Raw genomic sequence first — 71,095 nt, 5'->3', positions numbered from 1 at the left:
GTTGTAGTCTAGACCACCAAACCCGAGACCAAATCAAGACCAAGACCAGCACCCCGTGCTACATGACACAGTAAAATTAAGTTTACCTATTAAAATTGCTTCTCAAATTGATCTGAAAGATCCACGATCCCATAAAAACACCTAGATATTAAATACTTAGAGCTGAAATAAATGTAACCAGTATCAATTCAAACTCTTCTTCATTCTGTTTTGCTTTCATCTCTGTGCCACAATCTACAGAGGTCTCCTGCCATCCCTAAAAATAATAATAACACCCTGGGCGGTTGCCCATATTGCTAATGTCAGAAACCACAACTGTCTGCACCATTAAGCATAGCAATTATCGGTAAACAACGCTCAACTATGAACACTGTCCAAGGCGCAATAGGCGAGAAGTAACCAAGCAGAAGGAGCACCGTGACAGTTTTCATCCTCCCTCTTGCTGCAAAGTCTGCCACCATGACAGGAGACGAAAACAAAGAGGAATAAGCATGGTCTGCGTTCTTGTTTTATTTATTCGCCAATTAAATAAATATATATATATATTTTAATGAAATAAAATCATAGCTACTGCAGTGTACGCAGAGCATTAAAAGAACAAAGAACGGCTCTCAGTGAGGCTTCAGACCCATCAACCTTAGTAAAGATCCGTCCAGAAGAATCGGATCGTTCCTGAATATCATATCATTTTGGTCACAGCGTGGCCAAAGTGCGGAGGTGTTGACACCTCAGTCAACACCTCCACACAATAATTCAGCGCATGAGTGACAACTTTTTTTCATCACAGATGCAGCATATGTGTCTCAGTCAGTATAGCTAGCTTTGCTGGCATCACGTCTACGGAGCTTACCTTTCTTTAAGCTTTTCTTCCAAGTGACGCTAAAAGTTGGACGAAGTCCCCACCGTCTGTGAAAGCAAATTGCTGCTGAATTTACATGTCGATTTATGCAGCACTATTATATTACTGACGATTAGAGAGACATATTTTCTCGTTCAGAGAAAACCACTGCGCATGTCTGGAGCTTCGCGTGTGAGTAAAGGGGAGGCGATGGGTGACAACAGACACGTAAGTCACGTTATTGCTTGGATTTTACAGCGCCACCTTAAGTCCCTGAACTTCACATTTTAATGGAAAAAAAGAGCAATGCTACTTGGATGTAATGAGTAACGCGACAGTTTTGTAGAAATGTAGTGAAGTAGAAAGTACAGATACTTAATGCAGTGGAGTAAAAGTAGAAAGTATCCATTATTAAATCTACTTAAGTACAGATGCATGAAAATTGTACTTAAGTACAGTACGTTACTTCCCACCACTGCATCCCAGCACGCCTCCAGTACCGGGCAGATACGGTCTCTCAGAAAATCCAGTCACCTCCCATGAACCATCTGCGTTGGGAATGAACCAGAATCTCAAGGATCTTTCATCATCTAGTCGGCCATGAATGGCTGAAATAATTGAATAGGGTGACCCACAGTTGAAGTGGAAGATAGATTCTGATCACCGTAATAAGTAGGGCTCAATAAGCGCTGCAGGAAGGCCCCAGCAAGAGAAAGGCATGGTCAGATTAAGGTTGAGGAGTTTAATTATGAACAAGGAAATGAAGTTCCCCAAACCTCTGTCTCACAGGGTAATTTTTAGCTCGCAGACAGAGGCGGGTGATTCGGGGCTGTCTTTTTTTTTCTTCTGTCCTCTCTCTCAAGACTGCACGCTTAAACTGAAGCATCCTCTGCCACTTGACAATCAGAATCCTTGTGAGGGATGAGGAGGTGAGATGCAGGGAGGCGGGTGCTGGGGAAGGAGACAGGGATGAAGTGCCACTTAGGATATTGCTTCAAGGACTGCTCTCCTCGTTAAACTCATTGCTGTGGGCATAAATACAGCCAGGCATCAGATGATTTATTGACACACGCTTCCCTCTCCTCCGTCCTCCCGCCTAACAAGGCTGTGGTCAGATGAATTGTTGAACTGGAGGAATTTCTTTTTGATTTACGCTCAGTTCACAGGGGGGCTGTGGGAAAATTGTGGACGCAGAGCAGGGTAAATGTGTATGAGGAAGGTTTAAAACTCCACACTGATTAGATGAAAGTGTGGAAAGATTAGGTCAACAGTTCCAAAAATACCCCATAAAAAAAATCAAAGGTTTCAGCATGTATTGTAATTTTAATCAATGAGGGGCAAAATGTTTCACATGTACAGCGTGGTCTAAAGTGGCACCCCCATACATTTAACAGCAGTGTGATCAAATATTTGTGAATGCTTCATTTCAGAATGACTGATCCATTGATCAGAAGTTGCTTGAGGAAAATGTGAGAGTATCTGTAAAATCTGGACCCTGCAACATGATAATGACCTTAACAGGCATTACTTAACAGGCAAGAACTTCACAGAGAATGGAAAAAAACTACTATGTTCAAAGCCCATATGCTGAGCTCATTAAGATGTTGTGGAGTAACTTGACACAGGCTGAGGATGCAAGAATTAGACCATGCAGAAAGGCTCCTGGCTGGGCTTTAAACCCAGGACCTGTTTACGCAAAATTGCAGTCCATACTTGGTCTAAACCGGTTTATCTCTATGGGGGCTGGTGCCCATCACCAGTGGCTACTGGGACTATGCGGCCAGGGCAACACAAAAGATACACAGGACAATCAACCATGCATGCCAACACTCAGAGCACTGTAAGTAATAAAATGACCTAACATTTAGGTGTGTAACCCAAGAGGATTCTTAGAGACTCCCTGTCTCTAAGAATGAGCGGGGTGGGGGGAAATCGATTTCTTTTGGGGGCAAAATGAATGTACGTAGCTGGACATAGACAACATCGGTAGCCACAAGCTACTTGTTAAGCTTAAGGTGATGAATTGATATTAGCTAGTCATCTTTTAGCTAACATTACCTGCATCCAACAGCTTTACTCATCTCAGTCGGTTAGTTTGGGGGGGAAACTGTGAGAAGTTCTTTGCGTTTTGCTGATTTGCTGCCATGATTCTAACACACACCTGCGTAGCTCTGCACAGGAGCAGCAGGTCTCCTTCACTGCTGCACAGGTGTAAACCCAGCGCGAGTGTCATAGCGCTCATGTTGCGTTTAAAGGCGGCTCGGAAAAACCAGTTACCACATGTTAACAACGGATTAAACAGTTTTAACTGCTGATAAAAGTGACAGAGGACACAGATATGGGAAGTGTGGAAGCCCCTATTTTATCAAATTGACATAGGAATAACAGAGAGCTGGCCATTCTAAGGTAAAAACCGAGCGCATACAGCGTTCATGTTTTTTTTTATCCATCCAGACGGCTTCCCGCGCCTCCCCTGCAATGGCACGGCGCTCCCCTTAGGGGGTGCGCCCCACAGTTTGGGAACCTCTGTACTAGACACTGGCTTAAGCATTGACTAGGCTGAGCCAACAGGAGTATGAAACAATAGAACAGAATATTGACTTAAAGAGTTTGTGAAAGACTGATAACGGATTTACTGGACGCAGTCCCACAGAGTGGTCTCTTAATTGTTTCCACATTGATCATAAAGTAAGACGAGTGTTTGAAAAATGCTCAACGACGAAAGCAAAGAGACTAATCCTAATTAAATATTGGGGAAGCACACGCCAAGCGTTGTCCATGTCTTTAACATCAGTAACGCTGCAGTGAATCCCAGGCTGGCAAAAAACAAAAAAACAGGGAAAATGAAGAGAAATTGCCGTCGCTTGCTTTTTTGCCACACAAATCTGCCTCACTGGTTGAAGACGGTAATTGTACATCTCATAAGCTGTCAGCCTCATGTGGCCACATGTAATTTCTTTGTCCCCGTTCCTCCTCCCTTTTCCCTCACTCAGATTTTTTGCCCTCCTCGCTCATCCTTCCGTCCTCGCAGCGCCGCTTTAACTCAGCGGTTTGGAGGGCGGCACGTCAGCACTGATTTGCTCTGACAATGAGCCACTCGCGCTAATTTACTCATTAATGCTAATATGATTGACATTTCATTTCAGCACGCTCCCCTCCCCTGCCACTGATAGGGCCGGCCGAGGCAGCCAGTAATCACTGACAGGGCCATTAAAGGGAGATTGCATGCAATTATCTCCCTAATTCAGAGGGTTCTTTTAATTTGCCGGCGTAAAATTGTCAATCTTGGAAGTGTAATCGCTCTCATTCCCATTTGAGAACGGGACTAAAAATAAATAAGAGTAGGGTATGTTTCCCGTCTCTATGTTTTGATGCCAAAGCAGATGCAGACAGATAGAACAAAGACCCTGATGAGGGGGCCTTCCGATGATAGGATGTTGCACAGGAGCCAGAAAATACATATAACATTGTCTTGTTTACACTTGTATTGTGGTAAGAAACACTCTGTCGAAAATGTGTCTTGACCTAAATAACGCATACTCTGGAAAAAAAAACAACTATTTGTGTCTCTGCTTTTAGAAAGACCTTATAAACGATTCTATAATCTGATGGAAAGCTTTACAGGCAGTGAGATCTTCTTTTTATCCCAAAATGGAAAACAATAGGATGAGAAGTGGAGTGGAGGAAGAGAAACCTCAGAATAAAGTAAAACCCAAACTGGATAAAAGATAAAACTCATAAGAAAAGCGCTAATTATTACTCTTTGTGTTAGATCAGTGTCTTTCAACGTGGGGGCCACCTGGGGGCGCTAGAGGGGCCTCTCAGAAAGTTGGAGCTAAGATGACAAAAAATACACAAATAAAAACTAATTGAATTCCATATATTTTTCACTTAATTTTATATATTTATATAAAACGTAACCTGTTTTTAATTGTTATGAAATTAGAATTAAAATAACACTGAAAAGTTATTTGCCACGCCCATCTTTCTGATTGGTTGCCAGTTTTATCAAGCTGATTTGCTCTTCAAGCTAGCTTAGTTAGCACAGAATACAAAAGTTTCTGACAAAAAGAAAACGGCTGAAGCAGTAGCTGTTCTGTGGAGGAGACTGTTGCAAAAAAAAACAACCTAAGAACCGGGAATTGTGGTGAAATGTATTATCAGATAATAATGACATGAGCATCAGTTTAATAAACTAATGACTTATTACCTGATAACATTTACCACCACAGAACTCGTGGCCAACTAAAATCAGAAGATGTTATAGGCACCATTTATGGCAATCAAATGTGATATTTATTGTCTAGTGAATTAAAGTGAGAAAAAAAACAATGTTGATGTTTACATATTTTATAAAATTGTCTATGGGTTTCACTGTTGTGCTATAATGTAAAAAAAATAAAGTCAAACCCTCCGTCAGGTTTTTTTTTTTTTTGTCAGTAGAAAACCTTAGACAAGCACAAGTTGTCCATCATTATGTCAAAAATATCGCCGGTATTCCAATAACATGCGAATATGCAACAAAATGTAATTTCAGTGTATAAATTTATTACCATGCAGCATGAATAGATATAGTTGTATTAAAGTCACACTGATGGGCGATAGGAACGTCCGGCGTCGGACTGAGCCACTTTTCTCACCTCCGCGCATTCAATTTGCACGTCCAGGTATGATGACGTGCGACTGCTGTCTCGGTTCATTTTTCAGACACAGGAATATGAATTCAATCCAAACATGCATTCCTGTAAGGTTTATGTCCTTTGAACACTCATTAAAGTGACGGGATTATTTGAATTAAATGAAAATTACAGATGAATAATTATTATAAATCTGTTTGTTACCATTCCGTGATTCGGAACTGACAGATTTCCAGCTCCAAACGTTCACTGCCCTGTGTTCCCCAGAAATGTTGGAGTCATCTTTGTTTCCTGAACAATATGGTTCCAAAAACATGGCTCTCGTACTTCACTTGAACCAGTTCCCTCTTCTTCTTCACTACCATCTGCCTCCTTCCTCCAAAACTGCACATAAATCCCTCAAAACGACCTCTGCTGTTGTGTACTCAGTATTAGTTGTTTAAATGACTAACCCTTTTTACGTCACAAGATGGCGCCGGCGTATGACCCCATTATTACTGGCGACAAACTAAATTCTGTATAGAATTTATAGTATTCTGTGAGAAATATTATTTAAAGCTTTTGTGTACAAAGTATTAAAGGATAGTAGTTAATATTTTAAGTCATGCAAGTTGTTTTATTGTATAGAAAAAAAGAAAAAGGAGGAGTAAATTTCCACCAAAATGTTGAAATTAATCTCAGAATTTTTGTGGAAAAAAGTTGGAAATGGCTAAGGTTGTCAAAAATGTTTAACTTTTTAAACAGGAATTTTTCAGAATTTGAAATTATTTGACTTTCTGCGTTTTTTTCTAGAAAATTTATGACAATCTCAAAAAAAAAATCTGGCGGAAATTTACACTTTCTTCTACTTTTCTATCTACACTGACACTAATTCACAGTCATGTCAGTGACATTTAGCTCTTCACACAAGCTCTAGGCATCTTGGCTGACTGCCTGACTTCATCGTTTTATTTACTTCTCTTAGCTGAACTAAAACAATTTCATACGTTGTTCGGGTCCTTGAAAAGTTTCAGCCCCCCAAAAAAGTGCTGAGAAAAACAGACAAGAGATAGATGCGCAATGCCACCTCTGACCCCATTCTACAGTAACTATTTCCAGGATTCCCACACAAAGCAATGATTTACCAGGAATGCTGAGCTCCTCAACACAAATCTCATTCAACAGCAATCAACCGGCCCAGGAGAAACCAGAGTCAGGGAGGATGGGAAAAGCCGTGCTAAGTGGAATCTGCATGAATAAGAGAGCAAACCCTCCACATTCAGAGCTGGAAAATGGCTTTTCATGCTCGGCTCAGAGAGAAGCCGATTGGGCTGCGATGCGTGGCACGTCCACTCTTCTCCCTCGCCGCAGGCCATTCAATTACCTCCAATGCAAATTGGCCGAGGCTTTTATTTCTAGGAGGCAACCCCGGTTACCCGTGAGGCATCTCATTTGAAAGTTCACCAATTAGGGAGCTAATGCATCTGTTTGTCATGGTTTGGAGGGAGAGAAAGACGTTGGCGCAGATGAAAGTGTCCCATTTATAGAGCGAGAAGGAGGGAAGAGGTCCGACACGGAACCAGACTGGCTTATCAAAACTTTATGAAGCATAATGAGATGTGCTGAGAAAAGTTTTGCTCTACTGCTGCCAATACGCTTTACAGCTTTTGGAAGTGTTCAAACTACCAACCCTTTCTCATATTGGTAAAGTGGAAGAAGTCTTTTTGCTTTTAAATGTTTACTAAATAAAATCAAATCTTTTCAATTCAATCCAGTAGAGCCACTTTTATATGAAGGACATATAAGTAGGTCTTAAAAAATACCTCAAGCTTTCAATACGTTCAAAATGAGGAGCATTTTGAACTGCTCTGCAGACTTACCAAGACATGACTGTCCACCTGCAGCGTTATCCCCATGGCAACTGAGGAGGAGCTGCAGAGACCCACAGCTCAGGTGGGACAGTAGCTCAGTGTTGGACTCCACAACTCTGACCATTATGGAATAACGATAATGGCCGTTATTCCATAATGGGAACTAGTTTATCCCATTAGGTTTGAGTTGACTGTTTTATTTTGAGCTACATACAAAAATAAATACAAATATGTTGTACATCTTATCCTACACCGCATACTGAGTACATGAATAATAATAATAATAATGTGCAATATAATATTTGTAATATTTCATGCCATTCAGAAAGTGAAACAGCCATTTTATAGAGTAAAATATTTCAACCCTTTAAAAAAAAAGCATTGTAGTTTTGATGATTACAGCTTACAGGTAAAGAAAATGTCATGTTGCGTTACCTCTCCGAAATGCAGAGGTAGAGGCAGCAGGTGATTTTGAAGTTCAGTTGAAAAACAAAAAAAAAAAGAAGATGAAAATCAAACGTACAAAAAACACAAAAGTAATACATAACAAAAAGCCTACAAGGCGACATGGGGAAATAACAGAAGGAACCAGTGAGGAGTGACTGAGAAAGAGGTGCTGGAAGGCTGAATGCTGAGACAGTGGACCTAGGCTGATTGGCTAACTGACTGCAGGTGTGAGGGGAGAGAGAAGAAGACAAACTGAGGAGAGGGAGAGAGAACGAGAGTGGCACCGGGGGTTTTGATAACAACTACCAAGAAAAGACTGAAATAAAGAAAAATAGGAACAAGACTGAAAATAATAAACTAACCCAAAACAATGAAACTAGAATCAAATCAAACTACAAAACAACCAAAGATCTTAACAGAAATCCAAACCTCTCTGAACATTAGGAAATCAAACTGGACCAATCAAAAGTGGATGTTTTAAGCCACAATGTAATGAAAATTGGAAATGCTGAAGGGGTGTGAATACTTTTGCAAGTCACTGCAAACAAATCATACAAATGATCAAATAATAATGCAAAGAAAGTAGTCCTCCAACCGTCTAGAGCGTGTTTGCAGTTCTCAGACTCAGCTGAGATCTTATTGTTTGTCTAACCACCTCATGAATAAAACATAGCTTCACTTGCTGCTTGCTGTTTGTTGCTTTATATCAATCGTTCACGAAGCTGTACCCGTAATTTGATTCTCTGTGTAATTCTCATGGCAACAGAAGCAGGGAAAACAAAAGTGGAACAGCGCAGACACGTGTTTCTGTTGTCTTCTGTAGGATTTGTGTTTTGTCATTAACCGTGTGCAGGTTGATGGGGAAGAAATCCATAACGGCAATTTTGAGCCGCAGGATGGACTAATAATTCCAGTGCACCTCCACTTTATGGCAGCAGAACTGGATGCCCTACAGGAGAGCGTCGGTCTGTTTAGCCCAGAAAAAGTGGCGCAGATCGTTTTCATCTGCTGCGTCTTCCACAAATTGTGAAGGGAAAAGATATTTGCGCGGGACGGATGGATGCAGCCGGACTGCTGACAGTTTTCCTCAATCAGGTTCCAATCAAGTTTATTTGTGTGGCACATTTCAGCACCCAGGCAGTTTTAAAACCATCAGAAACACATCAGGCGTTTCATTCGCCAACAACCCATATTTTGTCACGAGCCACTGTTAAAATCACCAATACACATCAAATGAGTTGGTGAATGTTACATTTATACTAATCAAAGGTAATTCTAAACAGGTGGGGTTTTAGTCTAGATTTAAAGGAAGTCAGTGTTTTGACTGTTCTGCAGTTTTCTGGAAGTTTGTTCCAGATTTGTGGTGCATAGAAGTTGAATGCTGCCTCTCCATGTTTGGTTCTGGTTCTGGGGATGCCCAGTTCCACCAGGGGTTTGCTCATTTTTGCTGGCTAGTCTGAATGAGCTGAATTGCAGAAGCTTGGAATCTGCAGCTCTGAGGAGGAGGAGCTGTGCCTCGAAGGCGGGGTTAAGTCCACCTGGGTGTTTTTGCACAGCTGTATGGTTGCTATGGGAGATCAGAAGATTTCTCGAACATGCATGAAAGAATCAATTCAACACTCCAGCTATGCTTTTGATGAGGGAGTAAAACAATTTGATGCAAAGCTTAAAAAGGTTGATTTTACAACATACTGCCCCTTTAATTCCAGTCTGTCACGGAAAGATTAGGCATTTAGTCCTGGAGAATTTTCCTTTTATTTTCTTTGCACGAGCAATTTAACACTTCTGATCTGGAATCCCTTACGATCAGGTTCCAAACGAGCAGTAACATGGAATCCAGCAGCAGTTCTAAACCCATACATGTCAGAGGGATTCCCTCTGTGACCACCAGAGAGCGACTCTGACATTTAAACGCCATCACACACAGACAGAACCAGCTCCTCTCACCAGAATCCTGCAGCTGTGTGAGTTCTGCAGTTCAAACAGGCCGTGTGTGCAGATGTAACAAACATCATCACAGAAGATCAATGGAGACGTCACCAAACCTTGAAGGAGTGTCAGCAGCTGTGGCATTTTTTTTTCTTCTTTTTTTTTTTTTACAAGCAGCTGGAGGTCCTGGTGATCAGAACCGGTCATCTGGTTTATTGGAGCACCATTATGTCCATCAGGGTTTTTCCGTTTTTCCTCCAGATTAAACAAAACACTCTGAACTCCACTGAGAGCAAAACCTCAGAGTTTGGCTGCTTCAACGCAGAGATGCAAATGAAATCTACAGTGGCATGCAAAAGTGTTTTGCTGCATTTTATCACAATATGGCCACAAACTTAATATGAAAATACTAATGTGAATAGAAGATGTTATGCACTTCTCTCTTCTGATAAACTAAACAATAATGAATATTACTGCAAATTTTGCACAAAAAATGTTCAAAATGTAACATTTTCCAAAAGATTTATTCCTTTTGGAAATAGACAAGCAACCAATAAATAGAGTTTGAAAAAGTTTTGAGTGTTAATGTGCAAAATCTGAATTTCTTAGATTGGTTAAAACAAGAAAAAATAGAAAAAACACCCAACAAAAAACTGTAACCTTTAAATAACTGCTGAGAAGAAGAAAGACAATCCTAATGTTAAATAATCCATTGTCTTAGTTTTTTGCTCTTTTTGCTTATCTAGTTCAATACTTCTGCATCTGCTTGTCTGTATAATGTCTGTTTCATATGCACTAATTGTTGAGTAAATATGATCAAATTCTAAATTATATTACAATTCAGGTGGGAGGGGCGTGGAAAAAAATGGATGTTCCTTAGTGGGGAGCTGAAGACCACTGATTGAGAGGACATGTTTTTAACGTCACCAGAAGGTGGCAGTATTGAGATGGCTTCAGTATTTCCTTCTGTAGGAAACCTGAATAGATCCAAAGCTTGACTGATTTAAAGGCTGGAGGAGTGAATGAACCAAATAGAGGTGAATCAAAAGTAAAATTGATTCAGTAAGTAAAAAAAGTAAAATAAAAAAATATTTTATTTAAAAAAATATTTTCTTGTATTGTGTTGAGTTTTTCTCAGCCTCTCCAGTGAGCAGCTGGGACTGGAGATTCCTGCAAACTAATATTTTGGTAATAACATTCTCACTGAAAAAAGAGAACGGCGCTCCAACTTCCAAAGAACGAGTTGGTTTGTCACATGTAATCAAATGAAGTTTGCCAAACTTAATTTATTTACATTTATTTAACATGGCAACTTAATGAACTCAATATATACTCAATACTTGGATAAACTTAATTGTATCAAATGAAGTAATTATTATTTTTTGTTTGTTGGATCTCCTGTTCTATTTTTTCAGAGCAGCAGAATCAGTGTGACGGTTCCTCTCCGGTTTGTGGCTGAGCTGTTAGACAGACACTGCCCACAGTAACACACTCCAGCAGGTACCTGCTACCTTTACTGCCACCTGGGAAAAAGCAGCTCCACGCAGTGTCAAATGGGAAGCCCGCCGCGGAGATGGGAGCCGCTCCCAGCCTCAGTGGCTCCTCCTGCAACAAAAGAGCAGACGGTGATTGGGACCTGGTTCTTTTGTCTGTGTCCACATGGGGCCCGGTTTAAAATGGTTCAACTCACAGCTGGGGGGGAGGGGGTGAAAGGGTGAGGGGCAGATCAACCCTTCCTCTGACAGCAGGCACTTTACCTGCAGCATTCCCATGCAGGACACAAGCAGGACACACACACACACACACGCACACACACACACACACACACACACACACACACACACACACACACACACACACACACACACACACACACACACACACACACACACACACAAATCAGCCTGATGTTCAAACGTCAGCTAAAGTGGTGTGTACACTGAAAAACAGAGAATGGATCTCCAAGTTTAAAAAATTGAGTTTATCTGTTACATGTAGTCAAATTAAGTTTGTCAAACTTAATTTATTTGTCCAACCTTAGATACTTGGATCAACTTATTTGATTACTAGTAACAAAGTAACTCTTTTTTTTTTTGTTGGATCACTTGTTTTCCTTTTTCAGTGTAACCTGCAGCATGCATGGGACCCCCCTCTGTCGTCATGGAGATGTCTTGCGAGCTGAACATCTCCATGATGTTCAGCTTGCACACACACACACACACACGAACCCCCCCCCAACACACACACACGTGTCGATTCCACATGCTGTTATTTTCCACATTATTCCCAAATCCTGGTTAAGTCGTTCTGACCAAACTCTGGGATTTAAGGACGAGTTTTGTCGCACGTTTTCATTCTGCTGGCTCAGAAGTGGGACTGATAAAGTTAGCACATTATGTTTCTTAAATGTGGAAAATGAGATACAAAAAAGAGATTTTTTTTTCTGACATACGTAATATTTTATGTTAAAGAAGGCCACCACTTGCAAGGCAAAATCTCATCCTAAAAAAAAAAGACAAAACATGTTGTACCTGTGGATTGGAACCACGGTGCACACAACATCTTTTATGGTGATGGCCTAATCAAAGCCCAGACCTAAATATTATTGCTGTTCTCAGTCTGACTGATGTTGAGAGCTATTTTGCAAAGAATTGGCAAAAACCTGATAATGTTTTTGTTTTGTATTTATTTTTCAAATGTTTTAGGTGTATCTTTTTAATTTCGTCTAAACTTCCACCCCAATAAAATACATGGATGTCTGAGAATGTAACGAGACAAAAAGGGGAAAAATTAGATCTAAAAACTTGTGCAAGGTAAAACTGTTAGCACAGCATGAGGAGAATCAGAAGAGGTCAGAGGTCAGAGAAGGATCAGGACCTAAAGTGTGAATGCTCCTCTTATTTTGGGCTCTTTTATGTTCTTGGAATATGTTTTTAACTCAATTTTCATCAGTTGCACCTTTTAAAACAGATAATAATAAGAGAAAAAAAGAACTAATCAAATGTTTTAACCAAACCAACGCCTCTACTACTGAGACTTTTCGGTGATTAAATATGTAAAAAAAAAAAAAAAGTTATAGTCAGCTGTGGCAGACTTTTTAAAAGAAGAAAGGTAGAAGAAAGAGAGGGGGAGGGGTAAAAAAGAAGACACTTGAAGATGAAGGGGCAGTAGAAGAAAAGGGGCAATTACAACTCCTTTCTTATGGAAATGGTAATGAAGTGGGACATGGGGCCGAGGACAATGGAGGGCCACAGGCAGGTTGAGCGTCACCGTGTAAACTGCTTCCTGTTAGGGAGCCATTTAGCCCTCACTTTTACTGAGTAACAAGCCATCTACAGGCCAACTACAAAGAGGAGACCCATCAAAGCTGCAGGCTGCTGGAGGCTGCTGCTGTCTGCGGGGCCCAGATAGGCTGTTCCCAGGCCACCCGGTGTCCAAACGTCCAACCACAGCTCTTTCTAGGGTTCATGCCTTCCTGCCTTCCAGCTTCTAAAGATGAGAACAAATCATGACTCCACTATAAACTCCGGAGCTTTCCCGCCTTTTTAGTTTTTGTGCACTCACGTTATGAGTGCACATTTTTATAAAAATGAATGTAAATATATATATGTAAATATATGTAACTTTGTAATTCAATGCCTTGAAATTGGACCTCTGTCTCTTTAAAAACTCCTGCTCTTTCTGAAACTCCGTCTTCACCAAGTCCTCACAACATGGCTCCTCTTTTAACTCTTTAACAAGGTTTTTACCAGCCATGCAGTGAGAAGCAGCTCCTATAATGAGTTCTTCTGATGCTCAGTTCTAACAGGTGTTTGCTTTTTGCTGTTGGCTAGTCTGAAGGAGCAGAGTGGGGTCATGGGGAATCATGGGGAAGGGGCTGCTCTGTGAGGCAGAAGCTCTGAAGCTCGGAGGAAATTGCAGCTGTCTCAAAGGCAGCGCTAGGTCCAACCAGGTGTTTTGCGTAGCTCAACGGTTGCCATGGAGATTAAAGGATTTCTCAAACACGCATAAAATAATCAAGGCAAAACTCCAAGTATATTACATCATTATAAATTAATGAAAAAAATAAGTCAGTTTTACTTAATATTGCTCCTTTCATATATGTATCTGGTATTTTTGACTCATAATTCACATCCATTAATACAAATAACTGCAGCTTTGCAGTCAGAAAGAAACAAACACATTCATAATAGATCTGATTGATTTTTCAGCTCAACAGTTATCTTGAAGTTCCGCTTGGAAACATCCATTTTGAACAGACTTTGTTCTGCTGCTGCATTAACATGAATATTTGCTGTAACACGGCACAAGAGACAATGTAACACATCTCCATCTCACTCACGGTGCAACACGGGACACAAAAACGATCCCCACCTTTTTCTCCTCTCTGCTTTTTTTTTAAAGTGCTAACTTTAAAAAAAAAGAAAAGTTTACTCAGTTCTTGTAGATGTGGCAAAATGAATAAAAAGTTAACATAACTTATTAATATATGCTTATCATTTACGTTCAAAATCTAAAGCTTGCAAGATTTGTTTTGACTTAAAGCAGATGTTTAAAGAATAGCCCTAAGCTATTTGTGACCCTTTGAATAATTTCGTGTGCTCCTTCTCCCCCAGCCACAGGTCATAAATGGTATAAATTTGTCCCTCTGACAAATTTTGTCAGTTTTTTAGAATGAGATTGTCCATTGCAAGTTTAAATCTTCTGAAAACTGAAATGCTCTGTAGAATATAAATAATTCTTATTTTTAATTTTTTTTGCTTTTGTTTTTATTTGGTGGTAAATCATGTCACAAACGTTCAACCACATTTTACTAAAAAGTAAACTTGTTCAAACCCAGTCAATATACTTTGCTAAATACAGACAGTGTTATGGAAAAAAAAAATCTCATTTTGTTGCACAAGACAGTTTCTTGATCAACAAAATTGACAGTAATCATATAAAATGCAACGTGTTTCATTTATTGTGCATGTAAAAAGAGAAAGAGAAAGAATTCATAATCGTATTATTTTTGCTTTTTTAATTGGGGCAAAAAAAACAAACATTTTGACCCACTGAATTCTTCCAAATTGGGGATTTTACCCAATCACTAATATTTGGCCAAAATTTAAGCTATGAGACTTACTGGAAATGATCTGCGCTGTAAATAACCATCCTCCACTGTGAAGAGAGAAGTGCTGATCAGAACAAAATGGCTGTTAGTGGTAAATCAAGCGAGGCCAAAATGGACTGAACAGCTTCTTTTTGTTCCTCCGCTGCCATCACTAAAACTACAGGGACTATGATTCTAAAACAGCACAGAAAATCAACATCACTGGCTGAAATTCTTCCGGAGGAATCTAAGTCAATAGGAGAAATCCCAGATGGAGCAATGAAGAGAAATGAGAATCAAGTGGAATTGCATAGGTGGGCAATGACCAGATTTTGGCCTTCAGTGCAAAAGTTTGGACATAACTGACTTGAAGAGTAGAAGTTGGTAGACACAACTAAAGGCAGCTCAAGTGTTTTACAGTGCATTTCTTGCTGGTTTGGCTAACCCAAGGCTTAATAGATGAAAGAGCGGCAAAGCATATGTTGGCAACGTAAAACAAATGCAGAAACTAAACTTTCGGAATTCAAACCTTGACATTTGTTCAATGATTTTAATGTGAACATTAAAGAATCTCCTGTTCTAGAAGTGATTCTGATGTCCTGCAGCCAGAAAGGTGGAGCGTCCAGCCTCAGCTCTGCACTTGGGTTTGCTGTGTTTAAAGCCATGGCTGGTCTCTAGAGGAGGGGGTGTGGGAATGGAATGGGTGTGGGGTGTGTGTGTGTGGGGGGGAGGGGGCGGGGGGTTCTATTGTCTTTTAATGGGAGCCTTTGATGTGGCCCCACAGTTTGCTGTTTGTACACCTGGACCACTCTGCCTGCATCCAGATTGGCTGTCTGCTTGTGGAGGGGATGTGGGGGAGTGGGGTTCGGAGGGGGGGGGCAACTAAGTATATTCCAGGTAACACTTTCCAGTCAGCTGGTGGTGTTGACTGGTGTGGGAAGGCAGTAAAAGAGCTACACCCCCACCTACCCCCCGCTCTTTGTTTAAGGTGTAAGAAGCTTCTAAACCACCTTCCTCTCTATCTGTAGAGCCGTCCGTTCTCTGCAGCCACACATGAGCTAACGCTAACCTTAACAGCTAACCCTGACACACACAAGCTAATGCTAATTAACAATATGTCACACAGACTAACACTAATACCACACCTAAATAACGCAACCTTATGCTAACCCTGACTCATCCAGGCTAACGCTAAACTTCCAGGGATGCTGAACGTCTGTAGAGGGAGCGTTAGCATGGTGGGCCATGACTAATTGCTGAGATACATGAGAAAGCAGAAGTAGAGAGAGATAGAGGGGGGGAAAAATCATCTAAAGTTGCTTTACAGAGAACGTTCTCATAATTTTAAAGAAAAAACTCTGCTATACTAAGATCTTTAGCTTTCCTCCTCCTGCTTTTGCTTCCAGGAGACCCGACAACATGCAAAACAATTCACACCTTTTAAAGTTCTCACATTTTGTCTCATTAAAATCACACTGTTTAGTGTATTGTTTGTGGATGTTACGTGACAGACCAAAACAAAGTAGTGCATAATAGTGAGTTAGTGATAGTAGAGATAACGATAAGTTGGGTTTTTTTTATGTTTGCTTCCTTTATCACCCTGCATTCAGCTCTGTAGGTCTTCTCCACAACTCTGACCACTTATGTTCCTGTGAAAGAAAACCATCCTTACAGCAAGATGCTGCCACCGCCATGTTTCACCATGGTGCATCCAGGAAAACAACACATAGTTGTACTTTTCCCAAAGGAAAAATGAAAACAAATCCTTTCTATTGTAACTGCGGCTAAATGTTTAGTGGAAGGCAGACCTTCATCACAGTCTACAGTCTTTTGCAGGTTTTCTCCCAGTATCTCTCAGTGTTCTGACATGCCCACAGCATGACGCAGCCACTACCATCCATTACCATGATGATGGTGCATGCAGTGTTGTGCAGTGCTAGTTGAAAATGGAACGGCTTGAATGAATAACAAACCCCACACACTTTATATCCCACTTGGGGAGCTGGAAACCTACCAGCTCCTTACCGCTTGTGTGGATTAGTGCAGGGTAACATACTGACAGCTCATCAGTCGTGTGTCAGAGGGTGACAGTGAGGTGTGTGAGCATCTCATTTTAATTGTGCATTTATAGAGGCAGGAAACTCCGACTGAGGAAGAAGGTGATGAGGTCTGAAGTCACACTTCCTGCAACTCTGAGTAAATAACGTTCCTGGCCTCCACCTATCATTAATCCTTCTGTCTTTAACACTTTGTGTTAGTCGGTGGAGACTGGCCCCCCTTTTGTTCCACCGGCCCAGTCCGCCCTCCCCAGCAGGCAGACAGCGGGGCCCCGCACTGAAACGCTCAGATCAGCCAATGTTTACTGATGTCTTCCTCAGTGCAGGCGGAGGCGATCGGCCGCTTTATGTCAGAGAGAGATGGACCCAAGTGGGATCTCGGCGTACAGCGCCTGGTGTTCACGTGTGTGTGTGTGTTCGAGCCCGTGCACACAGCTGGGAGGGTGTGTGTGCAGCCCGGAGGGTTAGCAGTGTTTTCTCACACACTAGTGTCTGCTGACCTCAGCTGCTCATATTTACAGACAACGCTGACCGATGGTGGAGAAAAAAATAAAAAGGAGAGAAGCCAGAAAAATAGGAAAACTCCATACAACAGCTCTGATTCCCTCAAATATTATCAGATAAACTTTATAGACACAAAACACAGCAAACAAGGGACTTAATGTGACGTAGAATGTAGAGTCATGGGGAAATATTTTAGTAGTCAAACTAATGCATTTTTTTCATATTTCTGAGGCATATTTGATACAAATCAGTCTTATGTTTTGAAGATTTTAATGGCAAATCTATGAATATTTCTATAGGTGAGATTTTCTCTTCATAACACCTGCAATTGTTTCTGACATGATGGATGCTAAGTTTTGACTGACGCCCTGCTGCTAGCTCTGTGTGTTTAATAAATATATTCTACTTCACTCCTGCTGTCCTCCAGTTCAGTCAAATTCAAATTAATGTACCGAATCCCACTAAATTCACTAAATGCAACCCAGTGATGTTTTCATGCCTTTTTCTCCTGTTAATTATGACAATCATTAGCTTAGAGAAAAACATTTTTAATACTGAAATCTGGGATTAATGAAAAGCATGTTTCTGCTGAAAGATTATTTTCAAAAGTATTTTTATTCTGACACAAATGAATAGATCGTAGTTGGTCCATGTCATTTTGAATACGTAAAAAAGTCAAAGTAAATTAAGGATTCTTGTTGTGTGCGTTCCACTCCTTTCTTTAACCAGTGTATCCATGCTTCTAAGGTTCATATGATGGGGTGATGCCCCCTCAGTGAAAACCAGAACTCCCTTCCCGGGATCTTCCCTTTGACTTTCCCTCTCCTCAGTCCTCCATCAGGCTGCTGGTGTCGAAGCAGAGCGTTTTATCATTAGCATGCCAAAGGTCCAGAGGTCTACTGCAGGGCACCCAGAGGGCTGGCAGAGGCCAGATGGGGCTGGGAGACCCACAGGGTATGTGGGTGTGTGTGTGTGTGTGTTTGGGGGGGTGGGTAATTACTGTCCCCACTAATTCTTTATATCCCCTTCAAAGGGAAGGCTGATTAGAAAAGGAAAGTTTAGATTTCCTGAACATGAAGTGAAAACGCAAACGTGACAGACCAAGCTCAGGGTTCAATCCACATCCTGGAGCATCGTCTGAGCGTGTGTGTGTGTGTGTGTGCGGGGGTGTGTGTGTGTGTGTGTGTGTGTGTGTGTGTGTGTGTGTGTGTGTGTGTGTGTGTGTGTGTGTGTGTTAGAAGACACACGTATTGCTTCCCATTTTCTGCTAATGTTAAAGTCAACATCAAATATTTAACAGTTACCTAGGTACACTTCAGCGGGAGTCTTTCTGTAAACTGTTTAAGGCCGATCTAATGTCATTTTAATTCTTCAAAAACTGATGGGACACTAATACTTAATACAACTAATATTAATATATCAAATGTACAAAACAAATCAAAACCCATAAAAATGTCTGTGGCATGCAGGGCCGGATTTACCAGAACGTGGGTCTTTGGGCTGGAGCCACTTTTGGTGCCCTATCCACTAAGGAGATATTCTTTTACTAATGAAAAATAACAGAACATTAATGTTTAGCTCATATACATCAGCAGGTGTAGGTAGAGAAACTTAAATAATAAAAACAAACAATACTCTTGCAAGAAACATTTTTATGTTTTATCTTCTGGATATATGGAAAAAGCAGAACTCTGCCACATTGACACAATAACCAAAACGAAGAATGTAAGACACATTATTCAGCAGATAATGTGTCTTCAAAACATTATCTGTGTTGAAGACACAGATAATGTGTCTTCAAAACATTTTCTGTGTTGAAGACACAGATAATGTGTCTTCAAAACATTATCTGCTGAACGTAGCCTTGGTTAATGCTAAGCTACACAGATTATAAAAAAACTGATTTCTATATTAAGTTTAAAACAATATTAAATATTAAAACTAAATGCTTTGATTAATGCCATGGTTCTTAACTCATCTATCATTGTGAGTACTTAGGCTGCCTGAGTACTGAGAAGAAATGTTAGTAATAATGTTGGTTCAATAAGCGCAAGCTAATTGGCTTCTTATCTGTGAATGACCTCAAGTTCCAGTTCTACATTTAAAAAAACAAACAAACAAACAAACAAACAAAAAAACTAGTTGAGTTGGGATTTACACTCCTACATACACACAAATAATCTAGAATGGTGAGGTCATACAAACACAAGATGAAATTTTATCAATACAAGACCAAAACAAAGATAAGAAAGATGGCAAAAAATCTGCTAGCAAAGATGTTTTGGCTAAAGCTAACATTAGCCAAAATGAGACAGACCTGGCAGCTCTCAACGTGATTCCAACTCTTCGTGAAATGGAAGATGCTCAGTCAATGGGAGTTCTTCCAATTGTACCAATTGTAGCCAAAGATACTTTGGATAATCTGATGACAAGAGTACCAGAGACCAAGAATCGAATCAGTGACATTGAGTATGCAGCAAGTGAGCTCAAACAGTTGACAAAACAGCTAAAATGTGATAGCATGTTTCTCCAAAGGAAAGCCATCCAGCTCAAAAATCACAACAGGAGGAGTAATATTCAGGTGGTGGGACTGAAATAAGACAAAGGCTACCTACTGTAAATTCTCATATAAGCTGCACCCACTAACTTTAGCAAGCAAAAATAGGTACATACAGTATACAGTCTGCACTCGTCCACGTTATAACATGAGATATGAACACAGAAATATTTTTACTTTGATTGAAATTCATACACAAATGCAGACTGTAAAAGATACCACTGCTGCTAAAAAACAAACGGAAAAATGAAAGAGCAGAAAATGCTAGAAAGTTCTGTTCATTTGGGGATGTTTGAATGCCTAACCAAACAGTGAACTCTGGTCTGAATTGATCTGGGTTCAAATAAATATGAGGATGCAAGTGGACCGGGTCGCCCTGAAAGCAGGAAACAGACAACAGCGCAGGGCATTCTGGGTAAATATCACAGAGACAAACACAGCGCTAGCGGGCAAAATGGCTTGTTGTCTTTTGCCAAATACTAAAGAAAAATCCTACGACTGCTAAAATCTGACGCTAACATGTTTTGTTTACATTTCATGAAGAAGGAAATTGTTCTTTGTGTCCTTCCGATGTTTACTTGCAGGGAGGAATAACTGGAGGAGGGTATGATTGATTTTGCTAACATGACTTGCAGACATTTTTTTCTTCTCGATAGAGAATGCATCAAAATAAAAAACCTCAGCAGAACAACACATGTTGTCACCTGAGAAATTTCATGGAGGCAAAGGGCCAGCAGTTCCTCCAGTGGTCTAACTGCTGACTTCTCTAGAGCTTTTAGTTGTAGCTATGACATGAATCTGTTTGTTTCTGCCTTTGAAGCTAATTGTTTTATAACCTTGGAGCAGGAAGTAAGAAAATGACCCTCTTCGCCTTTCTGACTTCCACAAATCTCTTTTTCTCTCACTTTTCCTGCACAGCAGACGTTTGGGGAAAGCAGCAGTCCTCATTGCAATCTTTATTTTTTGTATTGTTCATACGCTGATCCATTAAATATGTTCCCATTAATGATATTTTATCAAGAATGCAAAGTTTTAATTGCTCTGTTCTGTTCAAGACGTTTTTATTAGTTGTAGCTCCAAAGGCTCTGTGACAGAAAAGTTTTAAAATAACTTATCTGCTTTGGAAACCAGGAGAAAGGTTCTTTGTGGTTCATTTACATTTCTTGCTATCAAGATTTTTAGGTTATCCATCTAACAGTTAAAAATATTGAATTATTCAGACTAGAATTTTGTACTTCGTCCTCGTATCAAACACTCCTCCAGCCTTGCAGTTGTTGCGTTTCAGCCTCTTGTCACGAACCAGGCAGTCTCTGAAGCGTGGTTTTTCTTCCCAGGACGTTTCCTCCTCAGCGTGTTTACTCGTTTAGGCCAGCGACGCTTCTCTGGAAAATATGCATCGCCATAACTGTCTCTTTGTGAAGCACCAGGCCTCTGTAATATTTCTCACCTAGGTGAGTGTGTGTTAATGCCAGAGCAGGGCCTGTGCTGGTTAACCCGCAGTTCACCAGGCAGTAGTATTTCTGTCACTGTGTGTGTGTGTGTGAATGCGTGTGTGTGTGTGTGGCTCCAGAGACTTTACAAGCAAACTTCATATTTTTCAGCGCAGACATTCTCTCACCGTATGAGATGAAGAAGCTCCGTCTCTCCTTTAGTTTGCTGTTGTTTTACGTATCGTATTGTTGACCAACATGCAAATATCAGACAAGACTTTATTTTTTTTATTTCATAAAGGGCATGAAGGCGGCAATGCATATTAGTCAACATGAATACATCATGTAAATACGCCAGATTTAATCAGAGGCTAGTTTTAATCTGTAGTGTACAAGCAGGTCGATGGAAGGGAATAAAAAAATTGCAGTTAACTTTACAATATACATGACCTATGATTTATGACGGATTTCAATGTGTATATTACAGTAGTGTAATTTACAGTAAAACATTCCTAATAAAAACAAAAGCAAGTCACATCTTTAATAGAAACTGCATGAATACAGTTTTGATTAAGTGATTTCCTATTAGGGCCATTGTAGATTTTAAAAAAAGGAGGAATAAATTTCCATCAAAAAACTCTGAAATTTTGAGATAAATCTAAAACAAACCACCTCAGGTATTTCAGAGTTTCAAAAATTCAGAAATGTCAGAGATTCATCTAAGAATCTCATGTCTGAATTTTTAGACAAACACTTACTGCTCCTTTTTGTTCTATCTATAATGGCTTTAATGCGTTGTCGTAACTTCCTGGAACAGTTCAGTGATGTCATATTAGTTCCAAGAATTTGAAGCCTGAACAGAAAATGAAATATCTTTTTCAAAGTTGCACTAACTGCTTTTGTAGTTATGCTTGATTGTAAATGTAACTGGACAAAGTCTGCAGTGTTGGAGCCAAAGGACTTTATATACCAGGATATAAACTGTTTGTTCTTCAACCCATCCCCAACCAGAGCAGCAGATCTTAATTTGAAGACGCGAGGCGGCTTCCTGTCGAGCGTCTGTGGGGGCCAGAGAGGTGGAGGGGGGTCATGTTCTTTATGCAGTCGCTTCTTTAACACTCTCTGTGTCTCGCTGGAAATGAAAAGGAAGAGGCAGCTGAATGATACGGGATGCCAAGGTGTGAGAGGACCCCTTCACATTTACGGCCTCTGTGGAACAGGAAGTGGTGCAGTAAAGTGGAGTCGTGCTCCGGAGCCCCTCACTCAATTCCAAGTACATCACAGACACGCGAGGCGGAGGTGATGGAAACCCGGCAGCCTCAGAGGAAAAAAAACCGCCGTAAAAGCTGCTGACGACCTGGAAGGCATCACACTCAGTACAGCAGATATTAAAACATGTCGGCTGGGTGTAGATGTAGGGACCATCAGCTGATTTTACTGATGGCCATGCAGAAATCTTAACCTTTTACTGTATGTAGCGTTAAATGAAATGTCATAATCCATATGTAACAGTTCATCGCCATGGTTTCTGCTCAGACACTGATAAAATAATATTTCAAAAACTTTGAAAACAAAAGGCCAGAACTGGAGAGAGTGCCATGCTGTTTGTTTTTGTTCTTTTTTTTGCTGTTTATGCTCTTTATATAGTCAAGACAATATATATATATATATATATATACTGCTCCTTTTTGTTCTATCTATAATGGCTTATATATATATATATATATATATATATATATATATATATATATATATATATATATATATATATAAACATGCTAGCTTAGCTGTGCTACTTTATATATAAGAAGCAGGAAGACACACACACACTAGAGCTGATAGGAAAATGTAAGGCAGAAATTCGCCTCAGTTGATGAATTAATCTTTATTTGCAAAGGCAGCTAACACAAACAAGCCTCCTTCACCACAAGCAACATAAAACACAGTAACACACACACAAATACACACATAAAAACTTAGACATTTTAGATACGCTTGTACAAAGTTCTAAATGAAAACTTAGGAAACACTGAAGCACTCATAAGACAAGGAAATAAAAGTAAGAAAATAACAAAGTAAAAGACCTTTAAATATATTAAATACATGTGAGCTGAAAAAATAGGATAAGATAGGAAAGAAAAGGAAAGAAATAAAAAGCTAAAGAGTTAAGGAAATAAAACTAAACCCCACAGATACATATCAATTATATATATAATATATATATGTATGTATAAACCTTTCAGTGTTCTATATTTTACCCATTAGTGGAAGAAAATATAAATCCTCTAACTCATTTAACATTATATTGATAAAAATATTATGTCAATTAGCTTGCAAATTGCTAACTTTTTTTTCATCTCTGTTGCAAGTATAATTTGGAATAGTGCTCATTTTTCAAAATTAACATTTTAGCTTTTAGGAAAGAAATATATTGGACTATAATGAATAAACCACATAGCAGAATTAACTGAGTGAGATCTGGCATGGATTTAATTCATCATTTATTATTTTTCATACAGATCTTGTAAACAAACAGCTGCTCTCATGACATGAACATAGAATAGAACAATGTTACACTTTTTATTCTCAAAATGTTTCTCAAACCTGTTTTGTAATCAAAAGTTTCAAGTTTTCAAATAAGTGTGAAAAAATAATACTGGAAAAGGTATGATAAACTAATAAACTGTTATTTTCTAAACCAGTTTATCATTTTATGTACTGTGTAGCCACTGATGGTTTTTGATATGGGCGACATGGACAACTGCCCAGGGTGGCATTTTGTTTGGGGGCGTTTCAGACATATGTAGATACGTGTCATGATTAATAGTTAAACTCAAATTTCAAGCCTTTTGTTGATTATCTAACTAAAAATAGTGTTTCATAACAACCTTTGTATCAAGATCTGTTAAGTTCCTGAGAAACATTTACTGGTTTGTAAAACAAACAAGCAAAAAAAGATTCTTCCTTCATCAACATGAACAAAAAATAACCACAACTTTTTAGTAATTATGTCAAGGTGGCTGAAATACACCAAAACCAAACAGTTGGATGCACTTTAACCTGCTGTTGCTGGAGGAAGTGGGAGGGGCTATTTTAGAGGCGGGGCTAAGGTATCTTCCTTTATTGCTATTGGCTGTCAAAAACATAAGAAATTCAAACATTTCACAGAGATAGCAGGCAGGGATTTTATGGGAAAGTGATTTATGTAAACATAACAGTATGAATTGATGGATTGCTATTTTTCTATTGATTATTCTGACGATTAATCGGATAAAAACATTGTCACACTCATTTAACCACATAAGCTTTTTATGCAATATCAAAAATAATAATTTAATTCCTTTTGTAAAAAATAATAAAATAAACATTTTATTGCCTAAAATGTAAGAAAATCATCCCTTTAGTGAACACTTGATCATCTGCAGCTAAAGGAATCCTTCTAACATCATCATGTGAACTCAGTTCCTTCTGCTGAACTGATCAATACACTGAAGGATTGATCTGCCGACTGTTCTATGGATTAACTGATTAATAATTGGACAGCAAAATTTACTTAATAGGAGATTTCTTTCTCTTTTTTTTGCATTGTTGCAGAATTCGAACCTGGTGAGGCTACAATTGCCACTTTAGAAGTTCTGGATAGAACATATTTACAAAAAAAATGTTTTTTCTTTTTTATCTTAAGTGCCAAACTTGTATATGTTTTGTAGAGTTTTTGCTTAATTACTACCCTGTGTTTTATTATTCTTTCATCAAATGACCGTTTTTTTTGACCGTGTGTATTTCAGTTAAAGATTAAATGATCCCTAAATTAGTTGACAATCATTTTAATGATCAATTAAACACGATTAATCTGATTAATCATTTCAGCTCCGACTCCTGTAGATAGCAGCTTTGGTGATTTGTTTGTCGATGAGCGTTTCAGTGACTGTAACATCTAATGCTAAAGCCTCCTGAGGGCCCGTGATGCAGACCCGGGCCCTGACCGCCGGACCGCCCTCCACACCTCCACATGACGGGAACACAGGGGCCGCCCTAATGGCCCTCGCTCTACAAACACAAATCCTCTCATGTGGATTTGACGCAACAAAAGATTAGCACAATTTGCAAACATACAGCTGAGTTCAAAGGCGCAGGCCTCTTCCTTCCCTTCTCCTATTTGCATGAACACCTTTCAGCCTGCAGGCCATCAGGAGCAGCAGCCTGACGCGGCTCTTCAGCTAGAAATCCCAGATTCACTCACACTGACACTGACAGAGGAGGAAAACGTTTCTCTCTACCGCCAATAAATCCACAGTCAGGCTGGAGGGAGTTTTATCACCGTTAAAGAGATCTGAAGCAACTTCTGATCATGTAAGGAAGAGTAGGTTTCTTCTGTTACAGCAGATGAGTAAGAATAAGTAAATTAAAAGTGTAACTAGGTAACGCAGGTGGAAGATTTTTTTATTTTTTTATTATAAAAATAAGTTAAAAAGTAAGTTTAGAATGTTTAAAACCATCTGGTTATTTGTCCCTCCTTCAGATTTTCTTGTATTTTAATGTGCAAATCTTGATTTATTTATTTATTTTCATTAGTTTCCTGTCCAGTTTTCAAAAAAGCAAAAAGCTGAGAATGAAACGGGGATCAGGCCCCAAAAAACTACACATCTGGAGAGAAATCCACCAAAAACCTGAAACACATTATGTAGCTGAATCCAGGTAGAGACTGATGCTTTCAGGCTTTTTCTGTCTGTTATGATCATTTTCCACTTATAGGTGTGTGGAGATTTTTGCAGCTGAAACTAGAACAACAACAACAAAACTTGGTAAGATTTTGTGTTTTTGCGGTGTGTATTTGATCAACGAATTAAATTACACACATATATATATATATATATATATATATATATATATATATATATATATATATATATATATATATAACACACACACAGAGACACACTTTAAAGACTCAAACGCGTTAGCTAAGTTCTCGGTGCTTCATGCTAACCAGGCCTCTGAGCCAAACAGCGTCATTTTGTCCTCATCCAGTAAAACTAGATCCAAATCTCTCAATTTCTCTTTCCAGCGGGGCTCTGGGTTCGTGCAGGGTGGAGTCTAAAGGAAGCCGTCAGAACCCCGAGGTGTGCGCACTGAGCCCAAACCCCGCCCCGCATCCCCCATGAGGTCCCTGGGGGCCCTTAAATGAGCAGGGCCCCGGGGCTTCCAATCCCGTGTTGCACTCGGGCCTGAGCGAGCGGGCTTATCTCATCCCGTGGGATTTGTATTTTTTTATTTTTTTATTTTTATTTTTCTAAAAGATTTTCATCCGACCTGACTTGGGAATATGAGCTCTTCGAGCCCCGACCAGCGCCTGGAGCACCTGCTCAGCGCCGTGGAGAGCGAGTTCCAGAAGGGCAGCGAGAAGGGAGACGTGACGGAGCGGGACATCAAGCTGACGCTGGAGGACGCGGAGCTGTGGAACAAGTTTAAAGAGTTGACCAACGAGATGATCGTCACCAAGACTGGGAGGTAGGTCTGAGGAGCGCAGGCCGCGGCAGGGACTGGAGGGAACTTCTTAATGCAAACATTATTATTATTATTATTATTATTATTATTATTATTATTATTATTATTATTATTATTATTATTATTCTAACATAACATTCAGAGACCTTAAACGGATTAGAAAAAGTCGACCAGTCTGACCTGTGTCCGCAGGAGGATGTTCCCGGTCCTGCGGGTCAGCGTGTCCGGCCTGGACCCGAACGCCATGTACTCGGTGCTGTTGGACTTTGTGGCGGCGGACAACAACCGCTGGAAATACGTGAACGGGGAGTGGGTCCCCGGCGGCAAGCCGGAGCCGCAGAGCCCCAGCTGCGTCTACATCCACCCGGACTCCCCCAACTTTGGGGCGCATTGGATGAAAGCGCCCGTCTCCTTCAGTAAGGTGAAGCTCTCCAATAAGCTGAACGGCGGAGGACAGGTGAGGAGGGGAAAGAAATGGAATATATATATATATTTTATTACAATTTATTTGTTACAGGTGTGATTAAAAATAACTATTACCCAATAGGGATTCAAGTTTTTGAATAAGTTGAGGTACTGGAGATTTTTTTTCTTGAAAATGCTCATATGGAGAATTTGTGCTTTAAAAATCGGCATGAGTTTTTTGCTCTCATTTTTATTTAAGAATTTTGACATGTGTTTTTACATATTAAGTTCAACGAATAGAAGTGGCATTAAAAAAATACAAATCAAGCCATCAGGTTGAACAAAGTACTATCCCAAAGAGAAAAAGAAACAGAAACAACAGATCATAACATAACTTGTATTTCATCTTATTGTCTTCAAGGAATTAAAGTAATCGATAAGAGGTTGTCATGCCTGAAAAATTGTTAAATCTACATCATTTTAAATTTTTGATTACTTTTATACAACATTGGTTTTCTTGCTTCAATTTAATAAAAACTTTGCACACCTGTCGTACAAGTAACTGATGTTTCTGTAGATCATGCTGAACTCTTTGCACAAGTATGAGCCGAGGATCCACATCGTGAAGGTCGGAGGAATCCAGAAGATGATCAGCAGCCAGTCGTTCCCCGAAACCCAGTTTATCGCCGTTACCGCCTACCAGAACGAAGAGGTCCGTTGTGCCCACAACCATTAACAAAAACAGTTTGTCCCAATACTATGATATGTATTGCGAGGTATTCTGACATCTTTGTTCTTTTCCACAGATCACTGCTCTAAAGATAAAGCACAATCCCTTTGCCAAAGCTTTTCTGGATGCCAAAGAAAGGTACGGAGTGCTTCACCTTACATGACAGAACAACAGGCCTGGAAACTAATTCTCCAAACACATGACTTACATGAAGACGTTGTTTTAATACGGTTTAGTAGACATGAATTCTTAAAAAAGAAACTTGTTTTATTTCAGTCTTTGTCTTTCATATTATCAATAGATGTCTGTACATAGTCATGTCATGTTTGGTGCTGTGTCCAAGGAAGGACCTGATGGTGTACTTCCATTTCAGGAGTGACCATAAAGACGTGTCCGACCACAGTACAGACGGCCAACAGTCCGGCTATTCTCAACGTACGTTTCGTCTCTTCAGACTTGACGTCTTCAAAATGTCGAGAAAATTGAAAGTGAACATCAACGAGATGTTAATGATCTGAGCTATAGATTGATGGTTTTGTGCTGGTCTTTCCTCTGCAGTTGGAGGTTGGTTCCTCCCAGGCCAGAGTCCCATCTGCCCCAACAACAGTCCGCCTCAGTTCAGCAGCACAGCTAGCCACCCGTCTGGCTCGTACTGCGAGCGCTACTCCAGCCTGAGGAGCCACAGGGCGGGTCCGTACCCCAGCCACTACCCCCACCGGAGCTCCAGCACAAGTAAAACCTTCTTGGAATTCCCTCAACAGAACGTTGTGATTGAACGCTGTCAGGATGTAAAGAGGAGAGTTTGCTTTCACTTCCTTGTTCTCACTTCCTTTTCAGACAACTACATGGACAACAACTCTGGGTCTCTGCCCACCCATGACGGCTGGTCCGCCCTCCAGATTCCCAACTCCACGGGGATGGGCACTCTGTCTCACACCACCAACTCCACGTCTAATTCTGGGTGAGACTCTTAAATGTTGCGTTCTGTCGTCTACATTTTGATCAAGTGAAGTTAAAGAGACTGCATCAGTCAACTTACTTCTTCATCTTGCCCACAGTCAGTACCCCAGCCTCTGGTCGGTAGCCGGCACCACACTCACCCCTTCAGGCTCGTCCTCCAGCTCTGTACCTGGAGGTCTGACCTCCCAGTTCCTGAGGGGCTCCTCATACACGGGCTTGACCTCCTCCCTACCCGTCTCCTCGCCGTCCACCATGTACGAGCCCAGCCTGAGTGAAGTTGGAGTCGGGGACGCCCAGTTCGAGAACTCCATCGCCAGGCTCACGGCGACATGGGCACCTGTAGCTCAGAGCTACTGAGGCCTCGCTTCCTGTCTGGCCTCAAGGTGTGGTACAGACTAAGGTACGCGGATGTCCTGCCAGGATTCTTGTGAAAAAAAAAAAAATTTGATCATTTAATCCAGTTTGTTATAAAAAGACACAACTCAGACCAAGATCACGGTTGTACATTATGTTTAAATAGACTAATTTGAGACTCACGGTGCAACGAGTACAACAATCTGCTTTCTAACAGCCAACAAGATGTTTGTCAGGCATGACTTCTAAGTGAAATAAGAGATCTTCTGGCAGCCTTTCAGTATTGGCCTGTGTATTGAATTATAGCAGGCACAGACTGGGTCATTTGTGCAATCTGTAGCTCATTGCCAAATGAGGCAATGCTACTTTTGGGAAAGAGCAAACTCACTTCATCAGTAGACAGATCTGCGCTTCGGGTTTTGAATGCAAACTTGCTCTTAGGCTTCCAAATGATTTCCCACCATGTTCTCTAATATTTTGTTTTTGTTCTTAACCCAAAAAGATAAAAAAATAGTTCCACTAACAGGAAAATGTACATGTGTGTATATAGAGTAAATTAATGTGTGTATTTGCCCTTTACGAACGTTTCCAAAGTGCCTTCAGATTGCTGGACTAGAATGAGTCCCACGCCTGTACATAAGCTTTCTATTTCTATTTGAACTTGCTGCAAGTTTTTATTTATGTCATTTAATAATAAATTAAAAAAATATCTGCTTTCTCAAATGTGTATTTGTCTGTTTTGTTTTTCTTTTTTTGGGAACTATTTTTAAGTCAGATCAAGTGTAACAAGTGCAGTGACTGGGAAAGTGCACTCACCCCGGAAAAAAAATGCCTTTTTTAAAAATGGAAATAAGATGTGGATTAATAACTTCAGCACTTCTTCCACCTGTGGTTGACGTTTCATCTTGAATAAGTCAACAGAAAATCTGTTCAAACGAAAACATTTCAAAATGCAGCTTGAAAAGTACACACACCCTGGAACTGAAACTTTTTAACACACGTTTTGACTGAATTTAAGAATTTAGTGTTTAATTGGAGTCAACAAATGTTCTACACCTTCAGTTGGTAATATCTACCTTCTCTACAATTCAAGGATAGCACAGGAAACAATGCTACATGATAAAAACAAAGCAACTGTTTCATACGAAGGTTTTCTAGATACAGGCTAATTTGGAAACCCCGTCTGGGTAGATTTAGATTGTGAGGACTGATTTCAGATGGCTCTGTAGATTTACACTTTGTCTCACATAATAAATTCCAGTTCAGTTAAATATGTTTTATTTTATGAATAAATAAATACTCAGTTCCATCTATATAAAGTTGGAATCTTTTCATATGAGTTTAAGCTCACATGAAATCAAAAGTAAATGAAGTTATAAAATCTTTACTTTGATTTCATTTCTTGTTCAGAGCTCAGAGCAGCAGAGCAGAGACAACTCCATCAGGTTAACAGTGTTTCTTATTCACGATGAACAAAGTATGATTATTCTTCTGTTGAAATTCAGATGCTTTGGGATATTTCTTTCTTTTTTTTTTTTTTTAACCCAAAGTCGGTTTTATTACTGGATAAGTGTTTGTACTTAACTGGTGGCAGTTAACTCAGACAGCTGAGACAAGACTGGTCAAATCTGGTTTTGTGTCGGTGACTGACTGTTGGACCAACAGAAGGAATCACATCAGGAAGCAGGTGGAGACCAACAGCCAATAAAAAACATGGAACTGGCACAATAGGAAGTTAAAGTTTCTTTGTGGTATTTGTTTTAACATTGACCTTCAATTAGTCAAATATGATTAATTAATATTCAAACATGTCAATTTATTTACATTTTTTTTTCTAATTTTGGTTGAACCATCAAACCTTTTGTATCTCAAGAGCCTTTAATACAAAATACTGTTCATATATCATAACTGAAATTATGTATGTGTAATTCCACCAGAGGATTCTCTACAAAAATTCAAAAATATAACAAGACGAAGATCAAACATTTACTGAAAGAAGGTAGCTTCTTTTCCACTGGCTTTATAATTGCACAATTTGACATTTCAAAAATACATTTGCTTCATTGAAACAACCAGCAAAAATCTGGTTCCAGCACAAACCCTGACCTTGCACTGGGACCAGTAGGTGGAAAAAAGCCTCCTGAGGTCAAAGTTCAAATGAGAAGAGCAGGTTTGATTGAACAGGAGCTGTTGAAGGGATCCGCAGCAGCGCAAGTCCTGATTTTAAAACCCATGGCTTTTGCCCATGGCTTTTAAAAGCCATGGGCAATGTGCAAGTGGGCAAAGTGGGCAATGCACATGTGCAAAAGTGAGACTTTTGCACATGGGCAAAAGTCTCACTTTTGCCCATGTGCAGCAAACTTCAATCAACAAACTTTTGGCCCCCGCTTTATGAGCTTTCCTTAAATAACAGCGGCAGCATGGCTGCGCTAAGTGGACGCAACTTCAACGACATGTGACCGAAATGAAAGAGTCCGGTTACAGAAGTCCGCTGGACGGTGCGTCGCAATCACTGGCACCCTTTTGTTACAATCTGCATTCTGGTGCGACGTACGGCCAGCGCGCTCAGATCCGCATGTAGGACAACATGGACCCGAAATGTCAACGCATGGGTCTGAAATGATACAATAACGCGCAGGTCAGCCTTACCACTGGCAGACAGAACACCAAATTCAGAAGATTGTCCAAACCTTTATGTGGACAACATAATCTAAACCACAGACTGGAGTTTAAGGTCGCTCTATGCACTGAAGTCTCTTGTCCTGTTTGTAGCATGTTCATAAGTTAACAAAGACGTCGTTTGAGATTAGGAGCCAACTACCTGAGGAGAGACGAGAAATGAAAAATGATTTGAGTTTCCAGTCATTTGGTTGATTCAGCTCATGCCTGAGGCCTGGCTGTGCCCTCATGATGTCTGGGTGTGATGCACGGTTGTGTGCCAGGCTGACGGAGGCTTGGATCGGTGATGGAGTGGTCCTCACCAAGGTGTAAATGAAGACTTGAGGGTCACAGGGCCACAGGCAAACAGTAATGAAACAGCAATGTGACCTGCAGCTGGCAGGGAACCTCCTGAGCAGAGCAAAGGTCCCGTCATGAACTTATCCACTTCACTGCTATTCACACTCAGGTAAATTGTCCCTTTGAGCTTCCACAATGTACAGAGGTGGTCTTTGTTCATATGTTAGGCCTAATATGATGAAACAAAGAGTTGAATTACTTAGCCAGAAGCTAAAAAAGTAGGAATGCAGGATATTGTATTTTTCATCTGTATCTGATATGCCGATAACCGATACCAATACCAATTTTTCTTCCTACACCTACTTACTGAAACTATATGACTTTCTCTACTGTGGAGTTAAAATACTGCATTGTTTTTGTTAATATAGCCTGCTACCAAATGCTAATGCTAAAAGAGGCTGAAAATGATGCAACACTTTCAACTTGCATTAAGTTTAATGTCAAATTTTATCATGACATCTGCTCTCTAAGACGATGACAACACTCAAACAGTGAAAATGTGTAACTCTTCACAAAATTAACTCAACCAGTTCACAAGCAACAAATGAAAAGCACATGAGTCGCACATTAATACTTAGCATAAAGAAGTTTGAATTTGATTTATTTTCTAGGGTCGCTTAATCAACATCATATAACGTCAGGTGTGTCTGAGTTAGCTAAAATAAACACATTTTCATTGGTAGCCTCTGTGGCAGTTAAAGCCAAAATTAAAATAAATCATCAATTATGATTATACAATAAAATTACAATAAATTATACATTTTTATAAGCAAAGAAAAGCGGAGCCATTTTTGATGCAGTGGGTTCTGACGTTAAATATTTTTAAATCAGTTTCTTAACTGCGTCTTAAAGCTGTTAAACATGCATAAGACGTTCTCTTACGGTGAGTGAACAATGTTCCAGATGTTTCTGCCTCTGACTGAAACATCTAAACCTTAAGACTCTAAAGGGAACCTCACAGTCTGCTCTGACCAGTGGCTCTGCCAGAAACACAATTTTGCAAATTCCCCCCAATGATGTTGGTGCAAGTCCATGGAAAACAGCCCTCAACAGGTGAGGTCATTTATAAACTGTTTAATCACTGCCCTGGTGCAAACTATTGATAAAAACCCCGTAGAGTATCTATTTGCCCTTGAATAAATAATTAGCAGATTACTTCACTCATCTCTTGTTGTTTATTTGAAACCTTTGTCTGTGTGTGTGTGTGTGTGTGTGTTTGTTTGTTTGCGTGCGTTTATGAACAGTTGCTGTGTTTGCTGACGGTCTTTGCTCAGCCTGGAGCAGGTCCTGCTGGGCCCCGGGCCCCCCCGGCCCCCCCAGGCCTCCCCTCCAGTCCTCACAGTTACAGTTTGTGTTGACCTGAAGACCCGGATCTCCTCCTTACGCCTCAACCTGCAGCCTCTGTTGGCCTTCAGTAATTGACAGTTAGCGTTTGCTCTCTGGTTGCCTCTTCACCCTTGGAAGTGTGTGTGGTGAGCACACGATCCAGAGTGTGTCCTGTGTCGCACCCAGCTGTGGAGGACAGGAGAAGTCAGGATGGGCCGACTTGAAATGAAATGTTTTTGCAGAATGTAATATTTGTGGTTTTTCGCAACAGATTGAAACCTAAAACACCGTCTTTGTGCTGCCGCTCCCTCACGTACCGCCTCACACCTCCCTTCCCCTTTGCTTCCAGGAATATTCCATCAGATATTCCTGCTGTAGAGAACAGAACGGCAAACACGGTGATTGTGACGGTGAGTCACATTGTGCACAGGGCCTTTTGGTTGATTTACGGAGGGAAAGCAAGTCGGCCAGCCGCTGCAGCTGCAGGGAGGTGTATTTGCAGACTGCCCTCCTCGCCCGCTCCAGGACCCTCATCTCTGACCCTCTGATGTCTGTGTGTCTTTGTTAATGAAGAAATTCTGGTACCTGGGTGAGACATAGCTCTCAGCTGAGCAGACTCTGACTGCTCTGTGCCCTCAGTCCTACTGCCGCCCCGCCCAGCCACAGAAAACCCTGCGGGCCTCCAGCCTGGACTTTCCTCACACTTATTTGCAGCTCTGAATAGAACCTCTGGAAATCCAGCAAAACAAAAATACTTCATGATACTTCATTGTCTTAATAAACCAAAAAGTTCATAAGGTCTACTCTCTCGATTTATTAAAATCAAAGATATTTTATTAATCTCAAAGGGAAGTTAAATGTCTTGGTAGCTCATATCATCAGCTCATTGTAAATGTTGATGAAAGATTTCCATTAAAAACATCAAAATATAGTAAATCCCATTTTAAAGCCTCAGTCGGTCTCACTGACACCGAGACTCTACAGGACTTTATTATACGTCATGTTACGTCTCTATAACTAGTACTTACTCCTCTCACAGTTTTTCCTTTTGCGATTGCTACTTGAAAACCTGTGAAAAACTCTAACCCCGAGTAAACATGTTCACATCCTCGCCTGTGGGGGCGCTGCACCAAGAATCGCTGAAGGAAGCAACATAAAAACCTCAGAAGATGACACTGAGCGCAGTTTCCTTCTTCGCAAAAATTAAGTGGCGATAGACAGGATTTGTCTTTAGTCTTTGTTAAAAGACTGTCAGTATTTTCTCCCGCTAGCGTTAGACACGCACGCTTGTTTTGGTGGTGTTTACCCAGAATACCCTGCGGTGCTTTTGGAGCGGTCTCCAGTCTGCTTAGCGTTCACGCACATTTTCAAACCGAAACAAGAGATCACTTAAACCGAACCGAGGCCGCGGTCGGGACTAGAGTTTCCTTTTTGATCCGTATCAATGTTTGATTGTGCATTCACACCAGCTCTGCGTGATCCGCTTTCATCAAACTCCGGTTTGTTTTGGGAGGTGTGAATGTGCAATTGAACTCTGATTCAGATCCAGTTTCAGTATCTTTTTCACAATGACAAACGAAAAGTGTGCTGTGAACCGCTCTCCGTCTAAAGTTTCCAGTTTCACCATGGTAACCTGCATTCTGCAGATATCCAGTCTCCGGTTGAACAGCTGTTTGAGGAGTGCTTTTGAACTACATGAGCAATTTCACACATTAGGAAGAGTTGCTAGCCAGCATAAGCTAATGTATGTTTCCTCCAGTCGCTGCAGTGATGGTGACAGCCTCTCACCACCCTGACATGCCCTGTCCACTGCTCAGTGGACGGTCACACAACCAGACAAAACTTGTCTGTAAACTGGAGCTCTGTGATGCAGCATTTAGCAGAGGCTCATGATATCCAGTGTGCCTGGAGAGAGTGAGAGAGAGACCGGGTTTTCACTGATCTGTGTTAGCATGCTGCAGTTTTTTAGCTAGAGTAGATTAAAGATGCGGAAGGTAGTGAAAAATTAGGTTTAATCGCCTTTTAGCCATTTCCCGAATCGGAAACCAACTTCAGCTTCGTCAAATTAACGAGGTTAACTTTTTTTAACGTTACAGTAAGGTTGCGAGTATGGCTTGATTTACACATAAATCATATTCCATTTCTGTCCAGTGGACAGCCAGTTCCTTAATCTGTATCCATCCTCTTACTTTTCAATAGCCTTTTCTCTGATTGGTTGACTTGTTCTTTAGTGTTCATATTTGATGTTTAAGATACAGTTTAAGGTTGAGCAGGTAAAAAAATGTACAAAATTAGTAAAAATAAAAATAGAAAAGGGAGATCAGATTGGATGGCTTTGATCTAAAGCATTTAATTTTATAAAAATAAAACACTACATTTTTCCACATTCAATTTAAGATAATGTATTTAAAATATTGCATAAAACTTTTTGTCTAATTTCAAATCCTTCTTGTGGCTGTTGAAATTAGACAACAGCCATGACTGTTTGACTATTTGAATTCAATACTCAAAGTCAATTAAAATATACTTCATTGATAACAGACCACTCCGTCTCACACAGGCTCAATCTAAGACATGTAGGAAAATACTGCCCTCTTGCGGCCACAAGTGTTCATTTCTGTCCTTTCCCTTTGCACTCACCTGCAGATAATTTCTATTTCCCCATGAAAAAAAGCTTCCATCTCTGTTACTTACATGTGAAATCTCCAATTAGCTTTTGGAAACAATTTAAACATAAAACACAGTTTACTGCCATTTGTCTTGGTTGAGCATTCAGATTTATTAGTAGTTAAAACTACAAAAGGCCACAGACTTTAAAGGCTCTTTGAGTTTAAATTCCTTTATTTAAAAAAAATGCAGATATCTTTAAATATCAGACATGTTGCAGAGAGGAAACGCTGTGTTCACATTCATCAAACACACTCTCCAGCAAAACAAACACATGAACCTGAACATTTAAGACGTGGAAGTCAAATATACCGCATCCATTAAAGAGATGATGTTTCAGCGCTCAACGAAAGGCTACAACAGGAAGCAGGAAGTGGACTTCAACAGCAACTCTCAGCTGAATTTGGCTTTAGAGAAATCCATCTCTGGGTGCTGGGCCATGAACCTGCAGACAGAGGAAAAGTCACGTTAGGAAACACAAAGGACGAGCGTTTTTACAAACAGTTCATTTCTCAGACATTATTGTCTTCAACAAGACCCAGAGGGAAAATGTCACAAAGCTGACCTCCAAGTTCAGCTAAATATAAATTCAACTTTGTGGCATGTTTGGTTTTGTTCCCATAAACTCCAAGTTTATCATTGCATGTTTGGTTGGTTGTGAAAACTAAAAGGTTTTCACAGCTGACAGTAATCTGAACTATGACAGGCCAAAGAGTGTATTAGTAAAAATACAGGGCCATGTAGGTTTGGATCTTTTTCCTCATCAACACCTTTATTTAAAAGGATTTTGCATTTACTTTTGTTGTCTTTGGATAATATTTATCTGAAACGTGCTAAAAAACAGGAAATCAGGAAAGAGGCAAACACTTTACGCTCTGAAAGTGCTCCAGCAGTAGCTGTGTTTACACTGACTTTAAAATTGCACAATTTGAAAATAAATTTTCTGAATGGAAACATGGCAATTTGTTGATAAAAAGTTTTGGTGCTAGGATGAGGTGGATTTTTTGACCATATCGAAATTAGCGTATTTCGCAAAACTGCTATGGAAACGCTTTTTTCACATCACACGAGGCACATGATCAATAACCGGACGTTACTACTGGTGGAAAAGATGAAGAAGATGACAGGAAGTGGTAAGAGGATCACAGCGTGGAATGTTTTTAATGACTTCTTGCGTGAACAAACGTATTAGTGTGTGATTTTAATCGCGTCACATTTTTAACGGAAACACAGAAATGGCAAAATTGTGCATTTTCAACTTTGGTGAAATATCGACAACATTTAGCGATCAAAAGCCAGCCGGTGAGGACTCACTTCTTCAGAATGTCCTGTTTCTTCTGGTCTTCGGACGTCGGCAGCCCCATAGACTTCTGCCTCTGGTCATACATCATCTTCTCCACCATCCCACGTGTCTCTCCGTCCAGGTCCGACAGCTGCTCAGCAGGTAACAGAAGAACAGCAGAGGACCGGTGTTACCGGTTTGTGATCCCCGTTACTTAGCAACAAACAACCCAGCACAGAATGCAGTGCGCTGCTGTTTTACCTTTGAGTTCTCGGGGCAGATTTTCTTGGTGTTGATCTCTGGATCCGTGGTAACGATCCTGCTCCACCACTCCATTTTGTTAATCTTCTCCAGGTGGACTGTGACCACTTTGCCGTCGTCGATGAGCCAGGAACTCTCCTCCACCTTGACCTCATTGAAGAGCTGACCTTCCATAACAGGAGGGTGGCCTTTCAGGCCGACCTTGATGGAGCGACGCTGGATGTCCACCACCACGTCTCGGCCCTTGATGCGGAACTTTACGTCAAAAGGAACAGCAATCTGCGACAAGGCAAAAAAAGATCCACTAACTAGTGTATTATACTTACAGCACATTTTTTTTAAACAGACTCCTAAACTAAAAGTTTAACATTTCACACTCCCTACTTCCTTTGATTGTCCTAAAGGAAAAAGTGACACACAGGTTAAGCACAAATGATACACTTACATCGATTTCTGACAGCGTTTGTGTCCATTTGTAGTTAGGAAGGTCACCTCCGTTTCCTGCGTTAGGCTTCAGTTTGTCTTTGTCCTTCTCGTCCTCCTCTGCGTCCGAGTCGGACTGGATGGAGGAGAAACAGCTTTTAGTGCCGTTCCACATTATGGAACCATCTCCTGTTGCATACTCAGGGTTTCTGAACATTTCAGCGACTCACAATTGAGACTTTTTAAGACCTCAAGACTACGATGAATGAGATGTAAAAACTAACACATCAAAAATGTACACGAGAAAAATCACGTAACTTGTCACATTCTTACTTCAGTTGAAGATACTAATTACCGTTTATTTTAGTCTTCACTCAACCTCCAAATTCAGTTTAAAACTGCAATATTTTTATTCCTAGACTTTGACATGATTCTGAAACTTCCGTTTTATTACTCTTATTGTTGTTTTAAATGCATTTCTTATTGTTCTTCCCATGTTTACAATGTTCACTGATTTTACATGAAGCAGTTTAGAGCTCCAAAGTGCCAACCAGTTCACTCACCCCCTTCTCTTTGTCAGAGCTCTTCTCTTCACCTCCTGTGTCATTCTTTGTCTTCTCCTCCTTCTCCTCCTCCTCCTTCTTCTTCTATCGCATATAAAACCACAACAAACAAGTCAGTCATTTCTGGCAGTGGTTTGGTTGCAAAAGAAGACTCAGTGGAAGCGGGCAGGTCAGACCTTGTCCAGCTCAGACTGCAGCTTCTCGGCCTCCTCGTCCGTCAGCTCCTGAATTCTTGGACCGTTCCCGTCCTCCTCCTCCTTCTTCTTCTCCTCCTCGGCGAGCTTGGCGCTTCTTTCTGCTTTCTCCTTCTTCTCCTTCTCCTGTTTCATTTGTTTCTCTCTGTGGGCCTTCAGCGCCAGCTTACTGTGGTGGTCGAAGGAGTCTCTAACCAGCTGGAAGTCGACATTTGACAGGCGAACACATTCACACGGTTAAGTCTGACCAAATGGTAACAGAAACTAGAGAGTAGAGGTGGGACAAGTTACAAAACCCACAGTTTGGTTTGGTAAACATTTTTAAATCAATACATTAATAACAGATGTCAGTTATGAAATAGACCCAAACTTTTGAAATTCCAGTATAACAGCAGAATTAAGATGTAGGTTCAAAAGATCAATTCTCCAGAATGAGACATGTAGTCAAGTGATATTAAAATGAAAAAGAGACAGTTATCATTATCATAACTGATACAAAATGGAGTTAAAGTAGGATGTGATTTTATAATATCAGAAAACTGAATAAGGTTTTTTTTTATTTACCAACTTTTACTTTACAATATTACAGAATATTTTTGCTTTAATGTTACAAGTGTATGCCTTAAATCAAGGAAAAATTACCATTTCTTTCTTGCAATTATACAATCTTTTGAGATCAGAGAATGTTCAAATGTTTTCTAATAAACATTTAGATATTTCTCTTGTTTCTTACCTGACTATCTAACTACTTTACTGATATTGGTCCAATACTATTTTTAAGCATTTGCTCATCTAAATTTTATATGCATTTATAATTACTTCATTTTTTCATTCTTTATTTTATTTCTCTTCTTAGAAACAGTTCCATCCCATCTGTCTTACCTTCTCTGCAGCTCCTTGATCTCCGCCTATGAAGAAATCCGTCTTGCGTCGGAGGAAACTGAAAAACGTATTTACTAGCTGTTGGAGGGCAAAAAACAGATTCCAATGAGGGATATAATGTAGAATGACTGTATTATTAATTTTCTCATACATAGAAATAGGATGAAAGGTTGTTCTTTGGTGCTTTAAGTCTGTTAGAGTGCAGTGTTGTTACAGCCACAGTGTAACATATTGGAAATTAGGAACATGTGTCCTACTTTTACACATCTTGTAAAAGTATTCAAACTCATTAAACTTTTCCACACATTACAGCTAAGCCTATGGCAATAATCAACAAATCAATAAATTGCATGATAAATTAAAACAAACTCAATCATTTTGAGTTGCATGGTTAATTTTCTGTTTTTTCTCTCTTTCTACTGGATGACAAAGTCAGTGAAAGGAAAACTATAGTTTTGAAACATTTTGACTTAGTGTTGTCTACTAAGTAAGGACAGAGAGCTAAAATTTTATGGTTAAGATCATAGCACGTTTATATATCAAAATGGCCCAGTTAAAGTCTAGAATTCAATTAAAAATTGCAATCAAAACCTCAGCGCCAGTAGCATCATAACCAGAACATTTTTTCCTTTAACTGAAGCTATAAAATATATATATATATATATATATATATATATATATATATTGAGTACTAATATAGTCCATATATTATTTTTTTATTGACTAAAAAACTAAAACATATTATTATCATTTTAAGAAAAATATCCATAATTTACCAACAGTGTTTGGTTGTTGTGACTAAATGTGAAAAAGTTCAAATGACATCAATACTTATAAAAATAACGGACCCTTATATAAATATCGGTCTCGAAGAGTAAAGAAAAGCAGCATTACATTAACATGCACAACTATTATCAAGCTTGTAAGCTGCCATCTGAATGCTTTCAAGGGCTAATCTAATTTCGTAGCCATTGGTACGCCGATTTTACCACAACGAGCTGGTGGTTATTGGTTAACGCGTCCCAATATCAATGTGGTATTAATGTTTACATTGTATGACAGGCGATTAATTTAAATGCGTCAGTATTTCTGCCAGTACAGGTCGAAACGTGTCTTAGCCTAACTATTAGCATCATAGCATCAGGATATTAGCAGCACGCTGGTTTACCTCCTGTACTCCTCCTTCGTGTTGCTGGGCCATGACGAGCAACATACCGTCATACTTTTCTTCTTCTTCTCCCATATTGCTAGAGGTTAAACACTTAGCTTATCGTTAAGTGCGCGAGTAACAAATAAAGTTAAAATGACCCTAAAGATGTGCTCTTGCCTGAACCTGTTGTCACGCGACTCACTTCCTGGAAACTAACCCCGCCTAGACTAGTTTGACCAATCAGAAGGGCGTATTTTAATTGACAAGGACAAGCATCCAACTGATTGAGAGCATTTGTTCGGGGTTGAAAAGGACCCTAGTAAAACAGAAATTTATAGAAGAAAAAAACAAACAAACAAGAAAAAACAAAACAAATAAAAATTAAGGTATAAAATACTCTTTCAACTTCACATTATTTATTTCATTTATTTTATTTCACAAGGTTAACATTGCAGGTCATTTAAAATAGCCGATACAGGTTTTGTTTGCAGTTTCCATGGTAGCTTTACAGCTTTGCCCTGATACGCCCAATTATTATTATGTGACCTAATATGTCAAAACCTACTAAATTCAGTGACGTGAACTTACTTTTTAAAATATCTTATTAATGTTTCCATATATTCTGATTGATCAAAAAAGAGTTGTCACAGGCACTTTTAAATATAGTGTTGTATTTCTAACCTTCTTAGCTGTCATTCATTCATTCAAAGCTATTCTGTGAAACTTTTTGTTGCATATGTCCCTCTTGTCACTTAACATATTTAGTAGTCATATCTCAAGTGACAACTAAATACATTGAATGCTCACTTCAATTTCCACTTAGTTTGACAATCTTATTTATACCTTTTTTTTTTTTTTTACCTCCAGTGACCTGACAACACGACTAAAGCAGGCAAAACATCAAACATTTGCAATACAAGAACACAATAAGTAACCACTGATTTCACACAGTACTGAAAAAAGCCTAAGTAGATAGACTGGGCTGTTACACTTATACACTTTTAATATTGATAATATTGACAAGAAGTTTGATTTTTTTTATTTTTATTATTCACTTGGTCAACAGAGGAACATCAGAAAACTTCTGCTGTTTAAAGGACAGAAGCTTTGCAAAAGGCAGAAAGTGAGAATTTTAGAGATTTGAGGTTTCCCCTTAACAAGCAAGAGCTACATGCTAAATATGAGCTTCATATAATAAAATATTGCATACTCCAATCTATCTGAACATTAAGTATAGTTTTGTGTATCTTTTAGGGTTTTTAATCATAATATATTACTTACAAAAGACAGGCATTCAAGTTTCTAGAGAAAGAAATGGAGTTCCAGCATGTTAGCTTATTTAGCTTAGCATATAAATCTGAAAAACAGCAGACAGGTTAGGATATTGGTCTGTCAACTGTTGAAAACAACGTTAACCACAGAATGAGGTGCTGACTTGTGATTAACACAATAAAGAGATGTGTGTCTAATAAAGTATTTCTATTGCACTGTTAATAATTGACAAGAAAGACGATTTACCTTTTTTGCAGAGAATAGCATAAAATGAGAATAAAGTAATGATTGGCCATGATTAAGAATGTTTAATTAATCTGAAATTCATCTAGTCAAGTCCCAGCAATAAAAGTTTTACAGTGATGTAATTTTGAATCTTACTTATATTAAATATTCAAATTAAATATTCAAAAAAATCTTCAACAAATTCTTCATCTCTTAGACTACTGACACTTTGACCATTAAAATGCCTCTAGCACAAATTAAGTTAAGAAAACTAAGAATGTCATTCATAAACAAAGAAAAGCAATAATTAAAATGAATTAAAATCAACTCTATAAAGACGAGGGCATGGTGAAATGTGTACTAACAAAAACAAACAAAAAGCAAAGAAAAAACAGTGTTCTGCGTAACAAGGGCATGTTAAAGGACAAAATCAAACTGTAGAGCCTCAAGCTCTTCACAAACAAGCGGACGGTTAATTGTCATAAAAATTTTTACAACTGTCTTACAGACGGAGTCCCAATTAGGTGATCCTTCAAATGCGCAGATACAATATTTACATTCATAAATATCTGCACGCAGAACCCTGAGTTCACTGTAGCCTTCACACAATTCCACCCTTCACATTTTTCTCCTTCCTGTCAAAGGAGCTCGGCTCAGCCGGACACTCCGGTGCAAGTAAAGTCGTCCTTCCAACACCCAGTGCGTGACCTGATGGAGGCAACCGGGTCGTTCCGTACCGCTGCTTCATGTCCTCGCCGAAGCGTGTAGCAGTGGCACACCTGAAGACTCCATCTCTGAGTGAGAGGGCGAGTAGGTTGATGGAGAACTCGAAGTGGGATCTATTAGACCAGAACCAAAAAAAACAAAAATGCAGTCAGCCTTTAAGTGAATGTCAATCTGTTTCATTTTGACCTACAAAATTAGAATTTGATTATTGATCCACACTCCTGGAGAGTTGTGATGTTCTTAATATGTATCTCAGAACATTAACCCTGTAATTAAGGTTTGAGCCAGGGCTGGCCCAAAACTTTTTAAGACCCAAAGCAGATTATTATTATTATTTTTTTTTTTGGGGGCCCTCTATATCGCAGCATGTTATACAGCATGTAACATACCAAATATCATTAGCATCATTTGTAATTAGCTTACGTCATACCAGTGTTATTATGGTTACTGATTTTAACTTTATAGGAGTAATAAACTAAATAAATTACTTGGAATTTGAAATACAGAGAGGCATTTCAATATGCCATATTATTTTAACTACTTGAAAGTACGGAAATTGGCTTTACTTAAGTAAAAGTTTGTATTGTTCAATATTATATATATTTCAGCATATATGTTTTTCTGAAATTTATGGCTAGCTTGGTTCTCTTGGTCATTTAGCTCTGACCACTAACCCATAAGAACATAAAAACGTTGCTAAATTGTGAATGCACCATGAATATCCTACACAGGCTCATTCCACATAAACATTACCATGTTTTTATTTTCTCAGAACGCAGCAATCTGGGGCAGATTTGTCTTTCTACTGACATTTTTAATGAGGTTTTTGAAAGAACTCCTGAGCAATACAAAATACATATTTGATCCTATTTTATTAGCATAATGCTGGTCACTGAATTACCAGCACCCAAGGCGAGCCCTCCTGCAGCTTGCCCTTTGTTCACTTTCTGTTATACAGTGCGGCTGTGTAGTAAACAGCAGGAGCCTGCCAGGCATGACTCAGGTGTTTTATCACAGCGAAATTTTAAAGGCTAACACATTTTCTGCTGACGCAGCAGTCTGTAAAGTCACAAATCATTTAATGCTCCTTATGTGTGCCTGTGAATGCAAACTGTTCAGGCTGGTTTTGTTGTTGTGTTAATATTAATGCAGCTGCATTACATTTAGTTAACACTGAAGAGATCATGAAAGTTAATCCCTTTTTGTTGTTTTAATCGAAATAGATTTATGATCAGTCATAAGTATGACAATAAGTTATACATTTATGTGAAATGCCTATGAGTGTAAAATACTCTGAATGTGCAAAATATTTGGTATGCTGTTTTAGTCAATGCACATTAAAGCACATCTAAAATCATATTAGTTGGACCACATTGATGTTTAGAGGTTAAACAAATCAAAAAATTTCGCTCACTAAAATTCATAAGACAAGACTTGAGATAAAAAAAAACAGACATAAGTTAAAATTCTTTGCATCCTGGGTCCCTTTGCTATCGATTTATTTGTTATCAGTCAAATCAATGCAGTTTTTATCTGTTTACTGCCAAATTATATCAATCAGTCCCTCCAGTTTCTTGAGAATTATTGTGGAAATTCACACAAAATCAACAAATCCCCACACCTTTTTATGGTAATACATAATTGGGAGTTTATTGGTGATTTTTCTCAAAAATTGTCAAAAGCTTATACTAACCAGCTGCATCAGCCTTAGTTGATGTCAGATGATTTATATAAAAGGTCGCATTTACCGTGAGAAAAAAGTGCAAATATCACAAATATTTCCAAATTAGTACCACAAATACTTTGATTTTTATTACAAAAAAAAAATCACAAAAGGTATCACAAAATCCTAAAGGGACTGAAAGGATATTCAACAATATTTTTTTTTTATTTTAAGACTTCATTGATATTTTAACAGTTTGCGAACAGGTTTTATCAACACATTCTGGCACAACTGGCCCTTTAAGTCATTCATGGTGTTGATTTGGCACAAAACGAAAATTAGTTTGACTCCCCTGCTTTAATGGGTTCCTAGCCAAAGCAGTTGCTGTGGTGATATGGGCCCAGGCGGGACAGTCAGTCGGGAATCAGGCATCAGTGCCTTAACATCCACTCCCTCCTCCGCAACACATGCAACACTACACATTGCTCACATCTTGGGGTGTGGAATGATGGACCTTGCATCATTCCACACCCGCAAACATGGGGGGCTAAGCTGGGCCCCCCATGTCTGGGCTGCCATTTGATGCCTGTCTGAGGCAGCTGTGACCTTCCAGAGATGTGTCCACTTATCCTTTGCAGCTCTTGGGTGTTACATACCTCCCCTGTTACATAAAGCTTTTTCGTTTTAAAAAGCATCTCACTGATACTTAAATTGCTAACTTTAAGCTTTCTGTAAGCAACATTTTCCTTTTTGAAGAGTTTTGTCAACAGGGTCTGGTAAAGTGCACTTACTTACACATCATGCTGAGAATTATTAAATTACAGTCACACCTTTCTCTTTTTCACTCTAATAAATGCAAATATTGCAAATATTTAGGTATTATAAAGGAATAAAACATAACTCTTACCTCCATTTTTCCTCCACATGTTTCTGGCAAACTTGTCAGTGGAAGTCAAGTCGGATATTTGGATGTTGGGATTTGACTTGTAGTCGTCTTGAGGAAAAGAAAACAACCAAACACTTTCTCTGACACCAGTAGGTATTACATCGGTGAGGATAAAGGAGTGAAAACTGCCCAACTTACTGTTGTTGCTTGAGGGAAAGGAGCCACTCCCAATCATGGTCTCATGTCCGCTGTCCGACATCGTCCTCTCCATCCTGGGAATGGGCGGCCGCTTCTTTGCGCTCTTCCGAGTGCTGATGCGGATGATGCCCCGCACCAACCGGCACTCGGCTTCCTGCTCGTCCATTTTGTGCTCCTCTGCCAGGGAGTTGATGAGTTGGTTGATGGCTTTGCTCTTCCTCAGAAACACAGAGTCTGAGGTGCACCTGGCCAGCTCTTCGATTTGATACTCGGAGTACAGCTCCAGTAGCTTCTTGGTGATCAGGGAGTCCACGTTCTCGTCGCCGTCCTCCCAGTCATGAAACGGCACAGAATCATGCAGGGAGGCAAACTCTGAAGGGGTTTGAGCAGGCAGTGGCGCATATGGTGAATATTTGATGTCGTAATCTAAATCATCTTTCGGACCGACTACTTTGACTCCATTAATGCGAAAGTCTGACCATTCGGCGTCAGCCTCTTCTTTGCTGTTGTCCGGGTTAACGCCTTGGAGGCTGATCTTTTCTGGCTCATCTGGGGAGCTCTCATTCGGCGCCAAACGCGGAGCGTGGATGCAGCGCTGGCACACCTTATACAATCCAAAGGTCATTACAGTGCACACGAAAGTTTTACAGCTCTTTGGAGAAGAGCAGGGATTGCAGCTGGATGCTGCAGATGAAGGCTCGGCTACACCGGGAATGAAGTCGATGGTCTCAGACTCGTTCCCATTAGCATCTTTAAGGCGGCCTTTGTGGACCGGCTTTGGCTGTGGGGTTGGCTGTCTATCCTCCACCGGGTCCACACACCGCTCCTCGGTGAAAGACACTTGCCTGGTGCTCCCCAGCCTCTCGCTGTACCTCAGACTGTCACTGGTGTCAGCAGACATGACTAACAAGCTGCAAGAATCCAACGAGAAAAGAAGCACAACAGAGGGGTTATGCTAAAAATGGTTAAACCATATTATCCGTCTGTCAGAGAGAATATCAAATCACTTTAAACCGCATGAGAGCATCTATCTTTAAAAAAAAAAAAATGAATCCACTATTACAGGAAAGCAGGTAATGTGGCCAAACAGGTTTCATGAATGATGCACCTGGTGAGAGACAATCACCCATTCATACATCCGATTATCTGTGTGATGTCATGGAGTATTCCACAATGATAAACAACTCATTCAGTTTGGTCACAACTCAGGAGTGCATAGTCAAGACTGCTGAGTAAGACACAAATAAAGTAAAAACAAACATTAACTGAGTTGCATTAATTTTAATAATAATAATAATAATAATAATAGCATTAATAATCATTTTGACAATATTCATCATTTGTATTATTATTATTAACTATTGTTATTATCATTGTCTCACTCCAATGCATTAGCTTATCAATGGCTACTTGTGATAAAAGTAAAATTATTTATTTTGGTTGTAATTTTGTCTTGCTATTGTAGTAATATTAAAAAATATATAGCAGTAGAGGCACCAACATACTAGCTACTGTCGATAATAAGAATATTTTATATTTTAATACTACTAGGACTGATTTTACTACTATTACTAATACTACTACTACTAATATTAGTAAAAAAAGAACAATAAGCATCTGTAAGGCTTGTAATATGGAATAGCAAGAACAAGGATATTAATATTTTTATAATGTGGTTAATTGGCATAATAATTGTTTTTAATAATATTAAACAAAAAATAAAATAAAATAATAATAGAATAAAAGTAATTATTGTCAGTAATATGAATAATTAGTATAGCTATCATTTAAAAAAGGTGACAATAATAACAGTGAACACCTTACGTGTTATTGGTGGTGTTAGCCCACATTTATAATAATATTAATATTAATAATGATACCAACAGCACTGTCAATATTAAAAACATAAGAAATTATAATAAAGTAACAATAATGCACTTTAACTTAATCGTTATCATTATAAAATAAATAATTGGGCATATCTACAACCAAAACAACAACAATAATAATTATTATTATAATACTTTTTTATAGTGAGATTAATTAGTATAATAATGATGCTAATAAGATTGAATAGTAAAGTTATGTGGTACAACTGGCATCAGCTTAGATATCTCAATTTGTAATAATGTTCATTATTTCTAAAGGTAAAAATAAGGTTATTAAAATATTAATACTATAAGATTCTGGCTGAATGATCCTGTACATGGTCACCAGCAGAACACATGAGTTGAGCAGTGTGTTCTCAGTGCTGACGTCCTCTACGACGACGACTGTTTACAGCGCTCAGAGCAACGTCGCTTTAATCTCGTCCACCCAACGAAAACGTTTCGCTGTTTTACGAATATGTAGCCTAATTACTAATTCAGTTAGCAACGGGTTAAGATACTGGAGACATTCGCTCGCAGTCACTTTTTTGAGCGTGTATCAATATTGTTTTCACGTTCATGGCGACTGTCATTGCGTCTCTTCCTCCATTATAAACTTCTCACCTATAGCCAGAGTGCGCTGCGTCCACAAGCCGACTCCCCCTAAAATCACGGCCTTCCCTGTGTCCTACCAGTCAACATGTATGTTTTAATCCATCTGTGGCGAGGAATTGAGTCCAAATCACTCCAAAATGAAAGTTTCAGGAAAGTTTGGGGGAAATCCGTGTACCTGAGCGTCAAGGTACAGGAAGCGAACCAGGTAAGCCGAAACCGGAGTGTGGACTTCCGGTTAGAAGTGGCTGTAGACAATAAAACTCAGGTAAAATGACAAACTCTGTGGATTCTAAAGCACACGTACCCGCTCATGCACGCCTATATATGTGGATCTATAAATGTGCAGGACATAAGCTTTTTTAACGACAAAATATAAGTTTCAGTGGCGCATCCTGCTATTCAAATTGATGCAAGTTTATTTTGAAACTCCATATATGGACTGACATTTCCGGAAAGTTGTAACAACATTAGGGAAGTTTATTATGCTGTTGATATGCTTGGGTTGTACTTAGACATGCCTTGAAAAAAGAAACTGAAAACAAAAAAACAGATACGTGCATTAAGAGATAAATAAATGTATGAATGAACGGAGCCATTAAATGGATTTGAAAGAAAAAGACGAAGAAAAAAAAGTTCATAGATAACCTTTGATTGGACTAGATCAGGGATTTGCAGCTGCGGCTGAGGTGTCACAAGCTGCTCTTTGGAGCTGGCTCCTTATACTTTTAGTTAAAATGATAAAGAAACCACAAAAGTTTTTTTAAATTTAAATATAACAACAATTGCGGGGTTTCACAGTTTTTTCCTGCAATATTTGCATTTAATTTCTACAAAGAATAGAACAAGTAATATCTGTTTTTCTTGTTGGAATCTGTTTTTTTAAACACAATTTTCTATCCTACAGAATTTGTTTCTATCAAGCCTCTTTTTGCAAAATGTTTTTATCTTTTTTTTAATCCTAAAAACAAAAATAAAATTATTTAACTCTATTTATTTTTTTTGCAAAAAGTAATGTGACAGTTGCAGCTCCAAATAAGTTTAGTCAGAAAGCAGAAATGCCTCTAGTTTGTAAAGGTTTACCCCTGAACCAGATTTTGATCAAATAAATTGACAGCTGCTTTCATACCTGTGAACTCAGATCTGAGAATGACCTCAAACCAGTTCCAACTGCAAATCTGAAAGGTTGCTAAGTGATCTGGGTAAATAGACTAAAGCCATTAACTCCGCTATTGCTCTGATTTAATACACTTTTTAAGCTTTAAAAAGTTTAGTACAGAAGCATTTAACCCCCAGAGCTATAGGGAATAAATACAGCATTGATTTCTTAAAACAAGAAACATTCTAGCTTTAAAATAGCTTAGAATAATGTGAAATAAAACTATATTTAAAATTTGTTAAAAACCATTGTAGTGTCGTTTAAACAATTATTCGTAACACAGCAGCACCTCACAGGTTATTTTAGCGACATAAGCTCGCTAACGACAAGTGTCTAATTATAATGAGTTTTATATCTGCACATCAGTTTCTGGAAGAGACTATGTTCAATGGTATTTCATTTTGTTTTGTTCACTAATGTTCTCTTGCAAACTTTCGAGGGCTTCACAGAACAGATTTCTTTAATCTGAGATTAAACAAAGACGGACTCTATCAAGTGACCCATTTGATGCTGCAGAACACTTTATGTTAGCCCCTCTCATAGATACAGAATCGCTTGCGCTTAAAAGAAAAAAAGACACGAAAAGTCGTTTGGCTGAAGCAGTTCTTTTAGAAGAACCGACTCATATGATATGGATCTCGAAAATGAGCCGGAATTCTCACCATTAAGCCATTAGGTTATTAAAAAAAAAGGTTTCGAGGTCTTGCTGGAAAGAATTGAGAGCAATTTAGGTTTTTATGTTAAGTATAATCTATATATACAAGGACGACGAGACCCAGAAGTGCTGCAGATGAAAATGTGTGGGAAGCCGTGCAGCTAGCAGCGCGGATGTTTCTCACTGATGTTCAGTAAGTCAGGACACAGCTGGATGAACTGGCTGCGCTGCTGAGTGAGTGGAAGAGCTAAGCTAACGATGGGCAGTGGATTATCGCTCCAGCTGGGATTCAGTCTTCCTGTAAACGGAAAAGAATCGTCAATGAAGCGGCATGGAGGTTAAAAATGACATTATCTGCAGTCCGGAGTCACACACTTATTTATTGACCATCCACAGAGAGGTATCACTAGCTTGTTCTATCCGTGGAATGACGACGCTCCTGACGGCCGTCCACCTCAGCAGAGTGGTCGGGATCCGGTGATGTTGTCGCTCGGTGCCCTAATCGGGACAGAGCTCCCACTCTGCTTTAGAAACCATGAAAAGCCGTGAGTATCAGCAGATCGACCCGAAGGCGCTGCCGACACCCACCCAGACCCCCCCTTCTCACCAACACCAGGCTGTCGGCGATGACGGGAGGAAGGACCCGAGGACACCCAGGAGAAAGTGGGAAGTTTTCCCCGGGAAGAACCGCTTCTTCTGCGATGGACGGATTATGATGGCCCGTCAGAGTGGGGTCTTTCCCCTCACTCTGGGCCTTATCCTCGTCACGAGCGGTTTATTTTTCATATTTGAGTGAGTTGTGTTTTCCACTCTGTTCCGTGTATTTAAAGCAACTGAAGTTTGGTCAAATTAACCTCACTTCTAAAGAGCATGTCATAGTTTGTTATTTTGTTCCAATAACAAACATTTACTCAAGATAAATTCCCCTCCTGTGGTTATTTAGAATTTTTTTTTTTAAAACAAGTTTTTAATCAAAGTTTTTTTGTTTTGTTTTCCATATAGCTGCATGAAATTCTTGTAGTCATAAGTAAAAACATTGCATGGGTTTCAGGGAGACTGAACAGTACATGTTTTAGAAGATTGTTCAGAAAACTCGGGAAATCCAACTCAAAATTTTCAAACGATGCAAATTTCACCAAACTGCAAACACTATGCCATGAACTCAATATCCTCTCTTGTCTAGTCGGTTCTGCGTAGCTTTACACCAGTAATCAAAAGTCACTCATCTTTCATAAGCCTGTGACAATAAACAATGAATTGATTAGCAATTCATTTCATATTAAATTAAAACAAGCTTGATCCATTCTAGCGATTAATCGATTTTGAAGGGCCGTTTTGCTTAGAGACTTCATGATCCAATTTATTTATGGTTTCGGTTGTGTGTGGTTTTTATTTTATTTTTATGTATTGTTTTTGGCTGTTGTGTTTTATTTTGGATATTTAAAATGTCTTCCAGTTTCAGTGTGAAGTTCTCCTTTACAAGATAAAAGTTTAGCAAATTTGCATTATTATGCCATTATCAACATAACACGTGAAAATGGTTTTTAAACAGCAGAATTATTGTTTTTCGCTATAACTTCTGGAACAACTTATCAACAAGCAAAATTTGATGACAGGTCTAATTGTACATTGTATTTATCCATCAGCTCATATGCCTTTTGTGATGTCATCAATCCAAACACATAGAAAGCAAAATAATCTGTTTTTTCTTTACTTTTCAAAGATCTTTGGTTTTGACTATCCCTCCAATCAAATTCTATAATTCATTACGTGTTTATTGACAGTGTGCATTTGTTAGTGAAAAAAAAAATACACCAAAGAACAACAACAGCTTTAAAGAAGTCTAAAACCATCTCTTATGATTTACACTTCTTAAATTTGAGTCGTTTTGAAATCACTTCCAAATGCCTGAAGTATGAGAGGTCCTTCATATTTTTACTACCAAAGTGAAACTGCACCCATAGATAACGTACTTCCTGCTTCTTCCCTTCAAATGATGATGCTTCTCCTGGCTGCTAACAGTAATGTAAAACAACTCTAAACAATTCAGTAACAAAAAAAACAAAAAACAAACGATCACTAAAAGCTGCTATTCTCTCTGTGACCACATGGTGGAAAGTGTGTTCTGTCTCACAGGGTTTCAGGCGGTAATTAAAAGCCCGAGTTATTAAATGAGAGCAGATCATCTGTAAGCCACAGTGCAGTCGTCCTGATCTGTTTCCAGCTCTGGTTAAGGTCAGTCTCTTTGCAACTCCTCCTTTCTGTGTGTGTGTGTGTGTGTGTGTGCGTGTGTGTGTGTGATTGTCACAGCTGCCCATTCCTGGTCAAACACCTGACCAGCAGTATACCTGCTATCGGAGGGGTCCTGTTTGTGTTTGTGCTCATCACGCTGCTCCAGACCAGTTTCACTGACCCGGGCATCCTGCCTCGAGCCACTCCAGAGGAGGCCGCAGATATCGAGAGGCAGATTGGTAAGAAACGACATCTCTTGGATATTTAACAACCTCTTGACACATTGCCGCCTTTAGATTAACAGTTTATGCTGCTAAATATGGAGAACATTTGGCACAAAGGCTTGTAATTGGCTTCCTGAAGCGTTGTAAATGTCAAGTCAACTTCATATACAGCTGTTTAATTGCAATGTTAAATTATTCAGCTCTCTTCCAGTTTCTTTGCTGCCTGCTCGTCACATTTGTCAGTAGTTCTCCAGTAGTTGTGTTTGTTGTCAAAAATACCCAAAGTTCTGTTCCTGTGCTCCTCGGAGCCTCCTACACAGGACCAACGTTTAGCCAGCAGTGATGTAAGATGGCTGTCTTATTCAACTGTGCTACTTTTGTTCAAGTTATTTTAAGATTATTCCACATGTGACAAACATTTATTCTATTATTGTAATAGACCCTGGCATCCTAAGCTATGTTCATTCATTTTCTTTCATTTCATTACATAGTCAGTCCCTCCAGGATGCAATGATTTTTGTGATTGTTGCGGCTTAAAATGATTGAGTTTGTGGAACCTTTTTTTACAAAGGTTATGGTGAAAGTTGCAATTTTCTTAAAACTTTTTTTTTTGCCATTTATTCTTGCAAAAGAGTGAAAATTGTTACACCCATCCTTCCCAAAAAAGACAGGATTTTTACCATGGTTAATGTTTAAAGTGCAAATACCATTTACAAGTTCTTGAAGTAGCATCTTATACAGGTAAAATCATGTTCCAAAGAAGGGTCAAAGTGCAAAAGAAGAATTCCATATCGATGATTCAATGAACTGTTTATGGGGTAGAAACAAATCAAGCAGAACACATCATTATGGTTTTGCAAAAAATAAAAAGGATAAATGTTACCATTTTAACGTCACACATGCTTTCATCTCGCAGGTTCGGCTTTCAAGAGACGTCGTGAAACAAGAAGTTAAATTAGTCGGGGATTGGTCAAAATTCAACAGAGTTTCTGTGATTGGTCAGAAAAGAAGGGAAAACAGGAAACATGAAGGTGATTGGTCAAATTTGCAGAAAAGGTGCAATGACTGGTGAAAATTGAAAGTCCACAAGAAATTTGCCGATGATGAATTTATTTTGCAACATTGTGACTTCCAGTTGTGAATTGGATGGTGCCAATTCACAACTAAGGTAAAGTCGAGGCACTTTACAAGACCAATAAGAAAAGTCCAGTTGTATAAAGTTCTTTGTAAAAGCATTCACCAATACAAGCATGAGATATTTTTCATCAGGGTCATTTCCATGGAAACACTAAGAGTCTTGTGTGTATAAGGGTTTTCCACTAGTGACTTTTGAGACAACTTTTTTAGAATTCACTGGAGTTCCAAGCGTACCGAGTCTGACTGGAAACACGACGTCACTAGACCATCAAACACTTAATGGAAAATGTTAATTACAGCATAAAGTATTTGTCTTTTTATTACCAAGCTTTATAATGGAACCACGTCTGAGTTTGCCACAATCAAATCAGCTTTTATTTGTTTTATCAAACCTGGCTAAGTATAGCAAGCTTTTTGAACGAAAGTGACTCAAATCCGGTTCTTATGCTAAGAATAAATTTTGTCCAATCAAGCCCAAAACAACTTGAAAACTGGATGTTTTTCCTGTAATAAAGGTGCAAAATCCTTTATAAGTTTTGGATCTACGATGAATAACATCCCTTACAAAAAATTAAAAGAAGAAACAACAACAAACAAACATAATCAGACAATTTTATTTGCTTGATTTTAGTTTTGTACTATTGCCTCGTCAATTTTGGCTCACGTGACAGAAAGTCTGGACACCCTGTTCTAGAGGAAAAGAACCATGAGGTGACAAAGAACAAGAACTCTAACTTTTTGTATCCATGTCAGTACTTATCCCCAGGAAGCGGTCTGATCAGCTGTGTAAGGGCAACTGATGTGAGTTGGGGCTTCTCGTCAAAGAGAATCATGTTATAAGAAAAAGCAATGCCTCTCTCCATAGATGACACGGGGAACACCAGCTATCGGCCTCCGCCGCGCACCAAGGAGGTCCTCATCAACCAGCAGGTGATCAAGCTCAAGTACTGCTTCACCTGCAAGATGTTTCGGCCTCCTCGCACGTCCCACTGCAGCCTGTGTGACAACTGTGTGGGTGAGCTGTGGGTAGACTCACTAGACACCATGAGACATTTTACCAGCTGTCAATAATGACAGAGGGTTCACAGTGTTGGAGTGAGCACGGCTCCACAGGTTCCGTTAACAGAGAGAATGTTCTGGAAGGTTGATGTGGGCTGTTCTCGTACTTTTCCAGTCAAATCTCATCAGATTTTCCTGAACTCGCAGAGCGTTTCGACCATCACTGTCCTTGGGTGGGGAACTGTGTCGGGAAGCGCAACTACCGGTTCTTCTACACCTTCATCGTGTCCCTGTCTTTCCTGACAGCGTTCATCTTCGGTTGTGTGACTACACATCTGGCTTTGAGTAAGCGACTTTTTCTTTCTTCAGCCATTTGGAATCCCACGTACACCCCCTGAATGGAGGATTCTCTGGTCTCACATTGGCACCATATGACACGATTCACTTTCCAACATACAGTAGATCATTGTTACCTAGAATGGGGAAGATGTGAATCCTGCCCAGCCATAAACTGTAAGAACATGTTTACATCTGTGCATGATTTAGGGTTTCATTTTTGAAGGAGTGGTGTTATGTATGTTCTTGGTACATAGTTCCGTTTGATGGCACAATCAAGTAACTGTTACCTTCAGCTGTTATAAAAATGCTTTATATATCAAGCGTTATATGAAAAGAAATATGACTTTGTAATTTGACACCATGAAATTGGGCCTCTGTCTCTTTAACAAGAGCTGAAACTCTCCACTTTCAGCTCATCATCACAACAAGCTTCTCATTAACAGCAGTTCTTAGGAGCTAAAATGAACGCTGTCAGCATTTTTAATGTACCGGTCCAATGTCTCGAAAACGCAGCACCTTGACAAGATTGCAAATGCAACTAAAAGACGTCCTGCAGTCACCTGGGCTATGTTTGAAAAGCTAACATTGTTTGGGATACAAACATCCATTGACACCATTAATAGTTTCATTCATGTTCCTGATTCATCTCATGTCGCCCCCATTAAATAAAGTCTTATCATCATTTTAGTTCATAAAAAGTGAATTACTTCTGGCAGTTTTACAGCTCTAGTCGCTGTTGTTGTGAACACATGGTAGGAGCAGTAGGCAGGCAGTGAGGAGATTAGTTAAAAGCAGGGATGGATTACTGAATTTACCTGGGATTTGTACTCAGGGCCCCAGGAGCTCAGGGGCCCCTAAAGCCTTGGGCTCCGCCCAAAGAATCTACTGTAATTCAGACTCACGTTAGGTTTGTTCATGTCCTGCCTGAATGTTGTCTGTTTGCATTCACACAATTCACCAGAATCTTAACATTTAAGGGGATTTTTTTCAACATGTTCTCCCAGGGTTTATGCTTGGACCGCCTCTTGGCAACATGTATGTTATACACAAAAAACATCTGGGGCCAGGAGCCTGCAAACCCAGAAACCACCCGAGAGTTGAAAGGGTTATTTTTATACACGATTCTGTGTTATGTGTTAAAAGTGCGTTGCCTCCTGGGCGTGGAAAAAAGTTCAGGCTCAGGATTATTTTCCACTATCAGCTCTGTGAATACAGTAGTTTGTGCTTTTTGTTTTAGGGGCCAAAGGAGGAAAAGGCCTGATGTTTGCCCTTCAGGAGAGTCCTGGCAGATATCCTTTCATGGGGTTTCATTTTCCCTGCCATCTGTTTCATACTAAGTAAACTGATGATAAATTATGGAAGTAAAGCTGGAGAAGGCTGTATAAAACCTTCTACATTTGGCTAGTTTCATCTTTTAGAAAGCTGCTGGTTGCTGCTTTTATGACTCAGAATCTGACATAATGTTAAATCATGACCAGCTTCAATAAGTAAATCAGTTACAGCATTTATAGTGCAAGTAATATTTGTTCTTTTTTCTGAACGTTGTGTTGTACTACACCATGTACCAGAGAAGAAGAAACTCCTCAGTGGAATCATTTGAACCTCCTGTGATGTTTTCCTTGACCCACTCCGTTTACTGCAGTGGAGTTGGCTATATGCTTCTTCTCAGTCTGGTCTATCTTGGGCCTCTCGGGCTTCCATACCTACCTTGTTGCTTCCAATCTGACCACCAATGAAGACGTAAGTACATTAAACATCAGAGTATGTGCTGCTGCTCAATGTGATGGGATGAAAGTTGGACAAGGGCAAATGCAATTATAACAAAAATGAACAGCAAATGTAAGACTGTGGTTGCTATGCAGTCAGGCATTTGATTTCAGTGCTTTACATGTTTGGATAAATAGGAAAAGATCTTTGCATTTCCATATCCCTTTGGTCTAAATTGTGACCATACATACTTTCTTTACTCCTCTGTTTGTTATTTCCTGAATTTCCTTCGTTCTTTGTTTCGTTCATCCCTCTCTTGTGGCCAACCTGTCTTTCCTTCCTCTGTCCTCCTTCTTCTTGTTTTCTGTACTACATCCAGTCCTTTCTTCCTCTCTTTTTTTATTCTCCCATCATTCACTAACATTGCCTGCTATTGTTTGTTTTCTTTCCATTTGTCTTTAATATTTCATTTTAGTTTAAAGGCTCCAGTGGGCTTTATATGTTAGTGAATTGACAGAAAAGTGGGTAACGAGAGAGGGGGTGAATGCAGAGACTCGAACCTGTGACGTCCGCATCGAGGACTAAGGCCTCAACATGTGGGTTGTGCTTAACCCCTGCTCCACCACAGCACTCTTCATTTATCGTTCTCCACAACCTTCCTTCCTGCCTGTCAGTCATTGACTTTTGCAGTTTGCCAAGTTGTAGACATAAAATCCTAGGGAACAGGACTTCCACAGCCTGTGATCTCTACACCGGGTGGATATATTTTTGGTAGCAGAGATGCCAAAAGCTCATAGACACACATGTGGGATGTGAAAGTGTGGGTGTAGTTGTTACATAATGGAAACCATTATAATATCTGCTTAAAATAACTGACTAGTGTGTAACCATGTATTTTTATTTATTCATTTATTTTTTCAGATCAAAGGCTCCTGGTCGGGGAAGAGTGGAGAAGCTGTAACCAACCCATACAGTCATAAAAACATTTTTATTAACTGTTGTTCAGTTCTCTGTGCGCCCATGCCACCCAGGTCAGTCTCTAAAGCTTCAGCGATTGTTGAACAGACATTATTTGTATTAAATCCTCGTCAGGATGCAGGATTTGCTAAAGCAGTATTTTTTGGGGAGGTTAAAAAAAGCCCTCTCTAAATTCTTAGTTTTATAGTTTCCATTTGGTCATTTAGTGGTTTGCTGTTTGAAGCTTGAGCTGTCAGCCAGCAAATTAAATGTATTTCTATAGACAACACAGTGTGGCCAAGCAATCCCCACTTGGTGCAGCATCCTGCTGACCATCTGCATAGCATAATATAAGGTTAGATTAAGTTATTATTAGATCAGTGCTGTGGCATTAGCTCAATCTTTAATTATTTGGTGCTTAATTCTTCAAAAAATGAGGGCTTTTCCAATTATTTTAGTCTCTTGAGAGCCACATCTTGCCGAACCAACAGTGACTTCAATGTCGCCTTAATAAGCCAATAATTTTCACATTACATCATTACATTTGGCAAATAGAAATAGTTTTGATTAACCTTACTGACCTAAAAAGGGGAAGGTTTAGTCTGATTTAATGTCAGACAAAGAGGATAAAAAAGTTTCATACATTGTACATAAACATCTGGTTTCCTCTGTCAATCTTCCCATTTGAAGCATTTTTTTTGTTCCGTATACATCTTCATCAGTACGTAGTACTTGCTAAGAATACCCACTATACAAGTGGTTTACTCTAAATGCAATTAACCCTAATTAATTTCTTTTTTCTTTTCCGGCTTTAAAGCTTGATCGACAGACGAGGCTTCCTGCCCGCGGATGAGCTGGCCCAGACGAGCGGCGTGGACTTGGAGCTGCCCAATCCAAACACTAAAAGCGATATAAACGTGGTAGGAGGATCATTCCATCTGGTCCTTGACTTGCAGGAATCCTCCGCTGATTTTTCCCTGTTCCTGAATCAAACCAAACCTGCAGCCCTGCCTGCGTGAATCCTTGCTGCCTGCTGTAGTCCCAGAGTGGTCTCTGTCTGCCTGTCTGTCTCCCCTGCTGTAGTCCCAGAGTGGTCTCTGTCTGCCTGTCTGTCTCCCCTGCTGTAGTCCCAGAGTGGTCTCTGTCTGCCTGTCTGTCTCCCCTGTGGAGGTTCCTCCCTTCTGTGCTGTATTCAAACTGCTGTCACTAGTCAGCATTCATCGTGATTTCAACTGGATGTGGGCTTGATGTCTCTCTCAGCGACAGCTACTTGAATTTCAGCCAGACTTGCGTCATAGAAAGGCACTGTTTGTTTGTCATTTAGTAAATGCACAGAAGTTGCTGTACTTCAGTATTTTCAGAAAGTTCAGGCATAGGAAGGAGGGAAAACTTTAGCTTCCTTTGTTGTTTCCTTATTCTCCCAAATCAGAGGTGGATACAAAAGGATTCTGGAGGCTTGTTAAGAACTTTTGTTTACAGTAGTTTCTGCACCTCAGGCGCAGTTTCAGTCTACTTTGATATCAAATGGCTGCTTTTTGGCATATGAAGGTGGGCATTTGTTTACGCTAGAGGAACGCCTTTCAAGTCAGTTCTATTGTTTTTTTTCACGTTTTGTTTTGAGTGAATGTACTGTGTCTTGCAGGAGTATTCACATCCCTGAGGCATTTTCACATTTCTTTGTGCTACAATACAACCACAAATAATGTATTTTATTGAGAGTTTATGTGATAAATCAACACGACAGAAAACATGTACACTGGAAGGAAAAAAATACTCGGTTTTCAACTTTTTTTACAAATACAAATCTAGAAAGTTCACACTCTTATTTTGACTTTCTTAAATAAAATCTAGCACAATTATTCAACATTCCTCCTTATTCCCTTCCTCCTTATTAGACGATGCAGTAGAGGTGTGCGATGCAGCATATTTTCGTATCGATCCGATATCAAGTGAGTACAGTGTCATCGATATCAATACCGATAACTTTTATTTAAGCTTGATATGTCATCAAACTTCTGACCGTTAGATGTTTTTGTGTTGTATTTTTTTTTATTATGCATTTGAAAACCTACGATAGAATTTAAATAAAGTTCATAAGTATCTACAAAATACTTTAATGACATATTTACATGATACAGAAAATGTAAATAAAGCTAGCTTGATAAACTTCATTCGACTGCATGTCACAAATTAACCAATTTTTAAGCTGAAGCTCCGTTCTCCATTCTCCTTTTTCTTTTTCAGTGTAGAAACGCCAGAAATGAAACACATTTGTGTGTTTTCTAAATAAAGTGCAGAAATGAGAGCAAGTCACAGCAAAGCATTTTTGAAGTAGAGTTGAGAAACTGCGATGCAAAAGCAAAATAAAATTCAAGAGGGAGTCCTAAACCAAAGTATTGACCTTACCATCGATCTGATGCCGATACTGATACCAATATTTTACATCACAACCTTTGTACCAGGTTTAGGCCCCGTTTTGTTTGTACTCCACCTTTATAAGTGAGACCCCAGACCTGTCACATTCCTTCTATGCTCCCCTCCCCGTTCCGTTGGTCCTTCCTCACCGTTCAGACTAAACATTTCCACCTTGCAGCTGATCTTTGGTCCACACCCGGTTTGTGTGTCTTCAGCTGCACCCCAACTCACTGTTGTGTCTGTGGTGTGTCTCTGTGCCTGTATCCCATTTCCATTGTCAGGAGGAGACTTGTCTGGACTTTGCAGTGTCCTGCGCTGGCTAATAAGCTGCTTTTAGAGCAGAAATGACGATTCTTGAGCATGGTAAGCATGTTCAGACAGAGGGAGGGGACGCATGTTGATCCGTTACCTGTTGCTGTTTCTGTGTTTCCCCAGCTACCCTGCATGCTTATCCACCAGCACTGCCATGATGCATGAATAGGAGTGTAACCCTTCAACATTTTATATGTATATGTTGCACTGTAAAAGTATTTGCGCCCTTCACAGGTTTCTTCTGTTTTGCTTTTTTGCTACACTGACAAAATCTTAATTATCAGACAACATTGGACAAATGAAACCAAAATTGAGCTCTTTGGCCTAGACAAAACCTCAATTTTGTCTCAAAGTTTATGCTTTCCATCCGTCCGTCCGCTGGCGCCCACCCACTCATATGATATGAGGTCGGGTTGTGGCTGTAGCAGCCTAAGAAGAGAGACCCAGACTTCCCTCTCTCCAGCCAATTGGTCCAGCTCCTTCATGCCAGCCAAGAAACATAGTCTCTCCAGTGTGTCCTGGGTTTTCCTTTGGGATGAGTCAACCTGAAGGAGACCCAGGTGGGCTCTTGGACTCCTTCTATGGGGAGGGAGTCTAAGAGGTGTCCTAACCAGATACCCGAACCACCTCAACTAGCTCCTCTCGATGTAGAGAAGCAGCGGCTGGACTTTGTGTCCCTCCACGATGTTCAAGCTTCTCACCTGATATTAAGCTGGTGACCATAGATGAGAGCAGGCAGTCAACCATTGATTTTCCTTTTGACTCTACTCTCTCTTCACCACGACAGACCAGTATAACACCCATATCACTGCAGAAGCAGTGGCAATCTACCTTTCGACCTACCGCTCCATTTTTTCCTTCATTCATGAACAAAAACACAAGATACTTAAACTCCTTCACTTGAGGCAGGACGTTTTCCCTGACCTGATGAAGGCACTCTACCCTTTTCCGGCTCAAGACCATGTCCTTGGATTTGGAGGCACTGATCTTCATCAGTTCACACTGAGCTGTGAACCGCTCCAGTGAAGGCTGTAGGTCATGACCTGATGAAGCCAACAGAACCACATTATCAGCAAAAACCAGAAACGCAATCCTAAGACCTTTAAGTCCTTTAAGTTTTGCTGGCTTTTGCCTTCATTCTTAACTTTTGTTTCCATCCCCCTCCACAGTGCGTTCAGGGACCTAAAGGTTTGCTGGAGTCAGCGGCTCTCACTCCTCTTCTGGCCACCTCGTGTCCTCAGGGGAAACCTCAGACAGCTCTTCCTTGCCCAGAAAACATCTCGGCTCTGAACTCCGACCCCTCCCTGGAGCTCTCCCAGAGATGCGGCGGCACCCACCACATCTCCAAGACCTATGGGAGCACTTCTCCTCCGCTCCCCACCAAAGGTCGCTTGCACAAGCACAAACGAGCCTCTTCACATACTCCCAGGCCCACCTTTGACGACCACGTTTCCCCTTCCTCCCATGACGGGAACCATCGCTCCACCGCCAGGGGCCACCGAGGAGCCAAGTTTGCCACACTCCAGTGACTGACTCCGGTTATGTATGGGTTTAGAAAGCACATTATACACTTAATCTTTAAGATGTCACAAGAGCAGAAATGGAGGCATGTCTGGGGTCTTAATGGTTCTTAGGTTAAGATGACTTACAAGTCAGCTGCATATCTAGGTGGTTCTATGTGTGGCTATGTTCAAGGCGTTGCTCAGGGGAGTGACTGAACCTGTTTGACCTTTGCCCCTTCTAGGACCAACAAACGTGGATTTATTCTAAATGACGATGCAACAACAGTTATCTACTGCCAGTAAGAAATGAACTGCTTACAACCTTTTAACTGAACCTCACTTCAGAATGTCCCCACCGTTATGGCAAGCCGTTTTAACATAAAATCGGTTTGATTCCAGATATCTGAATTTTTTTTTATGACCAGAAATATTTTAAAATCATATCACTTTTTTTTTTTTTTAGATATTTAAGACATCTCTAATTACATCCTGACTAGTGTATATGACAGGAGATTTACCATTAATTTGTAAAGGAGCTTTAATTCAAGATAACTAAAATTAATCTTTTTAATTGATTGGCATCTGAAACACATTTTTCAGATATGAACAATTAAATTATTACTAGTCCAACAATAAATGTACGCTGTCTCACTTTTTGTTCTGATCAGTCATAATTGTATTTAAAGATATCTTGAATGATAACATAATTCCAAATCTCTTAAATGTAGTTTTAGATATGTAGATTTGACTTGTGCAATTTAAATTGCAGATATTTTGAAAGCAAATAAGACAAAAATACATTCTAAATATCTAGAACTATAATTTTGACTAGTTACAATTCCTTTTAAGATATTTCCAAATGAATCAGAGATATCATTAATTGGACAGCTTTTCTAATTCAGATATCTTGAATTAGTATTTTTCCTAGTCAAAATAACAGATTTACGTAGCATTTTGACATTTCAATAATATAACGAAAAATAAAAAAAACATTCACAGAAGCACGTTTTTCTGTTCAAAGCCATTTTTTTTGAAGGAGAAAATAGAAAATTATTTGCAGATTTCTGAAGCAGTCTTCAAGTTAACAATCTTATTTGCATTTTCCGCGTATAAATATTTTTGAACTAAACTGAATACCGCTGAACCCTTTCTATGTTATGGAATTTTCAGACAATTTTGTGCAGGACACCCACAATTCTGCAGGCACCTTTTTGGACAGCTCAATGGCACCACAAGGGGGATTTCTAAATTAATTCAAAATTAATTCAGAAATCTAAAAATGTAATTGGGCTGCACAGTGGCACATCTGGTAGAGCTGTTGCCTTGCAGCAAGAAGGATCTGGGTTCGATTCCTGGCCCCGGTCTTTCTGCATGGAGTTTGCATGTTCTCCCTGTGCATGTGTGGGTTTTCTCCGGGTACTCCGGTTTCCTCCCACAGTCCAAAAACATGACTGTTAGGCTAATTGGCCTCTCCAAATTGCCGCTAGGTGTGAGTGTGTGTGTGTGTGCATGGTTGTTTGTCCTGTGTGTCTCTCTGTTGCCCTGCGACAGACTGGCGACCTGTCCAGGGTGAACATTAGCCTATTCCAGGCTAATGTTCTCGCCTGGAACATTAGCTGGAGATAGACACCAGCATCCCTCCCAACCCCACCAAGGGACAAGGGTGTAAAGAAAATGGATGGATGGATAAAAATGTAATTCTGACACGTCATAATTACTTAACAGCTTCCTTACTGATGTGTGACCTTTCAAATGATGAATCCGGTGAAGACATTTGAGATATTGTGGAAGGTATTTTGACTTGTCAAACCAAAATTAAAGATATCTTGAAATATTATTCTTATTAGGCAGATGTCTTAAATTGGGGTGTAATTATTGAGTCAGACAAACTTGATTTTATACTATAGAACCAAACCTTTCATAGAGTGTCATTTTCTTTGGGTTCCAACTTAAATGGTAAGTGATAAAAGCTGAATTGGAAATTAGCTTGGAATTGATCTACTAACCTCTGCCCTGATTATTTTCCTTCGTTTTCAGGTTTTATGTTGACCACCATTAAATCCCTCGTACCTATGATAAACATCCAACTGGCTTGTGAGTCAGAATAATGTCAAACATAGTTCATTTTGATGCTACCTGGCTGTTTCGTTGAAAATTGTGAATATAGCACGATGTGAGTTTTTTGTGGATTTTCCCTTTAAGCTTGCTGGGTTAGATATGTCTTATCAGCTGTACTGGTGTGTACCCCTTCAGTGCTACACAAGTGACAGAGAATGCAACTGCATGGTCATAACTAAACATGTATTTTATTGTATAAGAATGTCTTTATTTACAGCTCTTTAAACATGAAAGCACCTTTTAAGTAGAGCCAAAGCAGCTCAGACCCATCAATTTGTCATCATCCCCTCTTTTACAAATACCTGCTTGCACTTTCAACTCTGGTTTATCAACAACAAAACCTGTTCCTGCCCCTTTTATCTCTTAAATAATTTGATTTTGTGTCTTTTAACAGATCTGTTTTACATTTTCCTGGAGAGATTGGTTCTCAGGTTGCACAATTGTAGTTTTGCTCTCTTGAAAAGCAAGCTTTATGTATTACTGTACGATGGCAATAGCTGCACAAAAATATAATGGTCATGTTAGCACAATAAGCTGTTGAGACACATGCATGAACTTCTCTATTCGTCTGTGTCGAAACCCCATCAGCACCTACAGTGTGAATGAAAGCAATGCATTCAGAAGTAGAAATGTAAAGTTTCCTTTTTGTATGAACTGTGGGCTTATTTAAGCCAGTGTTCCTCTTCCAATAAAAGCAAGGAAAACAATTAGTTCAATGAATCTGCCTTTTATGTTAGCATAGTACTACGTTTTTACCACCAGATGGCAGCAGTAAGCCAATCCTGAAAGGGATCAGGCATGTAACTTTTTAGAATGCTACGTATTTAAACCTCTGGTCATCCAGATGTTTGAACCTTTCTGTTTGATTTTTAAAATAAAATAGATCATTGTTTCATTGACACAAGCTAACATAATTTTACTCTCCTGTTTCGGGAACCCGTACAATGAGTTTCAATAAAACATTGTCCGGAGTTCCAACTGTACCCAGTTAGAGAACATGGGCCTTATCTTGGACGGCTCAGAAGAAAAGTGAGAGTCTGACCTTGGTTGCAGGATGGACTGTATGAAACCAGGCAACGTCCACCAACACAAACTTTATTGGATTGCACAAACTGATGATGGTTGAACAAAGTTAGGTGTTTCTTATGCTATAAAAATATATAAAGGTAAAAAGGCCTGGATTTGGGGACCCCTGCTCTAGGAAGTCTGAATCAGCGTATAACTCAGTGCTCATCAATCAGGAGGGAAATCACATTCCCTCCTGATTCTCCCATTCGCAACATCTTGTATCAGCGCCAATGCATCCATAAGGTGTCACAACCAGCGACATGCACAGATAGACACTAGGTGGTGCAAGAGCACCTGTCATTGTTCCCTTTTAGGAAATAAAATAGCCTTTTTTTACAGTGTGTAATGTGAGATTTATTTCTGGTTAAAAAAGCCTATATTACTGGTGCCCCAAATTTTTGTAATTTTGCCTGACAATACTCTCCACTCCACCCCCCTACGTCACAAACACACACATGATGTGCCTCTTTCAGTGTGAACACGCTGCACGCAAAGCAGGCAGTTTGACACAGAAGCACGCTGTGTCTACCTCTTCTCTCCTGTCCTCCTCTGTCGGATAGAGCCCGGCCCTGGTGATGGGTAGCTAACCATCTAGGTAACAAACAAAACGCCTCCTAAAACTTAGAAGCAATAGCCAAAACTTTACTGACCTCAATTCTGTGTAAGCTGAGCAACGGCAGCGGCATACCATTCCGGACTACGCCTTCCATGGCTGCCACCAGCTGCCAGGACAATGTTTTAAATGTAACTTTTAGATTAAATCAGAAGAAAAATACCTAGCAGCCCGCCTCTGACCTATTAAGCCCTTGCTACGCCTCTAGATCATAGTTCCTCAGCTTCCAGTAACAGCTGCAGTTCAGCTGTCAGCCCCAGAAACAGCAGAAGCTCCTCCCCAGCTAAATGAGTGCAATCTGGAACACTATTTTCTATGGGGACAGGACAGATTTTTTTTCTTTTTTAATAATGGCATCCTAAAGGACAACCTCCACTCCATGACCCATCCTTACTATTACCATCAGAATGCCCTGCTCCAACTCCTCCACTCCTTGACCCGACGTCCTCCTCTGTCTTAAGTCTGCGCCACGTTGGCATCAAGGTACTTCGGCCCCCATTTCTTTTTCTTCAGCTGCAACAGCAGGATTTCAGCCGCCCAAAGTGACTGCTCAGCTGCCCAATGCAGATGGCAGTAGAACCAGCAGTCTTTGCAGAGGCTAACATCCGGGTGGACCTTAGCCTCTTTAGAACCTATATGGGTGACTTTTCTCCTTCGTGGGTTTTCCTTGTCTCTAGAGCTCCTCTGTGGGTTTTCTAATCTTCAGGGCTTCTCTGTGGATTGCCTTCCCCATCTCCAGGGTTCCTGAGCTCTATTGCGAGTGCTCAGATCCTAGGCTAAACCTGGAGACCAACTCTCCACTTGGCTGGCCTTCAAGATTCCTCAGTCGTCAACATAGTCTCCAGGTTTCCTCAGCCACCGCCTCCATTGGTCTCAAGGGTTCCTTTGCCGATGTCCTCAACACCATCCTTTACATTCTCCACTATTGGCCTGTAGGAGGGTCCCTTCACCTCCATGGATAGTCGTCTCAAGAGTTCATCGTCTTCCACCAGTGACCATCTGACTTTCTCCCCAGCTGACCTTCAGACAACCTGCATAGCCGGCCAGCAGTCTCCATGCTGCGCCGTCAAACTTCAGACTCAGAATTCCTTTGTCGCTGGTCACCGAGATTCCAGCACCAGTGCCACAGATCTGCAGTCTGTTTTTGCCATCCTCCATCGACCATCGACACTGCTGGCTATCAAGGTTTGTGGCATCATATTCAAGATGATGTTGAGGTTGGAATTGCTGACAAAGTGGATCAACAAAATATTAAGTAAAGGGTGTGAAACCAAAAAGTTGAGTCTCATTTATAAATACATACCTGATAAGGCTTAGGGGTTACAATTACAACAAATGAAGATAGAAGTCCAAGACATTATATATGTGTGGAATAAACACAACTTCTCTCCAGTGTTACCTATGTTAATGGGAATCTTGGTTCAGGAAGCCTGGCGACTGTGCCAATTTTGAATAAATTTGAAAAAATCTTTTCATGCTGTCATAGTAACAGGGTATTTGTGTGTAGAACATAGTAGAAAGATTGTTTTACTACATTTTGGAATAAAGCTGTATTGTAACAAAATGTGAAAAAAATGAAGTGCTGTGAATACTTTCCAGATGTAGTGCATAAAGTTAAAGCATAGTAGTTTGGAGTTTTTTAGAAACTGCAGGATTTGTACATACAACTCTCTTTTGGGTTTTGGTCCGAAAAAAAAAACCCACATTCAACAAAAAATACCTTGTTGATGAGGTCAGAGGTCAGAAAACACTGTGCTGTTGTCAGGGGAGATCCCCACTCTTCACCTAATAAGTGTGGCATTTGTCTGGGTTTCAGGTTGAAACTTTTCATCACCCTTCACTCAGCGTTCATTCCATGGCACTGATAACATATAATCAATGTGACTTACACTCATTTTGAATCAGAGGCATTGAGCACTTGGATTTTTTGGAACATTAAAGGTAAATTTACAGATGGGTTGAAACATTTCCAATCTTAACAGACGATACTCGCTGGACATAGATTTGAATGTCTTTACTTCATCTAGTTTGCATAGCTGGTGTCTTTTTAGCTCTCATAGAGATAAAAGTTTCAAACATTGATCGCAAATAACCAAAGAGAGAAGAGTTGACAAACTGAGAGGAAACTGGCCTTGAACCACAGCCAGTCACCTCTGGGTCTGACACACTGAGTCTAAACGGGAAATATGTCTAAATGCCTCATTTTTCCCTGAGTTAACCTGAGGTAGTAGGTTAACTGTGTTGATGCCCTAGTTCATTGGTGGAGGTGGGGGTGTGGAGGGCTCAGTTTACAACATTCAACACTGAATTGAGACAAAAAAGGTATTGGGTGTCCTTCGATCCATCCTGCAATACCTTAACACCTAGGAGGAAACGAAAAGTTGGCAGAGCAAAACTTGTCTCTAGCAAAACCTTCCACGGTGACTGCACAATGAATCTTGAGATCACTTAAAAATGAGCAAGAGAGTAAATGTTGTGTGTGATCGAACTGCAACAGCATCATGAGAAACGTTCTATTGTCCCATAGCGTGTATTCCTGTGCGAACGCTCCGGGCCGATACCGTCCTGGAATAGCCTTACACAGCTATTCTGCTTTGTCATCTAAAGAACATTTTCTTTTGTAATGTGGTGTAACATTCTCACATTTCAGTATTATTGGGTCGTTAAAGAACATTGAAACTGGAGATGCTCGTCATTCTCCTTCACTTCGGGTCACTGGTGACTTTTTTTATCCCATAAAGAATTCTTTAGATTGTTTCTCAGATGATCTTTGGTATTAATAACCATAATTTTTCTACACTGTAACAGGTTTGCTGACCTTTGAGGGTTTTGAGTTGCTGTGAGGATTGTTCTCGGGTTAAATGGTGCACGACTGCGCGTACGGGTAGCTTCATTTATGTATTTATTATTTCATACCGGTTAGCATAGTCACAAGGTCTTAGAAGTGAATATGTGTCATTAATGCCTTGGGAATATTATGCATTTTCATACTGGACTGTGATGTTACTGTACATTTTATGGACTATTTAATCTTTTTGGTTTTGCTGTGTGAACACTAAACAACATGTTCTTGTGCACTCTAACCTAGTTGATCTCTGATTTCTTTCTAATTTCCTCCTAAATAAATCTGGTTTCTTTACATTCACAGTTATTGGAACTTAGGCATCATTGCACCATTTTATTGGTACTGTTCTTCTTCTGTATTTTTATTGTTTTATTTATTTATTTATTTCTAGTTTAGTTTAGTTTCATATTTCTTTCATCTTTTACTTTGTAGTTCAATTGGGTGTTACTGAACTTAGTGAGTTTGTTCATTAAAATAAACCGTAAGGCTGATTTGTTAAACACTGGAGAGAAGTTAAAACATAAACTGATATGCAAAAAGAACTAAAAAAAGAGAGAAAAAAACCTTAGGAATGAACAAAGTAAAGGAAACAAAGGAACAAACTAAAGTAATCCAAATAAAACACCAAATTAGAACAGAAATCAGACAGACCAATGAATCACAGCAGGTTATTACAGTTTGGGTTCATGTTTGCTGTGTGCCTCTCCGCTACCCTGTGAGTTAGAACCCAACCCCCCCCCCCCTTTTATCCCCCCCCTCCCCCCCACACACACACACATTAAAAACTATTTCTATGTTTAAAGAAACTATGCACTGTAACTTGGAGAACCTGGCTTTGCTTCACAGGCAAAAAAAGAAAAGAAAAGAAAAACCTCCACACACTCCAGAAACTGCCGTCTCGTGCAGATCTTAATGAAAAACGAGTTACAGCCCGAGGTTTTCACACACTGCTTTAAAAACAGAACATGGACCCGGGTAGACAGAATGCCACAGATTGATGAGTCTCAGATGAGCAGCATCGACCGTCACAGCAGCCTCCCCTTTAACCGGCCGAGTCCAGAGAAAAGCACAAACACACAGACTAAAAACGGAAAGCAAAGAAAAGAAATTGAAGTATTTTTGTTCTTTTTTCCTTCCTGCCAAACCTACAATAAACACACAAACATTATCAAGCGAACAAAAGTTGTTTGACAGGTAAGTACACTGTTCCCACTGAAGAAGAAATCCATGCAGTTTAACTTCGGCTGGGATCTTGGCAAAAAACAACCCCTTGAACCAGAAAATGAGAAGCCTAAAATAAGGCAAAGGACTGCAATTGTGTCAATGAGCCGTGTTTTGCGAGTAAAAATAATTCAGTGGGAAAACGTAATCAAAGGGCGCACCGCTCCCTTTTTAAAAGTTGAAAAAAGGCTGCTTTTTGAGAGCAGCTCTTAAGATTTTCCTCTGTGTTTTGGAGTACTGTAACAAAAGAGCGGCTGTAGGGAAACAGCTGACCTACTGTAAGAGGAATAGTTTCTAAACTGTGCAGAGGAATGGAGAAAGAATTAAAATAAAAAGAGAGAAACCCCCTTCTCTCCTGCCCCAGAAAACCCTTTTATATATATATATATATATACAGTATATATATAATAAAAAGCTTTGAGTTCCAGTTTACTGTAGCAGGACGGAGCGAACAGGAAGCGTGTTGCGGTGGAGACGGTGGATGGGCAGGTATGCTGGCCTTTAATTCATTCAAGTGGAGTTTTAATCCTTTCCAAATGTACCGTTTCACAAAAACCAAAGCCTCTCCCTAACCTTACCCAACAACTGGTTTAGTTAAACAGGGCCATAGCCTTGCCCTGGCTGTAAAAACACTACTTTCAGTTACCCAATTTAACCGAAGCGTTAGTCACATGAACCAGCAAATACTGTTTCTACTTAATGTGGTAGTTTAGGTTTGTCATCGTGGGGTTTGTGCTGGGAGGTTATTTGTGGTTGGTGTGTTTATCTGTGGGATCCAGTCATCTGCGTTGTGCTTCCTGCGTACGTTTTGCTGAAAGCGAGATTAGGTGAGTAGGAATTCTATCTTAAAAACCTCTAAACCACAATTAAATTTCCTTTACATTGTTTACTAGACTTAAGTTATCTTCATGCTGCAGGTCTTAATGCTCAAATCAGATTTTTTTCCCCATTTTTTGCAGTGGTCGTTCACATTTCCAAATGTACAGTATGCGGCTTGTATGTGATCTTCCGTGTGAACTGCAAGTTTCCCGCATGCACAGTAGAGACCGTGCTCGGTGTTTTGCCAGCTGCCATGAGA

General features: G+C 39.8%; 4 protein-coding genes across 6 annotated transcripts; 2 read left to right on the top strand and 2 right to left on the bottom strand.

Moving 5' to 3' along the window:
- The first annotated feature begins 26,322 nt into the window (after nt 1–26,322).
- On the top strand, nt 26,323–30,021 carry tbxta (T-box transcription factor Ta). The gene is made up of 8 exons (XM_008421334.3): nt 26,323–26,852; nt 27,042–27,306; nt 27,832–27,966; nt 28,061–28,122; nt 28,358–28,419; nt 28,543–28,716; nt 28,822–28,945; nt 29,043–30,021. Exons 1-8 carry the CDS (start codon nt 26,668–26,670, stop codon nt 29,299–29,301), a joined length of 1,266 nt encoding a protein of 421 aa, XP_008419556.1. The 5' UTR covers nt 26,323–26,667; the 3' UTR covers nt 29,302–30,021.
- Nucleotides 30,022–36,465: 6,444 nt separating this feature from the next.
- On the bottom strand, nt 36,466–41,294 carry nudc (nudC nuclear distribution protein). 2 transcript variants are annotated; one of them, XM_008421332.3, is made up of 8 exons: nt 41,083–41,294; nt 39,915–39,992; nt 39,015–39,230; nt 38,839–38,922; nt 38,298–38,411; nt 37,853–38,131; nt 37,624–37,742; nt 36,466–36,754 (listed from the first exon to the last, which is right to left on the bottom strand). In XM_008421332.3, exons 1-8 carry the CDS (start codon nt 41,155–41,157, stop codon nt 36,703–36,705), a joined length of 1,017 nt encoding a protein of 338 aa, XP_008419554.1. In that variant the 5' UTR covers nt 41,158–41,294; the 3' UTR covers nt 36,466–36,702. The 2 variants fall into 2 exon arrangements, with proteins under 2 accessions (XP_008419554.1, XP_008419555.1); XM_008421333.3 differs by having other exon boundaries at nt 38,839–38,919.
- Nucleotides 41,295–42,783: 1,489 nt separating this feature from the next.
- Nucleotides 42,784–50,424, bottom strand: kdf1b (keratinocyte differentiation factor 1b). Of its 2 annotated transcripts, none has more exons than XM_017307646.2 (4): nt 50,336–50,424; nt 46,035–46,945; nt 45,858–45,944; nt 42,784–43,400 (listed from the first exon to the last, which is right to left on the bottom strand). In XM_017307646.2, the coding sequence occupies exons 2-4, from the start codon at nt 46,933–46,935 to the stop codon at nt 43,306–43,308; spliced, it is 1,083 nt and encodes a 360-aa protein (XP_017163135.1). In that variant the 5' UTR covers nt 46,936–46,945; nt 50,336–50,424; the 3' UTR covers nt 42,784–43,305. The 2 variants fall into 2 exon arrangements, with proteins under 2 accessions (XP_017163135.1, XP_008419553.1); XM_008421331.3 differs by lacking the exon at nt 50,336–50,424 and adding an exon at nt 48,527–49,791.
- A 439-nt stretch (nt 50,425–50,863) lies between these two features.
- On the top strand, nt 50,864–64,980 carry LOC103471990 (palmitoyltransferase ZDHHC18-B-like). Its single transcript, XM_008421330.3, has 9 exons — nt 50,864–51,120; nt 52,639–52,799; nt 54,787–54,936; nt 55,128–55,265; nt 56,497–56,548; nt 56,897–56,999; nt 57,888–57,997; nt 58,741–58,843; nt 61,820–64,980. The coding sequence occupies exons 1-9, from the start codon at nt 50,864–50,866 to the stop codon at nt 62,177–62,179; spliced, it is 1,434 nt and encodes a 477-aa protein (XP_008419552.1). The 3' UTR covers nt 62,180–64,980.
- Nucleotides 64,981–71,095: the final 6,115 nt, after the last annotated feature.

The sequence above is a fragment of the Poecilia reticulata genome, chromosome 11 (genome assembly GCF_904066995.2).
Source record: "Poecilia reticulata chromosome 11, P_reticulata-male-v2, whole genome shotgun sequence".
NCBI lineage: Eukaryota > Metazoa > Chordata > Actinopteri > Cyprinodontiformes > Poeciliidae > Poecilia > Poecilia reticulata.
The sequence above is the reverse complement of the archived record's forward strand: the minus strand, read 5'-3'. Positions and strand labels throughout refer to the sequence as shown.

What these genes read in the sequence shown, in the direction of transcription:
- tbxta (XM_008421334.3), top strand. Translation starts at nt 26,668, where the DNA reads ATGAGCTCTTCGAGCCCCGACCAGCGCCTGGAGCACCTGCTCAGCGCC. An exon ending in ATCGTCACCAAGACTGGGAG is followed by an intron (nt 26,853 to 27,041) that starts GTAGGTCTGAGG and finishes CTGTGTCCGCAG; the next exon opens with GAGGATGTTCCCGGTCCTGC. An exon ending in ACAGTCCGGCTATTCTCAAC is followed by an intron (nt 28,420 to 28,542) that starts GTACGTTTCGTC and finishes TTTCCTCTGCAG; the next exon opens with TTGGAGGTTGGTTCCTCCCA.
- nudc (XM_008421332.3), bottom strand. Translation starts at nt 41,157, where the DNA reads ATGGGAGAAGAAGAAGAAAAGTATGACGGTATGTTGCTCGTCATGGCC. An exon ending in GCTCTGACAAAGAGAAGGGG is followed by an intron (nt 38,412 to 38,838) that starts GTGAGTGAACTG and finishes TCCTCCATCCAG; the next exon opens with TCCGACTCGGACGCAGAGGA. An exon ending in AAACAGGACATTCTGAAGAA is followed by an intron (nt 36,755 to 37,623) that starts GTGAGTCCTCAC and finishes CTCTGTCTGCAG; the next exon opens with GTTCATGGCCCAGCACCCAG.
- kdf1b (XM_017307646.2), bottom strand. Translation starts at nt 46,935, where the DNA reads ATGTCTGCTGACACCAGTGACAGTCTGAGGTACAGCGAGAGGCTGGGG. An exon ending in CTTTCCCTCAAGCAACAACA is followed by an intron (nt 45,945 to 46,034) that starts GTAAGTTGGGCA and finishes CTTTTCCTCAAG; the next exon opens with ACGACTACAAGTCAAATCCC. An exon ending in CATGTGGAGGAAAAATGGAG is followed by an intron (nt 43,401 to 45,857) that starts GTAAGAGTTATG and finishes CTGGTCTAATAG; the next exon opens with ATCCCACTTCGAGTTCTCCA.
- LOC103471990 (XM_008421330.3), top strand. Translation starts at nt 50,864, where the DNA reads ATGAAAAGCCGTGAGTATCAGCAGATCGACCCGAAGGCGCTGCCGACA. An exon ending in AGATATCGAGAGGCAGATTG is followed by an intron (nt 52,800 to 54,786) that starts GTAAGAAACGAC and finishes CTCTCTCCATAG; the next exon opens with ATGACACGGGGAACACCAGC. An exon ending in ATCTGACCACCAATGAAGAC is followed by an intron (nt 57,000 to 57,887) that starts GTAAGTACATTA and finishes TTATTTTTTCAG; the next exon opens with ATCAAAGGCTCCTGGTCGGG.